Here is a 72,089-nt window from a genome sequence, read left to right as displayed (position 1 = left end):
TTCCCTCCCTACTGCACTAAAATGTCAGCCGTTTGTTCTCAAGCCTCTGTTGTGGGATTTGAACTAACAGCCAGAACATTTAAATCTTGTGTGTGAGGAAGTTAACTTTTGTTTGCAATGTTGAAATACTGACTCAGAGGCCATGGGTACATCGCTCACTGGAAGATGCAGAGTGACGTGTGCCTGGTACAGCAGAGACTAAGCGGTTCTGTACTTCATTAGCTATAAAATTCTCAACAGTGTCCTGAGTTTATGAAAGGAGCTCTAGAAATGAAAGTTCTTTCTTTCTTTCTGTGTCTCAGTCAGTTATCCGGCCTTTATTAGAGGGATTTAGAAAAGTTTGTCGCAATTTACCTTGAAGTCGTAAAGTTGAAATCTTTCCAAAATCAGTGAAGGCAAGTTCTTGTCTTGGTATTTAATATGATGGGTGTAGGGGGCACATTATTGGACAAATACAATCATTAGTATAGTGGGCTCGTCTCCACTTCAGACTCTTCTCAATTACGAGTGTGTCCTGGGGTTAAATGACTGGTTCCAATCGCAGCCGAGATGACTGTGCCACTGAATAAGAGCCCCCTGGAGAGCTGAAATGAAATCCTTCATGGAGCCAGATTTATAACCCTGTAACAGGAACCAGCTTGAAAATGCCCACCGTCAGAAAGAAACCCTACCCATAAATCCCAGCCTGCTGATTTTCCAGGCTCACCTTTGCCCTTTCACCCTGAGGGCATCATCCTACATAATCATCGACGTCCTGCTAACACTGATTAGTTGCAGTCTTTAGTTGCAAAGAGTTGCCCCGAGTTAATGGGAACTAAGAAGCAAGAGGCACTTTGCTATCAATGGCCATGTGAACTTTTACCATCTCTACCCCCAGCCCATTCCAATTAATATCCCACCCGCTCTTAAATTGACCTGGTTCCTATAAGTTGTCATTCCCTCGATAGTTTGAGGATGTGCAATGAAAACAGCTCCTGCTCTTGCTCACATAAGCACTCCATTTACATTAGCCTGCACTATCATTCCTAGAACTGAACTCATTCCATACTGTCAGTTTCATTAAAATTACAAGGTTAGAGTCACATGGCCAGTTTAGATAAGGGAGGTCGGTTCCATTACATAGTACATCTGATAGAATTATCAACACAGAAACACACAGCATTTGGCACACTGGTTTGTTTTGTGCTGGTATTTGTGTTCCACAATTCCCCAAGCATCATTCCTACCTTACTTCACCACACTGTATTGATACATTATTGAATGAATCCTTTCCTGTTCTGTGTCACTGCCTTGATTGCATTTCCCACAACTATGCTAATGGTGAGTTCTATATTCCCAGCGCTAGTTGTGAGGATTCATCTGAATTCACAAGTAGACTTATTATTGACCATAATAAATTAAATATCCCTATTTTTGTGCTGGCTTTTCCCAATCAATCACAATCCCAACATAAAATCCAAAAGAACTGCGGATACTGTAAATCAGGAACAAAAACAAAGTTGCTGGAAAAGCTCAGCAGGTCTGGTAGCATTTGTGAAGGACAAAAACAGAGTTAACATTTCGGGTCCAGTGACCCTTCCTGTTCCCTTGCTGCCAGACCTGCTGAGCTTTTCCGGCAACTTTGTTTTTGATCACAATCCCAACTTGGGCTTTGATTCCACATCAGATCTTCCCAGAGTCAGTTTTCAGAGGCCCAATGAAATTGATGATGGCAGAGGGAAGAGAGTGAGAGGACCAGTAGGAGGACCTGAGTGATCAGAGATAATGGGAACTGCAGATGCTGGAGAATCCGAGATAACAAAGTGTGGAGCTGGATGAACACAGCAGGTCAAGCAGCATCTCAGGAGCACAAAAGCTGACGTTTCGGGCCTAAACCTGAGCAATGTTGGGCCTGTATGGGAAGAGGTAAACAGGTAATTTATGGCTGAGGCAGGTGCAAGAGTCTGAGGGTGCCTCAAAATTGCATTGTATCCATGCTGCAACTCTGGGGGAAAGCTAACATTGACATCTCTGCAACTGCAGTGCCATTAGTTTGGAGGAGGGCAGCCTGACTTGATTTGTGGATGCGGATGGGCACCTACTTGATCCAATACAGTTAATTGGCTACTCACCAGCATCACGCAAGTAACCTCTGCCCTTTGACCCCACCTCATGCAAGATCACTCAGAGGTGGGAACACGTCAGAATGACCTGACGAGTTGTTTAAAAATTTCACTCCTGATCTACCCCACATTTGCAGGAGTCTTCCCATCATCACTATATTTGCACCATTGGATCCCAACTTTTTCGGGAACATGGCACACTTCAATGAAACATTAAAAAACCCATAAAATACCCACTTCATTCACATCATTTCAAATTTGTCCTTTGTCCACATCTGTTTTGAATGTTCATGTTTTAGAATCGAAAGACCGATACCTTGCTTTTAATGTGATGATTAATTTTCACGAATTTTATGGTTGTAATTTTGGTTGGATAGAACACTGCTTAAAGTGAAGCAATGAGATAACAAGGTGTAGAGCTGGATGAACACAGCAGGCCAAGCAGCATCAGAGGAGCAGGAAAGCTAATGTTTCGGGTTGAGACTCTTCAGAAATGGGGAAGGGGAAGGGGATTCTGAAATAAATAGGGAGAGTGGGAGAGGCAGATAGAAGATGGATGAAGGAGAAGATAGGTGGAGAGGAGACAGGCAGGTCAAAGAGGCGGGGTCGGAGTCAGTAAGATGAATGTAGTGGGGGAGTTAGGGATGGGATAGGTTGGTCCAGGGAGGATGGACAGGTCAAGGAGGCAGGATGAAGTTAGTGGGTAGGAGATGGGGGTGGGGCTTGAGGTGGGAGGAATGATTAGGGAGGCAGGGACAAGCTGGGCCAGTTTTGGGATGCGGTCGGGGGAGGGGAGATTTTGAATCTTGTGAAGTCCACATTGATACCCTTGGGCTTCAGGGTTCCCAAGCGGAATATGAGATGCTGTTCCTGCAGCTTTCAGGTAGCATCATTGTGGTAATGCAGGAGGCCCAGGTTGGACATGGCGTCTAAGGAGTGGGAGGGAGAGTTGACATGGTTCTCAACTGGGAGGTGTAGCTGTTTGTTGCGAACGGAGCGTAGGTGTTCCACAAAGCGGTCTCCAAGCTTCCGCTTGGTTTCCCCGATGTAGACGAGGCCACAACAGGAAAAGCGGATACAATATACCACATTAGCATAGGTGCAGGTGAACATCTATTTGATGTGGAAAGTCTGCTTGGGGCCTGGGATGGGGTGAGGGGGGAGATGTGGGGGCGGATATAGCACTTGCTGTGGTTGCAGGGAAAAGTGCTGGGTGTGGTGGGGCCGGAGGGGAGTGTGAAGCTTACAATGGAGTCACGGAGAGAGTGGTCCCTCCGGAAAGCAGATAAGAGTGGGGAGGGAAAAAGGTCTTTGGTAGCGGGTTCAGATTGCAGGTGGTGGAGGATGGTGCGCTGGATTCTCAGAAGGGCAATGTGGCTGTAGTACCTGGTTTGCTTCTCAGAAAGGCGATGTATCTTTTTACATTTTACATTAATTTGCATTACCTTTGTACAAAATTTCACAGCACACTTAGACAGTTGTCACATCACATTGTTTAAAAACCTACAGTATTGAACAACATTAGCAAACACATTTATAGTTTTGTCATTTTATTTCCCCAACTACTGTGAGCTTGGTAATTACAATAGAACAAAGAAATGGTCATAGACCCATTCTGGAAATCTTTAGTACCCATCTTTAGGCTATTTCTATTTAAAAGTTTTAATTATCAGAATTACCATCTCAGCAGCTCATGCTTAGTGTATCCTGAGCCACAAAAATGACAGTGGAATCTGCAGACATAATGGGAACTGCAGATGCTGGAGAATCCAAGATAACAAAGTGTGGAGCTGGATGAACACAGCAGGCCCAGCAGCATCTCAGGAGCACAAAAGCTGACGTTTCAGGCCTAGACCCTTCATCAGAGAGGGGGATGGGGTGAGGGTCCTGGAATAAATAGGGAGGGTGAGGCGGACTGAAGATGGATAGAGGAGAAGATAGGTGGAGAGGAGAGTATGGGTGGGGAGATAGGGAGGGGATAGGTCAGACCGGAGAGGACGGACAGGCCAAGGAGGTGGGATGGAGTTAGTAGGAAGGAAATGGAGGTACGGCTTGAGGTGGGAGGAGGGGATCCGCTTGGGAACCCTGCAGCCCAATGGTATCAATGTGGATTTCAGCAGCTTCAAAATCTCCCCACCCCCCACTGCATCCCAAAACCAGCCCAGCATGTCCCCACCTGCCTAACCTGTTCTTCCTCTCACCTATCCTCTCCTCCCACCTCAAGCCGCACCTCCATTTCCTGCCTACTAACCTCATCCCGCCCCCTTGACATGTCCGTCTTCCACGGACTGACCTATCCCCTCCCTACCTCCCCACCCAAACTCTCCTCTCCACCTATTTTCTCCTCTATCCATCTTCAGTAGGCCTCTCCCTCTCTCCCTATTTATTTCAGAATCCTCTCCCCATCCCCCTCTCTGATGAAGGGTCGAGGCCCAAAATGTCAGCTTTTGTGCTCCTGAGATGCTGCTTGGCCTGCAGTGTTCATCCAGCCCCACACTTTGTTATCGTGGAATCTGCATATTGTTAGTGAGCTAACGCAATTAAAACTTCAGGACAGGTAATGGAGCAGATTATACCACTGCACTTCAAAAAACAGAGCACAAGTTTAAATTCCATCAACTGGATATGGTCCCACAAACAAAAATGTGATAACAATCAGATTATCTGTTTGAGTGATATTGGCAGAAATCACATGACACCAGGTTATAGTCCAACAGGTTTATTTGAAAACATGAGCTTCCAGAGCCTCAGTCCTTCCTCAGGCATTAGTGAAGAAGGTTATGTCAGACACAGAATTTATAAGTAAAAGATCAAAGATTCACAACATTGATGAGGACGTACTGAACAAACCTAAGATGCTGTTAAATCTTTAATCAGTCAGAAGGTTTTAATTGATTAATATATATGTGTAAATCTCCTAAATTCTCTTCAAATCACAGTCTTGAGAGAACTAATGGTTTTATCAGTATAAAGAAGAGGTGACAGTTTAGGTCAGACAATACATGTTAGGTGTGAGACCTTGTTTAGAATCTGTTTATTTTTAGTTTGGAGTCAGGCTGGACTTATTTCTAAGTTAGAAATTTATAAAACGCTACATTGACTTACTGTCTATAAATTGTGTGCTTTTTGAACAAAATAAAATGTGTCTCCAAATACAAGTTTGCCCCAAGATTCATGTGTGTGTGTGTGTGTGTGTGTGTGTGAGAGAGAGACTGTGTGTGTGTGTGTGTGTGTGTGTGTGTGTGTGTGTGTGTGTGTGAGAGAGAGAGAGAGAGAGAGAGAGACACACACACAGAGTGTGTATGAGAGAGGACCTGAGTGTGTGTATGTGCTAGTCAGTGTATGTATGAGAGGATCTGTGTGTGTATGTATGTGAGAGACTGTGTGTGTGAGAGAGGATCTGTGTGTGTGTGTGTGTGTGTGTGTGTGTGTGTGTGTGTGTGTGTGTGTGTGTGTGTGTGTGTGTGTGTGTGAGAGAGAGTTTATAGTGTGGTGGGGTCACCTGTAATGCGACATGAATCCAAGATCACAGTTTGAGGCTGCACTCATGGAGACCGAATGTGGCTATCAGCCTCTGCTTGGTGACTCTGCATCGTTGTGTATCCCAAAGTCTACCTTGGAGGATGTTTACTCGAAGGTCCGAGGCCAAATATCCTTCACTGCTGAAGTGTTTCCCTACTGAGAGGGAACATTCCTGTTTGGTAATCATTGCGCGGTGTCCATTCATCTGTTGTCATAGTGTCTGCATGGTTTCCTTGGGGCATCCTTGCCTGAGGCGTATGAGGTAGACTTGTTGGCCGAGCCACATGAATATCTGCAGTGCACGTTGTGGGTGGTGTTCCCATATGCAATAGTAGTGTGCATGTCGATGATCTTACGTGTCTTGCAGAGGTTGCCACGGCATGGTTGTGTGTTGATGTCGTCAAATGTTGTCCTGAAATCTAGGTAGTTTGCTGTGAACAACGGTCTGTCTCAGGTTTGGCAGTTGTTTGAAGGCGACAAGTGGAAGCATTGGGAGGGCCTTGACAAGATGATTCTTTGCCATGAGTCCAAAGGGAAAAAATGCTGTCAATGTATCTGGTGAATAGCATTGATCAGAGATTCTGTGCAGCAAAGAAGTCTTACTCGAACCTATACATGAAACTGTTGGCATGTTAGGCAGTGAATCTGGTCCCCATGGCTGTACCATGTGTCTTGATGAAGGACTGTTTGTCGAAGATGAAGATGTGGTTGAGGATGAAGTGGAAGAGTTGTAGGATAGCATCTAGAAATTGGCAGTTGGTGGTATTGAGTACTTAATGATGTTGGTTATTGGATAATTGTTGGTCAAAATTTTCCTGTTCTCATCCTCAAAATAGTGCTACATCTATCTGAAAGAACCGAAAAAACAAAGCTCTGATTAATGCAGGGCCCCTCAGCACTGCACTGAAGTGTCAGCCTAGATCATGCACTCAAGTATGCTGAGTGGTCTGATGTACAGGCAAGAAAGCTGCCAAATGCAATGTGACTGGCAATGGAAACTGACCCAGGAGACCCCCGGCTGTGAATCTGCACAGGCCTAGAAAGCCATCAATACAGAGGCATCTGAGATGTTTAAAATGGTGGATGAATAATTCCTTGGTGAGTGAGGGTTGCAGGAGTTAGGGAGAAAGGGTAACAAGTTGGCAATGCAAAGTTTAAAGAGATTATGCCTGGTGGAGTGGGCTAAATGAATGGCTCTTCTCCTTCATCTCCATGAAATTTTCTGCAAGAATGAATTTTCCACAGGGAATTAGGGAGACAGACAAACCAGTCACATCAGTTAGTCTCACATCGATTAAACCTTTAAAACAAAAGAATTGGATGCAGATTATTGTCCAGAAAGGAACAGAAATAATCAGACACTCCAGGGGTTGAAGTCGTCCTGAGGCCATGGGCCTATCACTGTTGGAACACTATCTGTTAGGGCTGATTAATATTCAGTTGACAATGTTAGAATGCTAATCCTCGAATTTCACTGAGTTGCCTCAGGGTGTGGGAACAGAGAGCTCTCTCTCTCTCCTTAGAACAAGAGTCTCCAAACTATGAACTGTAACCCTCAGTAATCCAGAACATGAAAGCCTGAGGAGCTCAGTACAATTTTGCCTGTTTTCTTTTTAATTGACTGCTTTGTCCTGATTATGGGCCCTGGTGATTTTTGGGGAAGTTTCATTGTAGTCTGGCTGATGAGTATGTCCTGCTTGAGATCATGCACTGGGAATTAATTTGGTATTTCTAGTTCCATTATCATAATCTTGGCAGAAACCCTATTTACACCAAAGGTAGAAGAAGGCCTGAGGAAATTGCTGACTGTAAAAGTGCAAATATTGACTCATTGTTTTGAGTTTAAGTCCCACTCAGAGAAATGAGCTCGAAATCCGAGCTGAAATTTTGCGTGCTGAACAAAGGGAGTGCTGTGCTCTGTACTTCTCAAAGCAATGTCAGCGTGTGGCCTTGTCTCAGGTCCCACGCAGGTGGACTTCAAAAGATTCCATGGTACGACTTTGAAGAGCCAACAATGTTCCCTACCCCAACTGAGGATTCCTGGGGACGGTATTTATCCTTCATCATCTCATTGTTGTTAATAGGAGCTCACTGTACACATGTTTGTGACCATGTTTCCTGTATTACAACAGTGACTGCATTTTGAAGACTGTTTCATTGGATTTTGGGATATCCAGAGGCCATGAAAAATCTCATGTAAATGCAAGGCTCGTCTTTCTTTCTTATGGTCCATATGCCAGTTGCAAGTGTTCCACTACAGTTTCCTTGTTAAAGCAAAGAAGCAAACAAAAGAACTTGCATTCACATAATACCTTTCACGAGCTCAGAACATCCCAAAGTTAGTTGCAGCGAAGTTCTTTCCAGCTTTAGCCACTGCTGTAATGTAGGGAAATGTCGTTGAAATCCTGAGCGATGTGAGAAAATAAAATGGAAAAGAAGGAAGCCAATTTGCTGTAACATATCTTGGTAAATTCATCTCCAGATGATCCAAAGTCCAGGGGATCAATCTGCCCCTATCAGAACAGGAGAGCTGGGCACTGACGATCTGTTCACTGCCTTGATTCACATGTAAAGAATTTCTATTCAGATAGTGGTGAGGGTAGGGTGCTAGCAGTTTGCATGGTACTTTTCTGGGGTTGGGGGAGGGTATTCACTAATGAACTCATGAGTCAGCACTTTCAGAGTAAAGAGGGGACGCAAGATCTAACTTAAAATAAAATTAGGTTTTCCTGACTTTCCACAGGAGCATCTTTTACCTGGTCCTTGAGCAGAAATGGGAGCAAAGAAAGCAGAAAGCACAGTTAAGTAGCACCATTCAGGGCAAAATATTTTATCATCAAATAAATTGCATTCCACCTTTTCCAAGCAGAACTATGCATGGGAATTAGGGTGTTGGTTTCACTCATTTTTACAAGTGATTAAGTTGAAATATTGCCTTTTGGAAATAGTAGTGATGTGTCATCCAAATACTGTATGCTTCACATTCCTTCTCACTCATAGCACATTCTTTGAACAGCTGTAACATTCTATGGATAAATAAAGACTTGCATTTAAATAGCACCTTTTAGAACCTCATGACATCCCAAAGCACGTTTTACTCAATTAGCATTTTGGAAGATTAGCGACTGGTGTGATTTGGTAAAATCAGCAACAAATATGCACATAGCAAAACCTCATAATGTGATAATGACCGGATACTTTGTCTATAGTTATGCTGGGCTGAGAGTTAAATATTGATTCAGGAAACCAAAGGAGAACTCCCCTGCTATGAAAAACTGCCTATGAAAAATGGCTGACAAAACACAGTACAGAGTAGAATGATGCACATGGATAGCAAAAATTATTCCAACCACGTGTCAGGGTACTGGAAAACACAGCCTAGTTTGGGTTACACATAGTGGAGTACAGAGCCTGGTTTAGGTTACAACAGAAGGGAGATGGCAGCGCTGTAGTATGGCTACCAGGCTGGTAGTTCAGTGACCTAGGTAAATGATCTTGCAATCTGAGTTCAAATCCCATCCATACAGCTGAGGGACTTAACTGGCATTTAATTGATATGCCTGGAGTAAATCTTCAGTAAGTTCTGAGGAGGGGTCACCGGACTCGAAATGTTTACTTCTGTTTTTTTCACTTCATGGATGCAGCCAGACCTGCTGAACTTTTCCAACAACTTTGTTTTTGATCCTGATTTACAATTTCTGCGGTTCTTTCAGTTTTTATTACGGAGTAGATCTTGTCTCATTAACAATGAGAATGAACTACCAAATTGTCAATGTTAATTTTAACAGCTGTTCACATAACCCTTGACAGAGGTGCACAAAATGCCTACTTGAGGACGCAAGAGTTTCACAGAGGTTTGTAGGGGCAGAGGAGGTTATTGAGGTACAGTAGGAAAAGGCCTTGGAATGAGTTGAATGCAAAGATGAGAATTCCTAAACTCAGGGATTGGTAGGTCGGGAGGTCTGGTAGCACTGTGAGTAAAGGGGTAGTGAATGAACAGCATTTGGTGAATGCAAATGCAGCCATCAGGTACTTAGCTAACCTCAATTTTATTACTGAAAACCTCCATCTCTGAAGCACGACATGCAGCAGGCAAAAGTGGGTGATCAAGGGCTTTGTGATTTCTGATAAGACATGGAGAGATTCCATCTACCGAGTTCCAATGCTTATTTCAGAAACAAACATTGGGTTTGAAGTTTGAAATACCTCTTGGCAGAGTTGCTGCTTACAATATGGAACATTAATCGCTGCTGTTACCTATTAGTTTAAGCTTGGAGAAAAGTCGTAACATTTCAAAGGTCTGGAATGAAAATAAAGGTGAATTGGGCTTGCTAAGTATCAAACCGTAGAGAATAACCCCCAGTGTTATTAAAACAGGAACAGGTGGTAACCTGTCCTATTTCAGAATAATGTCAAAGAATGTGTAGCATTAATGGGACACTCACTGGCTGGGAAGTTGGTTTCTGAAACATTACTTTGGGAAACTGCAGCTTGGAGGAACAATAGACGCAATCTATATCCATCCATCACAGGGTTAGTGGCTAAAAAATGCTGTAAAGATGAAATTATCAGACTTTTAAATGAGAAAATCATGTTCATGAGACCACTTGCTCCATTTCAGTCACTCAGCAATTATCATGAAGCATACTCAGGTCAGGTATAATGTAGATTAGATACATAGTAAAGCTTTCTCTCTACACCAGTGTTTCCTAACTTTTTCAGAAACATGGCACAATTCAATGAGAGAAATAATTTCATGGATCACCTACTTTTTTCATGTCATTTCAATTTCGCCCTTTGGCCACAAGTAATCAGAATGTTCATGTTTTAGAATCAAAAGATCGACACTACTTTCAATTTGATTCATTTTTATGTCATTTATGAATTATGATTTTGGTAGGACAGAGTATTTGTTTAAGATGAAACAATATTAGTTTTACTTTGATTTTCGTTATCTTCGTACACAATTTCGTGGCACACTTGGTAAGGCCACATCCATTGAAAACCATTGCTTGGCATTGTCACCAGCTCCATCTGCACAGTCTTTGTCAAACACTTGCCAGGACAGGTCAGCACTGGTTAGATACAAAGTAAAATATCCTCTACACTGTTCCATCAAACAACCACTAAATGTGAACAAATGAGAAGTGGTTGTAATCTTAGATAATAAAATGTGAGGCTGGATGAACACAGCAGGCCCAGCAGCATCTCAGGAGCACAAAAGCTGACGTTTCGGGCCTAGACCCTTCATCAGAGGTTGTAATCTGATGTTGCTTATTTGTACATTCCTTCAACCCACTCTATTACTATTATTGTTGTTATTAAATGTGGTCACGGTGTCTGCTCCAATCACTATTTCCAGTTTTACACTCTGCAGGTGTATAACCCTCTGTTTCTTCTATGTTCTGATGGTTTCAACTTTATACTCTCCATCTATCAATCTTCAATCACTGAAAACTACCTTTCCATCTGGAATTCTCATCCCCAAACAGCTGGGAAAGCAATTGATATTTTCATGACTGAGATTGATAGATTCTAGTTGGATCAGTATTTAAAGGCACAAAGAAGGAATTAAGAAACAGATCAGCCATGATGTATTTGAGTGGTGAGTGCGTATGTGGGTTTGAACATTATACTTCTGTTGGTATGTTCCTATTTACTCCATTTCATCTACAAACACTTTAAGCGATTGTATTCTGCTTCCTTTTAAGATAAACTGTCTTCATCATGGAATCCCTACAGTGTGGAAAGAGGCCACTTAGCCTACTCTAACCTTCCAAACAGCATCCCACCCACACCCAGCCATGCCCACCTTATCCCAATAACTCCACAGTTCCCATGCCTAACCCAGCTAGTCTACACGCCCCTGGACACTATTGGCAATTTAGCAATCTACCCACCCTGCACATCTTTCGACTGTGGGAGGAAACCAAAGCATCCAGAGACGACCCATGTCGACATGGGAAGAACGTGCAAACTCCAGTCAGAGAGTCACTAATGACTGGGATCGAACCTGGCTCCCTGGCACAGTGAGGCAGCAGTGCTAAACACTGAGCCACCGTTTGCCCCATGCAGTAGGGAAGTTCCTAAATTTTAAGTGAAGAGCCAGGAAGAGGTATTGCTAATGCATAACCCTCTGGCTTTCTTCTGTCAATAGCTGATTGGCCTGCAGAGTGTTCATTGACGCATGACACAGAACAAGGACATTCAGTCCAATGAGATGACACAAACGTTTATGTGTTAACCCCATTAACAGTCTCTTTCACTGTAACCTTTGCAATATCTCTTTCTCCCTGAAGTTAATTATCGAATTCCCTTTAGAGGAATAACCCCAAATCTGTAACTACTATCTCGTTGGGTTAGGCATTCCAAGTGCTAACCACTTATCTTTCTTCATTAAAAAAAGGCTTTCCCTCAGTCCGAACCTTACCCATGTTTATTTTAAATCGCCAGCTTTCTAAATTTCTCTTTTAAGCTCCTAATTGAAGTATGCTCAGCAAAAACTTTTTTTTTTGTTTATCAAACATGTATTGTAGTGGAGGTCAAAACACATCAGTGAGAGGCAGTCCTTTCTCTGGGTGTACTGGGGTTGATGTGAAGACACTGAGCTGTTCTAATATTTCCTTACAAGGCTCAGTGTCAAATTTTGTTTGTTGCTACTCCTGCCAGATGCTTTGGAATACTTGATTGCCCTGAAGGTGCTACATAAACGTATGCTGTTGTTCTTCCACTCCAGATTTCTGACCAATCCCTCCTTCAACCTGAATAGGAGATCATAGTTTACAAAGTAGCTAAATGGTGGGAATATTTCCTGTAGAATAAGAGTCAGCATTCCAGAAATTCCTTGTGCTACAAAAGCAGTAGTTAGGCTACATCGTAAATACACAATGTCTTTAAGAAGGTGCTCCTTTGAACAGTCACATCATTCGTCCGAGGAAGCATACTTGGGATCTCTCTGCAGATATAATTCAAGCACTCTGCATCTCCACTGCTTTCATCTTTTTTCTTCTGAGACCTTTATGTTTACAATTTAAATTGTGTCTGATGCCTTTAATGCTTGTGGTTGTTCATCCTTTGTTTCACTTGGAAAGAGTGTGTTTCTGGTCTTTGCAGGCCGAGACAGATACCATGTCACTGACTTTCACAAAGCCAGACGTTCCAATCTCCAGCACTAACGGTGAACTATGATTAAATAATGAACCCCCACTACAGCAAATCTCAATATTATTAGTAAATAACACTGATCTCTAACATCCCAAGAATGCTACTAACTGTGGTTGGGCACTTTATAGTTGTTATAGACAGTGGGGCTTCCTGTCATGGAATTTTGATAATTACGCCACTGTGACTGAAACTGACCAGGAAAAATAAAATTTAACGTTTGGATTTTTGGAGAGCCTTTCATGACATCAGGACATCCCAAAACCCTTTACAGACAATAGAGCACTTTTCAGAAGTAGCCACAGTGGCAATGTAACAAATTTGACAGCCAAACTGCACACAGCAAGATTCCACAAATAACGGTATGTTGATGAAGAACTAACGATTCTTTGTGATGTTGGTGAGGGGATGTATATTGCCCAGTGTGCTTCACAGAAGCAATTACCGACAAGATTTGGTGAAAGGTATGGGTGTTAGGGAACCATTTAATGGTGAAAACTGTGGGAGAAAGATTAATGAAGGGAATTCCTGAACTTAGTGGCAAGGCGGCTGAAGATACAGGTATAAAACATAGTTAATTATTTTGACTTTCTGTCTTTCACAGACTGATCTTATCTGTTGTTTCCTCCCCTCTGCTCTTCTCTAGCCTTTCTAAACTGTTAGCACTGTTATAATCATTGATATCAGTGTTACCAATATATCATCGTTTCTGGTAATGAGCCACTGCTTGTTTGTGATTGGGGTCTGTCTATATCAATAGTAGAGGACAGGCCACTCTAGAGTCTTAACAAGAAGAGGAATCCACTTTGCATAAAGAGGCACAGTTTATTACATGATAGCAATCGGTACTACTGCAACAAACAGGAGGCAAGCATGTCACGTTTGTCTCCAGCCTATTTTTCCTTGCAAAAGACATCATCAGATTGGGAGGTAACAAAGTGTGGGGCTGGATGAACACAGCAGGCCAAGCAGCATCTCAGGAGCACAAAAGCTGACGTTTCGGGCCTAGAACCTTCATCAGATTGGGAGGACCTAATGTGGCATCAACATTAACTCTTTCAGAACCATTGCTTTATACAACAACCACTCAAGATTTGTCTTGTGTGATGCTGCATCATCAACCCAAAAGATAACTCCCCTGATATTGCTTGACCTATTATTATCATCAATTTCATTCCAGAGTTTAAATTATTTTGAGGAACGTTTCTATGGGTTTTGCATCCAGATTCCAGCACAAATCCCCTGAAGTCTGTGGCATCAGTGAGAGGAGTTTTAAATGCAAGTGATTTGTATCTGAATGTACCTACCTCAGTGCTTTCAGTTGTCTTATGGGCCAGCATAAGAACTTATTCAACTTCTCTTTTGAGAAAGCTGAAAGGAAATTTGACAGAGTTGTTCAAAATCATATGTAACCTAGACAGAGTAGGCAGATCTTGTTGTTGAAGCAGAAGGGTCAGGCAGCAGATGACACCAATTTAAGATAAATAGCAAAAGAAACAGGCAAGGTGAGAAACATCCTTTTTATTCAGTGAGTAGTTAAGCTGCGGAGAGCACTTCCCAATCATGAGGTGAAGGCAGATTCCATTGTGGTTTTCAGAAGGCAAGTAGTTAATTAATAGATGCAAAACAAATGTAGGGCTATGGGGAAAAGGCAGGGAAAGGTGATTCCTTTTGCAGATAGCCAGTGTAGATGCTACAGGTTAAGCATCCCCCTTCAGCACTCTAAGTATTATATAACCCCATGGCTCTATGGCCTGGTTAGCCCCTCAAAATTGACCATGCAGCCAGGTTACAATTGCAAGATTCTGTCAACTGCTTTGGTTCAAGAAGGCCCTTCAAATTGCATCTATTTTTCCAAGAAGCATAGACACTTACTGGCATTTTTAAAAAGTTGCTACATAGATAATTCACTGACTAGCATACACTGATGGAGTGATTAAAAAGATCAGTTTTATTTGTTTAAAAGACATTTCAAATCAGGTTTCTCACGGGCAGAGAACTGGACACTTTATTAAAAGTATTTTTTTGTGATGAACCTTTTCTTTCAGTTGCATAAATTAAAGTACCCCAAGAGCATAATCAAATAAGATTGAAGTGAGCCATGAATGGAGGTATTAGGACAGAAGAAAAATCTTGATCAAACAGCACCTTAAAAGAGCTCTGATGAAGGGTCTAGGCCCGAAACGTCAGCTTTTGTGCTCCTGAGATGCTGCTTGGCCTGCTGTGTTCATCCAGCCTCACATTTTATTATCTTAAAAGAGGAGGTGAGTTTTAGTGAAGGAATTCTACAGCTAATACTAGGCAGCTGAAGACATGGCCTAAATTGGTAGGATGATGAGAACCAGGCGATACAAGAGCCCAGGATTGGAGGAGTGCAGAGATTCTAGAGGGTCATGGGGCTTGTGTTTGAGTTGACTTGCTCATTTATCTGATTTTTCTCAGAGCAGTGCAAAGATGACTAAGAGTTTACTTATGATATTTCAAACATCTTAGAATGTCACAGACGTTTCGACATACCAATGTTCTCTGCAGGGCCAGAGTCCTAGGTCTATTCTCGAATTTTCTCTGCATGTATCACGTCAGTCATTTGACTCAACAATTCCACCCACAAGCTAAAGCAATCAAGCACTACTCAAGGATCTGTGACCAGACTCACATGATCAAATACAGATGAAATCATTGAACACTGCAGTGAGTTTGGAGAGAGTTATAAAGTTTAACTCAAAACAGAAGTCAAACTCAGGACTTTATGGGTTTGGGTCAAATTGTAAAACACTTTTCCAAGAACTATGTCAGGCTGAATGGTCTCTTTCTGTGCTATAAAATTCCTTCATTCAACATTTTCTGCAGCCTTGTACATTGTCTGTCACACCTGTTCACTGGGACATTAGATGTAGCAATTGACGATTTTAATATGACAAGATTCCATCAGAGTATCATAGCACACAGCAGTATGCAGCTGTCTTCCCTATACACATCAGAGGATTCAATCAAGCTGCTGGGGATTTCATAGGCTGTGATATATCTTTCTCCTCCTACATGTAACGATTGAACATTTGATTAGGAATGCAAAGCAGGGGGCAGTGGAAACAAGTTTTTAAAAGGGAAATGGATAAATGTCTAAAAATGAAATGTTTGTAGGGATATAGGGAGAGAAGATGGACTCACTGAACTGCTCTCTACATGGGCCAGTGCAGATTCGATGGGCGAAGTTACCTCCTCCCATGCTGTACTATATTGTTATGCCTTGAGTCTGAACATTAAAACATTTATTTTGTCGTAACTTATCCAGCAGATTAATTTGCTGCAGGAGCAGTTACTAAGTCCTGGTATGGACTATTACGGATAGCTGACAGGCTGAGAAACACATGGTGAGAAAAAATTGACATGGTGACAACATGTTGGAATGCCATGGCAAATCCGCGTCACAGAGTGTGTGCTCTTAAAGTGCTCCTGCAAGATACTGACCTCCCTCACATCCTGCCCACCCCCTCCCTGCCTGGCAGCCACATATTTCAAGTTGTTTGGCTTCAAACCAACACTGCAGGTTCTTGCTACTCAACCAGTCCAGTTGTGGCTTTAAAATTTCACCTACCATCTATTTCCTCAAATGAATCTATAGTTGAATACACAATGTTGATAAAACCTTTATTCCTGGGTGACGTGTTCCATTACCAGTAAGGACTGCATTAACGGGCCAAATAAAGGTACATTGGAATTTTAACACCTGTCTCCTGCTGTTAATGGGTTTTGTTTTATTTTTAAAGTGGATTGGAAACCGGCTGTCCTGTTAACATCTCCGATCCTCTCCGATTTCACTCTCCTTGATTTGTCACAATGTTTATCATGCATCCACGGCTCAATCTTACTTTTTTCAACAAAGTGCAAGTTTCATCACGTTTTCAGAAGCATTGTCACCCAAACGCCTATTGCTAGATTGTACCAAATTTGCCTCACTAATTACCTACCGCACTCCTGTGGCATTCCTCACACTCATCTCATCATGCACTGTTCCTGGAATCACTTCCCACTGCCGGGTTAGGCTGGAAATGACCAAAGTGCCTTGCACCCACACCATCTTAAAACCCCACTGTACACCTGGGCGAGTGCTGTCAGTCCAGAGCTGCCTTGCACATTTCCTGACATTTTCCCCAGCCATGATGAGGGACAGTTGTCACCTGGAGGTCCTGTTGGGCATGGTGGTGCCGACATGGGACTTCACCTTCCCATTGGGCCAGCACAACAGACACCAAGCCATGTCAACTTGTTCCAAGGTTGCCATCGAGGTCAGTACAGTCTCAGCCACCTGGAGGAATGGCCAGGGTCTCCGATATCTCACTCATTCTGCCTCTTCCATGCTCGACTTTTCCCACTAATGTCTGCAGCATCTTTCCCTCTTGTCCTCACTCACCCCAATCTCCCAATGCCATTAACCCAGCCTGCCCTCTGCACTGCCTACTCACTCACCCGGGACACCTCCCACTAACCATCAGTAACACTGGGCCACCCACTTTCACCATCTGAAAAACCTAACTCTCTCTCTGTCTCATTCCAGGAGGAAAACAGCCCTCAGTGGGGCAGACAGGGTCAAGTTGAGTAGTGGGCTTTCCAGCAGTCAGCTGCTGACTATAATGAGATGATCCTGGCTCTGACTGTCCCAAGCAGCTGCCTGGCTGCAACTGGTACAGGAGTCTGCTCTTGAGCTACTGAGGTGCGACACTTGAGTGAAGTCTATCCCTTTGCCAGGAACGAGGTCTGCTGTCAAAGCACACAAAGGCAAGCCAAGGCTGTGCAGGGATGCTGTGAGCTTCCAGGTAGGCTCAGAGTGATTGAGCTCTATGACAGTAAGCAAAGAGTTCAGAGCTGCAGCCTGGCCCAGGCAATGAGCTGGATTATGTCCCAGTGTCCTTGCTGCAGCATTACATGATGGTTGCCAGATTAGCCTTGAAGTGCAGAAACGCCTGTAATAAATGTGCCATGATGATTATTAGAGGGTGCTACATTTCGGATGTCAATTTCCTGGACATGGGGTACTTCTGAGATATTGGTGCCTGGTCTCAAACGTGGAGTTCCTTCAGAGTAAGTGGCAAGATGATGTTGCCCAGGCACGATCAACACTGATGGACCAATGAAAACTGGGGAGATGCACAAGATCAGGATTGGAGGAGCACAGAGATCTCAGATGGCTGTGGGCCTGGTTTGGGTTTCAAGACAGTGGGAGGAATGAGGGCTCAGATTGATTTGAAAACCTGAATGCGAATAATAAAATCAAGGCGTTGCTATAACCAGGAGCCAGTGTGGTTTTGCAAGAACTGGGATCAAAGAGGCAGACAGATGTAGGGTAGGAGGAGAAGGAAAACTATGGGCAAAATCAACAGAGAAAACAAAATTTACAGCTCAATTTACATCAATGCAGCCAGCAAAAGCAGGGCTGGGTTTGGATTGAATGTCTGTGGACCATAAAACCTGGCAGTTTATGAGTTAAGCGCTGTCCCCGAACTGGTTAGGTTAAAAACAGAACATAAATAATTCTACATGACTGTTGGCTAAACCATATAACAGTGCACTTGTTTTGCAAACTTAGCCTGGAGATGGAACCGTGGCTGCTAATGTTACCTCCTGCTCCTCAGTTAGCACCGTCTGGAATGTATCGAAAAGCTTACGACTCTGTGAACTCTTAGTGGCTTCGAAGATGCCTGCATAATCATCCTGAAAGGAGCCTGGAAGGAAGCAGTAGTGTCTGGTCTCAGGACCTCTGTGACCTTCACACTTATGAGCACCCGGAGAAATCTCCGATCAGACATGATGCAAACAGTTGAGACACAAACCATGCCGTGCTACTTTGTTAATGCTAAATGATTGGCTTTTAGCCAATCAATTGTCTTGAATGGGCAATGCCTCATTTCCCAGAGTTCCTGTTCTCTGTTCCTCCAAACCAGCTGCTGCCAATGTGTGTTTGCAATTAACAGTAACTTGCCTTTATATAGAAAAGAGAGACTCACATTTGTATATTTCATGACCTCAGGACATCCCAAAGTGTTTTATAGCCAACACAGTACTTCTGAAGTGTAATCACTGTTGTAAAGAGGGAAATGTGGCAGCAGCTTTCCACATGGCAATAACCCGCAAATAGCAAATAAATGATAAATATTGGTCAGGTCAATGGGGATAATACCTCAGCTCATTGTCAAATGGAATATTTTGCAACTAACTGAGCAAACTTGGCCACAGTTTAATACCTCATGGTGAGCATTGAACGAACTAAAAAGCACTTTCGGGTGTTCAGGGGGCATGAGAAATGCCACAGTCTTCACATAGAGTTTGTGTGGACAATATAGGGAATTAAAATGCTGAATGGTCACTTGGTTAATTGCAGTAAGGATGATCTCGTAGTAGTTAGTTTAACTGGCACTTTAATCATTCAGTGATTCTACATCATGGCCATGTTTTACCACAAACTTGCCATAATTATGGCAAAAGAAAAACATAAGAACACAAGAAATAAGAACAGGACTAGGTCACCTGGCCCATTGTGTGTACTCGGCTGTTTAATAAGACCGTGGCTGATCTATCCATGGGCTCAGTTCCACTTACCCACCTGTTCACCATAACCCTTAATCCCTCTACTGGTCATAAATCTATCTGACTTTGTCTTACCAACATTCAACGAGGTAGACTCAATGGCTTCACTGGATGGGAAATTAAACAGATTCACAGCCCTATCGGTGAAGAAGCTCCTCCTCATAAAAAGATTAATCGGCAATGCCATAAGTAACATTTGGAAGGTGGTTTGAAAAAAAGGACAGAAAGATTTATCTACAAGAAAACAAAACAATTTCACCCATCTGCTCTGTGCCACTGTTTCATTTCACTTGAGCTTACTCCCATCCAATTAACTCTTGCCCATTGCTTCTTCTAGCTCCTGTGTTCTAGTATTTGACCTGCAACCCAACCCCCAGGAACTGAAGATCCATCTCCAGGACAATGTTGTAGGCAAACCTAGAGAAAAATCAGAGGGGCAGTCAAAAAGATAGAGATCTTTTTAAGCATGACGTGCTTAATTCCACATTTTAATTCTCAACATAATCCACATAAACTCTGCATGAATACCTTACAGCATTTTTTCATGTCATCAAGAAGTGCTTCAAGTTAACTCAATATTACCACTGCGATGGCAGAGGGTAAATAATCATTAAAAACAAGGTTAAATATTTCACCCAACAGCACCCGCAACTGTGCTTGCTGGTCTGAAAATCTATTAATTTTAAAATTTTCTTCTCAAATATTGTAATTTTCTTTGAACAATTTTCTTCACTTAATCAAATGTAAAAACATTGGAGTTGCAAGAAAATACAATAGGTGTTTTAGGCACAGCCACTGGATTATGTATCTTTTTGCTTTCCAGTTGATGTTGAGAGGCAATGAATGATATGGATGGATACGTTGGTCAACTAGCACCTGCAATGTAAGGGCATGTGATGTGCTGAAACCTGCAGGAGTACATTTATGCCTATCATCTATGCCCTATCGTCTATGCTTGAAGCCTCCTCTCCTTAAATGCACCAAAGTTGTCTGATTCAATGATGTTGTTAAACTTGAAAGGGTTCATGCAAGATTTAGAAGGATGTTGCCATGGTTGGAAGGTTTCAGCTATAGGGAGAAGTTGATAGGCTGGGGCATTTTATCCCGTTATGTCAGAGGCTGAGGAGTGACTTTGTAGAAGTTTATAAAACCTTGAGGGCATGGAGAGGGTGAATAGCCAAGGTCCTTTTCCCTGTGTAGGGGAGTCTAAAACTAGAGGGCATAGGTTTAAGGTGAGAGGGGAAAGATTTAAAAGTGACCTAAAGGGCAACTTTTTCATGCAGACGGTGTTGTGTGTTTGGAATGAGCTGCCAGAGGAAGTGATGGAAGCTGGTATAAGCAGAACATTTAAAAGGCATCTGGATGGGTACATGAATAGGACAGGTTTAGAGTGATATGGGACAAATGCTGACAAATGCAACTAGATTAATTTAGGATATCTGGTCGACATGAGGGATTTGGACCAAAGTGTCTGCTTCCACGCTGTATGACTCTATGACTTTATAACACTCTGCTGATTAAGATTTCAATTAAGTTTTTCACTGGATTTATTAGCCTCTATCTTGTAGTTAGGTCTCATGTTCGACAGAGGAACCTAAACAAATTAATGGTTTTTTACTTCTTTTCTTCATCACTCTTTTGAACAAAGTAAGTTCTTTCTTCTTTATTTCTCCTTCATTCTCAATACTTAACATAATTTCCAAAGCAAAAGGGGGAGGTGAGAGGTAGGAGTTGCAGCGCGGAAACAAAGTATCTCAGGACATTTTTACAAAGTTTTTTTTATGAATGGAGCAATATGGGATCATTGTGTCTATCTCTGGCAAAGTTACTATTATAGTCCTAACTTGATACCAAAATATAAAACAAGACATTGGAAAGGCAGCTGTAAGACAGCACAGCGATGAAACCTGAGAGTACATGGAACTTTCTCGAGATTAAAAAAGGAGACAAGAAGAAGTGAAAATCTGAGAACCAGTAAGACAGTGAGCAACTGGTCTTCATTTCAGTTGTCATTCATGGGAAGGAGCATGTGGCCCATTTACATTTCCACATTGGCCCGGGGGGATCTGCAGTTGTGCATTTTGACTATTACAGTTGCCATGGTGAAAGCATCTTAAATCGTCGCTGAAACAAATTTGCTGGAAAAGCTCAGCAGGTCTGGCAGCATCTGTGAAGGAGAAAACAGAGTTAATGTTTCGGGTCCAGTGACCCTTCCTCAGAACCCTTCCTCTGTTTTCTCTGTTTCTCTGTTTTCTGTTTTCTCCTCCACAGATGCTGCCAGACCTGCTGAGCTTTTCCAGCAACTTTGTTTTTGTTCCTGATTTACAGCATCCGCAGTTCTCTTGGTTTTTAAATTGGCGCAAAACTGTCCACTCACTGCCATCTAGTGGTGACTGTTGGAAATACCACAGATTTGAAGCAAAATTGAAGTTGACCTTGTAATTCTGCTCATTGACTGCTTACACAGGCAGAAATTGGTCCTCTTCCATCATGTCAATTCTAAAATCAGTCAAGACAGTAAAGCAATGCTAGAGCCTGCAACAATCATGGTTGATGTTTGTCACTCTTTAACTTCTTCCTGAGATAGGAGGAACTGCAGATGCTGGAGAATCTGAGATAACAACGTGTAGAGCTGGATGTACGCAGCAGGCCAAGCAGCATCAGAGGAGCAGGAAGGCTGACGTTTTGGGCCTAGACCATTCTTCAGGATTAAAAAGTTCCAGAGAACTCCACAGGTTTAGCAGCCTTAGTGGAGAGAGGTGCAGAGTTAATGTTTTGAGCCCAATTTTATACTTTTGCAGAAAAAAAGGTCATATTTGACTTCGAGTCATAGAGCTACACAGCACAGAAACAAATCCTTCCGTCCACCTCATCCACATTGCCCAGATATCCTAAACTGAGCTGGTCCCATTTGCTAGCATTTGGTCCATATCCCTCTAAATCCTTCCCACTGTGTGCCCTTTAAAATGTTGGAATTGTACACATCTCTACCATTTCGTCTGGCAGCTCATCGAGTTTTCTTGTGCAGTTGTCTCCTGAAATGTATTACGTATGCATACATGAGTAAAATGCCAAATTTAATGGACAGGTGATGGATCGGAATGGAGAGGATTTTTTGCCTGCTTCCCAGGTTTGAACATCCAGGCATTATACTTAAAGGACACCTGGACATTACATTGCTCCCTGCAGCCCAGGAACATCACTCAACCTCTTTTAAGTTTTGAAAAAAGCTTTTCCTTGGGTAGGAACAGCTCTGCATCCTAAGTGGATCAAAGTTCTTATCATTACCTTTAGTTCTTGACCGTTCTGGAAGCAGCTTTTGTGTCTCAGCTGCTCTGTGCAGACTTGTTTTGGTTTTGAACATCTTTTTCAAATGTCATTGTAACGTGTGTTCTCTATGGAAACCACCAAAACTTCTCCAATCTATCCATGTAACTGAAGGTATCTGTTGAATCTGTGCCAGAAACAATGTGTGTCAACAAACCTTGGCATATTACGCACTCTGAAATTTTTTAAACTCTGGGGCTGTTGAGCAGGGGAGTTACTCTATTTGTTTCATTCAGTGAGATTTTAATTGTATTTAGCAAAGGTTGCTTTGTTCAGTATTTCCATAGGAATTGTAAACATAAATAGCGGCAGATTAAAACCAGAGTGTAAGGAACTGAATGCTTATACTGTGTTTCAGTAGCTGGTGCCTATAGCTATTCTGCCTTTCACCTTGGTACAAACGTGAACAAAGTAATAATTATCCTTCTTTGTCTCCTCCCTTTCTCTGTAACCATTCCAACCCTCTAGCAACTCCGTACTTCCCTAATTCCAATTCCTAATGTTCTTTAATAAACTATTGGTTGACTTGTCTTCAGCCGGCAAGGCCCAAAGCCCTGAAACCCTTCCTGAGACCATTCCCAAACCCCCTCTGTATGCTACCTGTGTAAAACCTAGTTCCTTGACCTGGCATTAGGTCACTTGTCTGACTATTTCCTTAGTGTCATGTATTAATTTGTCATCGCTCCTGTGAAGTGCATTAATACATTTCACTATTTCAAGGCAATATGTAAATATAAATCAGAAGGCCATAGGTTCAAGCCCCCCTCTGAAATCTTAAGTGCAATATCCAGGCTGGCATTCCCAGTGAAACACTAAGGGAGTACTACACTGTAAGAGATGCTGGCTTTGAAGTTACATTAAACCATTTGATGTCTCAGATGAACATAAAAGATTCTGTGACACTCAACAGAGGCAGGGAGGCACCAATATGAGTGTTTGGGTTCTTTCTCGTGTATTTCCCAATTTTTATCAGTCAAACAACATTTCCCAAATTACAAAGCAAATGCACGTCAAAGCTGTTAAAGCTTTGCAGTATGCTGCGGCAATGAATACAATGTGGATATTGCTGTGGGATGCCCAACACATTTGCCTCTAAATGTTAAAAGGTAGAACATCAGACCAGGATGAACAGGTTAAAATTACATAGTCAAATTTATTTGGAGAAGGAATGATACAGAGAAGCAGAAAGATGTTAAAGTCTAATAAAAAGCAACAAGATAGAACGAATCATTACCAACTGACTGTTACCTCTGAGAATTTGAGAGGAATCATGACTGAGAGCAACAAAAGATAATCCAGAGAAAGGCCTCAAAGAAGGCTTACTTTAAGGCAGAAAGGACTGAAATTTGCATTTTATGTAAATGTAACAAGCTGAAAATCAAGCGATACAAAGATGGGTCTACACGGAACATATGATGAAAGATACTTAAATGGAAGAGTTCCACAAGGCAAGGGAGAAGGCAATGAATGAGCAATCACAATGGTGATGCAGAGGAATTCAGAATTAAAAATTGATGCCATATCAGAGGAACTCAAACTTATACTAGATAATAACTATTGTGGAAGAAGTATATATATATACTTCTGCACATTGACTCTTACTGCTGAGGCCATATGCCTTTCGATCTCATTACATTTCCTCCTTTGCAACACTGCCACTTTTGCTTAGCATGGGTCACCTGTCCTGAAATCTTCTAATGTAGTTTGGTGTGAAAATTTGTCTGTGTCCCTGTGAAGTATCATGAGAAAGTTGCTGTAGTCCGTTAACAACCTAGCATGTGCTAGTGTCTTCAGGGAGAAAATTGGCAAGCCGCGAAAGATGATGTGAAGAGCAGAAAATGTTAATAAAGGCTATGCTTGAGGAGTTACCCTGTTCCTGGTGTACTGTTGGATACAGGTTTGGAAAAAGGCAGTGGTGTTGCGCTCTGGTTTAAGGAGAATGATGTAACATTTTGGGAAGAAATATCCGACAGTGATGGAATAGGTATTCAGAAGAACAACTGCTGCTTCAACACAAGGCATGAAACTGTCAGGACTGGAGAAAATCACCAAAAACAGGAATATCCAGGATATCAAGACCATGGCCATGCTGAAGGTGATGTATTTAGCCTCATTGTAGTTTTTGGGGAGATCTTTACTCAGGTAAGAAACCATAAAGCAAAGCAAGCAGAGAAAGATTGGTCCACAAACAGACAGGATTGAAAAAAGTACACTTGTGGGACCACACATCAGAATGCTTTCAGTCTGTGAAATATCATTGAACCTCTCAAAAACTGGAGTCTCATGAGTTATCCATATGCAGGATGATGTGATCTCAATGAGAGTCATTATAAATACAAAGATATACTGCCCATTGTATTTAACCCAATAACTGTAAGCCTTTGGCAACTTGCTAGCCATTTTGAAGATGAGCACAAGCTGAAAAGACCTCACGAGGAGACATGCCAAGCAAGTTGTGTAGCTGACTGTGAATAATAGTTTCCTGGTGATACAAATCCCAGGACCAGGTTCCCCAATGAAGGAGTACACACTGCTGCAGCTAATGGCTAAGGCCAACAGAAGGACAAAGCACAACTTCCCTCCTGCAGCCTTGACAATGGGAGTGTCAAAATAAATGACAAAGATGGTACCAATTAATACTTTCAGAACCAGCCCAATTCCTGTTGCCAAAGCTATCACAATAGAAATATTCTCATTCCATCTCAGGTACACCATATATCTTTTATGACAAATCGTGCTCTTTGAGGGTGACCACTGGTTTGGGTTGCAAGGTGTACACTCTGTAAAAGAAGACAAAAGAAGTTTTAGGATAAAGAAGTTGTCTTGAACTTTTCCATGCCCAAATTGCAATCTATCATAATTCCTTTAACATAGCAAAACAGACCAAAGCTGCTCTACACCAAACAGGCACTGAGAGAAAAGTTAGTGAGGTGATCAAAATTTGGTTTAAAGAGGGATTTCTTTTTTCAGGAGAGATTAGAAGGCAGAGAACTAAGAATTAAATTGTGCTGGGGTGGAGCTAGGAAATGACAATTCTAGTGGAAAAGAACCTCTACCTCTATCTGCAAAGTGGAACAGAAAGTTGGTGAGAGTGCATTGGATTCCAGATTCGGAACAATCAGAGGGTTGTGAGCTGTGATGGCATGCTGGAGAAGATGACAGAGGTAGTGTGAGACAAGCTCTGGGACTGATTCTAAAACCTGTTTGATGGTGATGAAGAGTCAGGTCTGAAGTGGGTGGGATACCTGGATGTGCAGAAGTTATGGATGTGTTGGAATCAGTGGAGGGGGAGGTTAGGAAGTCAGTAAGAAATGTGTTGGAGAAATCAAATCTGGAGATGAGTTAAATAATGTGTTTCTATTTTCGGGAAGTTCCCTGATGTTTTGTTAGGTATTTATACAACAAACATGGGACAGAGGCCAAATGTAGCTGAAGAAAATTTGATTAGTGCTTGAATGAAAATACAGAAGAGGCAAATGAAGGTGTTGCTGAGGATAGTTCTGGTTAAAGAGTTAATACTAGTGCAAGTGTGATGTACTGAATAGCCTCTTTCTACACTGACATTTCTATGATTCTGCAGTCTTTGAATTAGATCAAAGTTCTGGACAAATTGTGTAAACGTATTAATAAATCTATCCAGGAAATCCCTTTGTTTCTGCTGCATTCCCAAAGAGACTGGCTGGGAATGGGAATTTGTCCATGAGGCAAATTGGAAAGAAGATTGTCTGTCATTAACAGAGAAAACCACAAAAAGCTCCTTATATTGCTTATCCCTGCCATCCCACCTCCCATCCCAGTCCTCCTCTCCTCCCTCTGACCCCTTTCTGACAATACCCATCTTGGCATGGACTACATTATACAAACCGCTTTCATTCTGGAATGTTCCCTCAACGCAATCCTTGCAAATAAAGCAACATGGTTGGAAACCAACAGTAACTTTTATCTGGCCAGGTTCACATTTGGTGGAACAGTTTGAAGTAGGAATCTGTTTGGAACAAGACAGTAATGATCGCAAGTTTTAAAAACAATTCGTTTTATGTGCTTACTTTTACAGAAGATATCAGTTTTCCCAATGTTTAGGATTAGGCCTGGCTTTAATCTCTTAAACATCAAATAATCTCGATGTCTAGTGCAACATTTGAAGAATGGCTGCTTGACAAGGTCCTTGAGGGTCAAAGATGTCTCATATCACCCCAGCTTCACTACAGCAGCAAGAATCAGTGTCTTCAATGATGTGAGGAAGAAACTAAGGAAGGAAGTATTATTTTGAAAGAAGAAACAGGTCTCAATTTTGAGTGAGACCTCCGCTAAGTTACCTTGCCTTCTGGTGAATTCCATTTGATCAAGGAGCTATCAATTTGAAGCCGTCCTGGTTTGGGCTTGTATGACCCGATCACATTGAAGGAAACAACCTCATATTTCCAATCCCAGTAAATGATGTCATATCCTGTTGGAGGGTTTCCATTCTCATCAAAAGAAATTGGCACTCCATTAAGGGAAAAATTGACTGCCTTCAGAGTCTTAAGAAGCTGGAAGAGAAGTCAAGGGTAGGGTCAAGTGAAGGGCATTTAAAAACAAGACAGCTAATAATACCTCAAATTGGCAGGTAGCTTGTGGATGGCTTTGAGAATGCCATGCTCCATCCATGGAATGTATAGGATCAGTTCCTTCCAAGAGAATGTATCAATTAATCTCAACATTCTGAGCTTCTTAAAAAAAATACATATTCACAGGTTGTAAGTCCCACTGCAAACCCATCAGTTATTGTACTTACTTATTCAGCCGAGTAGCTTGCTAGGCTATTTCAAAGGGGAGTCAGGAGTGCAGTAGGCCAAACCAAGAGAGTTTCTTTCCCTAAATGGCACTGGTGAACTAAATGGAATCTGACAAGTTTGTGGCCACTATCATTAATTCCAGCTTTTAATTCTAATACTTTCTTTCATTAATTAATTTAAACTTCCTTAGCAGGGTCTCAACTTATGCCTACAGACCATTAGTCCAGCTCTCCCAATTATTCATCCAGTAGCATAACCATTGTAATAACATGCAAGGAAAGGCCAATCCAACAAAGAACTCAGAGTTTCCATTCCAGATTGCTATGCATTGGGCTGCGGCCAAAGGTATATGCTTAAACATCAGCGGTAGGTATCAATTTTTTTTTCACATCTACACAGAAGCAGACAATTTTAGAATTTATTGCCCATTCTTAAATGCTCCTGCACAGGTGATGGCGGTGAACTATCTTCCTAGAGATGGTGAAAAAATGCCAATAGCGTGTTGGTGTTCCAGAATTCTGAGCCAGTGATCGTGAAGGATTGCTGATAAAATTCCAAGGATAGATCATATGCGACTTGGAGTGCAATTTGCAAATCATGGAATTCCCATGTGTTTGCAGTCCTTGTCCTTCTAGGTGGTAGAGGTTGTGGGTTTAAAAGGAGCTGTTTATGGAAATTTGGTCAGTTGCTGCACTACATCTTGATTCCTCTGCCGCTGATGGTAGAGGGAGTGAAGATTATGGTTTTGATGACATGCTAATTAGACAGGCTGCCTGGATAATGTTGAGCCTCTTGAGTGTTGTTGGGTCTGAACACATCCAGTCAAGTGGACAGTAGTCCCTCACACTTCAGATGTACACCTTGTAGTTGGTGGAAATATTAGGATTTGTGCTGTCCACCACATGATTTGCAATGATTATTTGACCCACTCCTGTAGACACTGTATTTGGATGGCCTGTTCAGTGAAATTTCTGGTTTATAATAACCCTCAGGTCATTGATGATGGTGGATTCAACAGTGGCAGTGTTGTTAAATGCCAAAGGTAGATGCTAAGATTTTCTCTTGGTGGAAATAGCCATTGTCTGACACTTGCAGCTGCTGTCATTGTCCTTCTTCTTGGCAGAAGTCATAGGTTTGGAAGGTGCTTTCAAAGGAGACTTAGTGAATTATTGTAGTGCATCTTGTAGATGGTACACACTGCTGCCACTGTGCATCAGTGGCAGAGGGAGTGAATACTGAAGGTGGTGGATATGTGATGCCAACCAAGCCAACTTCTTTATCTTGGATGGCATTGAGCTATTGGGTGTAGTTGGAGCTGCACCTATCCAGGCAAGAAGAGGAATGCCATCACACTCCTTAATCACAGTAAGTGGTTAAGTACTGGGGAGTCAGGATGTGGATTACTTGCAGTAGAATTCCGAGTGTCTCACCTGCTGTTTCAGTCACGATATATATGGCTAATAGAGTTCAGCTTCTGGCCAAGGCTAACCCTCAGGATGTTGGGGATTCAGTGATGGAATCACCTTTAAATATCAAGGGGTGATAGTTAGATACTTCTTGTTGGAGATAGCTATTTCCTGGCACTTGGATGGTGCAAGATGATTTCTTGGTTAAGTTGCCAGATGGTGGAACTCTAGCCCAGTGTACAAAAACAGAAGTTGCTGGAAGCTGAGCAGGTCTGGCAGCATTTGTGATTAAAAAAATCAGCGTTAATGTTTCAGGTCCAGTGACCCGAAATGTAAACCCTGACTTTTTTTCTTCTTCACAGATGCTGCCAGACCTGCTCAGCTTCCAGCAACGTTTGTTTTTGCTCCTGATTCACAGCATTTGCAGTTCTTTCATTTTTATCTAGCCCAGTGTAGATGTTTCCAGGACAAGGCTTTCAGGATGAGGAGAGGATTGGGATCTGATTCAGTCATCATTCCTGCATTCATTGGGATACATTAGCTCAGATTAAGCATCACATGAATCTTGAAATTGTCATCCTTGTCCTCTTTGTAATCCTCTTCAACCCCTCAGCCCTTCTGCTCTCTTCCAGCTGTAGCCCATCATAGAAACACATTGCTCAACTACTGGAAACTATGCCTTCAGCTATTGAGACGCTAAGCTCTGATGTTTGCTCCTGAAACTCCTCTGCCTCTCTACCTCTCACTTTGTCTTTAAGGTGCTCCAAAAAGACCTACTTCTTTGATCAGCCATATGGTCATCTGCTTTGACATACTCTTTTGTGGAAGAAACTATTGTGTTTGAAACTGTTCTTGTTTAGCACCTTGGAACCTCTCACTATGTTAAAGGCACCACATAAATGCATGATGATGTTGTTGGGCAGGGAATTAAGAAGGAAGATTTGAACAGCACTCATCATATTCTCTTTAGGACTATTATTATTTCACAGTTGCTGATGTTAAGTTAAAATGTAAACTTTGAAGAAATTGGAGATAAAAATTGGTGGATGTAGGTGGCTGAAAAACCTGCTATCTCTTGTTTTGTGCTGCCATGTAGAAACAAGATTTACTGGCAATAATTTCTGAGAGTATTGTTGAAGTTAAAGTTTGCATTGAGTAATTTTCTAACCTGCCATGGGTAGACACTTTCCTTCTTGCAGTTTCCTGAATCACACTGAAGTAACTGATGTAGACTGTGTGCTGCAGCATACACAGCAGAGTACACATTAAATTCAATGCGCCATTCTGAATACTGTAACAGTGACTTGACACCATCTGTTGAGCATGGGATGCATTGGGTGCAGGTAGCCAGGAAGTTATTATGTGGGCAGTCTCGCCTTTCCTCCAGTGGATCAGAGTAGTTTATGCTTTGACTGATATCTGAATTCAAAGCAATGATATCCCTTAATACAAATTTGTCGTATCCTGGTATGTGACCCTGCATTACTGCAATCCCTAAGATAGTGCCAGTCCTCTTAATGTTGGGGATTTGTGAAAGTGTTCTCTTGACAGACATAGCTTCACTTAAAATCCACACTTTTCCAGTGATGTTCATGGTCACCACTTCCCGGAAGAAATGGACTGCATGATGGACATCAGCGAACACGACGATAACATTGACTTTATTGGCAGTGATGGTGTGAATAATGTTGATGATTTCCTGCTTTGACTCTAATTTGTGCTGTGGAATTGTGCCATAAGATGCCACACAGATTCCTGCTGCAGTGGCACCTGAGATCACTTTGCGTTTTCCAATCTCCCCGTAGTCACTGCTGCTCCCAATCACTGTGATCCAATTCCATTGAAACTTCTGGATCAATAGAACAATTGCTTCAATCTGATTCTCATCATTTGGGATGGTTCGCATAAAGTTTGGATATTCTGTCTTGTCACTCAGTTCCTCACTGGAGGCGCCATAGCTAATCTGCAATGGAAAGATGCAATCACTCATTTTCTATCTAGTCACCATCCGATAATATTGGTGGTTTGTATTAAGTCTGTTTAACCCATCACTGCTGGGCACAGTGACTTCCACTGACAACCAAACTAAAAATGCCTTGATTTTAAAACTAATATTCTTGTTTTAAATCCTTTACTCTCTCTCCCTTTCTCTCACTGTTATCTCTTCCAGTTCACCATCACCAGGGCAAGTGGGGATGGGAATAAATACGGGCCTAGTTAGAAATGCCAACATCCTGAAAATGAATAATCTTTTTTGAAAGGCCCTAACATCACCCCTCAGGTCATTTCTGTGACCCTCTAAATCTGACCTTTCGCGTATTGTATGTTTCTTTCACAGCATTGTTGGCGAGTGTGCCTTCAGCTGTCATAGCCCCAAACTCTTCAAATTTGTCCCCAAGCCCCTTAGTTTATCTTTCTTTTCCTCCTTCAAGATGCTCATTACACACTATCTCTTGAGTTTGTACTTTGTTGTCTGTTTCAATATCTCTTGATGTATTTTTTAAAAAATCGTTCATGGAACGAGGAGGTCACTGGTTGCACCAGCATTTGTTGCCCATCTCTATTTGCCCAGAGGGCAGTCAAGTCAAACATATCTCTGCGACATATAGCCCAAACAAATTTCCTTCCCTATAGGGCATTAATGCTCCAGATGGGGTCTTCTGTACATTCGACAATGGATTTATGGTCATCATGAGACTCTTAATTCCAGATTTCTTTTCAATGAATTCAAATTCCACTATCTACAGTAGCGGGGTTTGAACCCGGGTTTTGAGAGTTTTACTTGGATCTGGGGTTAATAGTCCAGTGATAATATTATAACAATGCCACAGGCTGTTATGCCACAAGGCCATCTCCTCCCAACTTGTGATGTGCCTCAGTTTGAAAACACTCCTCTGAAATGCCTAGGTACTAGGCATATTAAAGGCACTATATAACCTTAAGTTGGAGCTATCGTTATTAAAACATGAAGGAAACCCAGAGGTCACAGAGTAATGGAGAAATACGGTATGGAAGCGGGCCTTTCAGTCCAACTCATTCATGTTGACTACATATCCTAAATTAATCTAGACACATTTGCCCGCGTTTAGCCAATATCCCTCTAAACCCTTCCTATTCATAAACCTGTCCAGATGTCTTTTAAATGTTGTAATTGTACCAGTCTCCATCACTTCCTCTGGCTGCTCATTCCATTAACGCACCAGTCTCTGCGTGAAAATGTTGCCCATTGGGTCCCTTTTAACTCTTTCCCCCTTACCTTAAACCTATGCCCTCTAGATCCCATTATACTCTGAGTTAACCTTCTTCACTCCAACTTTGGTGTCATCTACAAACTTACTAACCATATCTCCTATGTTTACATTCAAATAATTTACATAAATGATAAAAAGCAGTGGGCTCACTGTGGCATACCACTGGTCACAGGCCTCCAGTCTGAAAATCAACCCTCCACCACTACCCTCTGTCTCCTATCTTCAAGCCAGTTCTGCATCCAAGTGGCTAGTTGTCCCTGTCTTTCCATGTGATCTGACCTTGCTAAACAGTCCAACCATGAAGAACCTGGTCGAACACCTTACTGAAGTCCATATAGATCATATCCACTGCTCTGCCCTCATTGATCCTCTTTGTTACTTCAGAAAACTGAATTGAGTTAATGAGGCATGATTTCCCACATTCAAAACTGTGTTGACTATCCTTAATCAGTCCTTGCCTTTCAAAATGCATGTAAATCATATCCCTCAAGATTCCCTCCAACCGCTTGCCCACCATCGATGCCAGTCTCATCGATCTATAGTTCCCTGCCTATCCTTACCGTATTTCTTAAAAGTGGTGCCACACTAGCCAAACTCCAGCCTTCTGGCACCTTACCTGTGGCTGTTGATGATACAATTATCTCAGCAAGGGGCCCAGCAATCACTTACCTCACTTCCCACAAAGTCCTAGGTTACAACTGATCAGGTCCTGGGGATTTATCCACCTTTATGCTGTCCAGTATCTCCTTCTCGGTAACATAGACATTTTTCATGATGTTGTTATTTATTTCCCCATGTTTTATATCTTCCGTATCCTTCTCCATTGTCAACAGTGTTGCAAAATACTCATTTAGTATCTCCCCCATCTCCTGCGGTTCCACACACAGATGGCCCTGTTGATCTTTAAAGGGCCTTACTCACTCCATAGTCACCCTTCAAAATGCAAGAAAATAATTGGTGTAACTTTACCTGAGGAACATCGAGCAAGCTGAGAATGTTGGATGTGATGACAGCGGCATCTGAGTTCAGTGGACCAATCAGTACTGAGGCTAAAGGTTGGTATCTGTGATCAAACTGGACAGTTTTCAACGCATGCTCTGGAGGCTTTGACACAAAAGCAAATGATCCCTGGATATCGATGGCAATCGCACAATCCTCAAATATCTCATACCCAAGGGTGACATTTGGCAGCAGAGAACTTGAGTTGTTTATCTCCTCGATTGCGAACCTCATGGTTTCATAAAGTATATACCCGTTATCTGAAAACCTAGCAAAATATCTTAAATAGGGATTTTATTTTGAAACATTATGTTGATTTATCTGTGCTGGAAATATTAATAAAAAAGACAAATCTTGTTATTATGCTCAATTCCTACCAAGAATTTTATTGTAGAGAAGGTTAGGGATTAGGTGATTTAGATGAGGGAACTAAATGTGATATTTCAAAATATGCAGATGACACAAAGCTGGGTGTAAGGATGAACAGATGTGGAGATGTTGCAGTATGATTTGGACAGGCTCAGTGAATGGGCAAATGCCCGGCAGATGCGGTATAATGTGGATACGTGTAATATCCACTTTGGTAGCAAAAATCGGAAGGCAGATTATTTTTGAATGGCTGTAAACTGATACAGGGGAAAGTTTAACAAGGAAGGGTCTGGGGAAGGGCCATCGGACCCGAAACATTAACTCTGAGTTTGCCCTCCACAGATGCTGCCAGACCTGCTGAGCTTTTCCAGCAACTTTGTTTTTGTTCCTGAATGTTTAATGAGACCTGGGTGCCCTCATACACCAGTCGCTGAAAGTAAGTACGCAGGTACAGCTGGCAGTAAAAAAGGCAAACAACATGTTAGCCTTCATAGCAAAAGGTTTTGAGCACCGGAACAAGGATGTCTTGCTGCAACTGATGAGGCCACACCCGGAGAATTGTATACCATTTTGGTCTGAGGAAGGATGTTCTTGTTACAGAGGGAGAGCGGCAATGGTTTTTCAAATTGATTGCTGCGATGGCTGGACTGACATATGAGGAGAGATTGAGCTGATTCGGATTGTATTCACTGGCATTCAGAAGAATGAGGGACAGCTCTCGTAGAAACCTGTAAAACTCTAACAGGTTGGATATGGGAAGGAGTGAGTGAGTCCAGAACTAAGACTCATAGTTTATGGAGAAGGGGTAAACATTTTTGCACTGAGATGAAAAATTTCTTCACTCAGAGAATGGTGAGTCTGTGGAGTTCACTACCACACAAACATTATGTGATTTCAAGAAGGAGGTACATATAGCTTCTGTGGCTAAAGGGATGTGCGGGGATGGTGGGATTAGGGTATTGAGCTCAGTGATAGGCCATGATCATAATGAATGGTGGGGGGCCTGAATGGCCTGTACAGCTCCAATCTGCAATGTTTGATATTTAACCTGATATCAATCTTTTGGTTTTGGGGAATTCTTATTTTATGCAGAGAAAGGTTAAGGTAATAGGAAAGGACAGTAACAAGGTTGTAAAGTGTTAAAGTGGTAAACCAACAGAATGGAAATGCTGCTAGATATAGGCTGTGTGAAAATTCTATAAGTTGAATGTTAAAAAAAGACACGAGTTTGTATAAAACCTTTTATCACAGCAGATATCGTAAAGTTCTCTTCACGAATTGAGTACATTTGGAATGTGGTCAGTGTTGTAAGGAAACAAAGCAGCTAATTTGTTTGCTGCAAACTCTTACATACAGCAATGGTATAATGACCAAACCATCTGTTTGATTTAGTGGAAAAAGATGGGAGGTGTTTCATCATATTGTATCCATAGGAATAGTATTTTACAGCAAAGTGCTTTTGAAATGCAGTCTTAGTTAGAATATGGTAGCCAATTTGCACACAGCCAGTTCTGACAAACAAATCAATGGGTAAAAGATGCAATTAACACATTCAGTGAGGTATTGGAAATCTTTGACAATCATTTCAAACTCAGGATTAATACAATTATACAAAGGATTATTTAACAGAAGAATTCAGCATCCCAGGGAATCTGCAGATGACTTCATTAATGATCTCTACAGATTAATGGAGAGATTGACTACAATGACTTAGAATCAGAATTCATAAGTTATAGGCATTACTGATGAGACTTTGTCAGATTAATTACATCCAATGAAGACCAAACTCTAGGTAGGGTCATCCAACCCTTGTGCATGGGAGGCCGTATTTCAACTTTTCTCTCATTTGGTAGGCTGGTCAGCAAATTTCAAAAAACTGACTTTTGATGCAACAGTCAACATTAAATGAGCAATTTTAATAAAATGACACTGAAGAGTGCCAAACAGCAGAGCCAAACAGTTTTTTTCAGCCATCTTGATTAAGAGCTGGAGAAATTCACTAGCCCTCAAGTCCTACACATCAGGGAATGGCATGCATATTGGGGCCAAGACAAATTGGGCTCAACTAATACTGACCTTGCATAAATTTTGGTAGTACACACTCTAAGCTAATCTCGGTTGATTCGTACATTTGTAGGTGTCGGAAGTGGGATACCTTTCAGACAGTGTTTCAAACTCTCCCAGCATGGGAAGAATTTTGCAGAGTACATGGAGGGAATCAGGTGATGTGTGTCTGCCTCACTGCAATCTCAGGGTTCACTCTCTCTCTTGCTGTATCATTACTTGCAAAACACACACACATACACACACACACACACACACACACACACACACACACACCATCCCACATGCTCACATTGTGTGGGCTTGGTTAGGATTTGGGGTGACTGCAATTCTTTGAGAGGCCAGATTTGTACGCAGAGCACAACGTTTCATCAGATTGCAACCCAGCACAGTGAACAGCTTGTAATGAAAAATCTGTCTCACACATTTAACACAGAGGTAACTAGGAAAGGACAATTTCAAGTAGAATATCTTTCATTCCAAATATGGATCCACAACAGTTATAATTGATATGACATCTAGCAAGAAGAAATTAGATGCCCTACAGTGTGGAAACAGGCCCTTTAGCCCAACAAGTCCACACTGCCCCTAGGACCATCCCACCCAGACCCAACCCTCTATAACTCACACACCCCTGAACACTATGGGCAATTTAGCATGGCTGATCCACCTAGCCTGCATATCTTTGGACTGTGGGAGGAAACTGGAGCACCTGGGGGAAACCCATGCAGACACAGGGAGAATGTGCAAACTCTGTACAGATTGTTGCTTGAGGCTGGAAATGAACCCAGGTCCCTGGTGCTGTGAGGCTGCAGTGCTAACCACTGAGCCACCGTGCTGCCCCTTCAGATAATCTTCACATAACACAATTAAGTTCGTAAACAAATTTATTTACCCAATAATCCCATTGCTGAGGATGACCACAAAAGTCTAAGCTAATCAACAAGTTTAAGTAAAATGTCTCCCATTCAGTTTACATGTCGAGCTGGATTGACGACAAATGCCCACATTCTGTGAATTAATTAAAAAGCATTCTCCAGCCTCGGCTTGTAATGGATCCATATTTGCTTTCTGCCTCTCTGTACAAGCTTTTCGAAGAATTTACAGTCTGTTTTTGTGGTTCTTGCCAGTTTCCTGATTTATTCTAATTTCTCTTTCTTATCCTTTTCCTTGGTACTCTTTTATAGATTTGTGAAATGCTCCCAACCCTCAGGTTTACCTTCTTTTGTCCATTTTACAGGAATTTTCTTTTAATGCGAATAAATCCTTGATTTCTTTTGCTATCCACTTGTTAACACATCCTTTTTGGGTTTTTATGCATTAAGCATGGAATGCGTTGTGATTGCATGGAATGCGTTGCCAGCAGCAGTTGTGGAAGCAAGGTCGTTGGGGTCATTTAAGAGACTGCTGGACATGCATATGGTCACAGAAATTTGAGGATGCATACATGAGGATCAATGGTCGGCACAACATTGTGGGCTGAAGGGCCTGTTCTGTGCTGTACTGTTCTATGTTCTATGTTCTATCCATTGCCATAAATTGAAGATGTGGTACTTGTAACTCCCTGGAAGCCACCACTCCTTCTTGCATTAGGTTTGGAGGCTCAAACTGTATACAATTCTCCAACTGTGGGCTCACCAAGACCCTGTATAATTGCAATAAGAATTTCTTGCTCCTATGCTCAAACCCTTTTGCAGCAAATTCCAACACACCATTTAGCTTCATATCTGCTTGCTGCGCCTGCATGCTTGTTTTCAATGATGTTATTTATTTTCAATTTATTTTCAAGGTAATTTTCAATTTTCAATTGCCATTCTATTTTTTTAACTAAAGTGGATGACACATTTATTCACATCATACTGCATCTGCCATGTATTTGTCCACTAACTCAATTTGCCTGGAGTGCCCTAAAGCCTCTTTTTGATCGTCTCGTCATTAGAACATAAGGACATAAGAACCAGGATCAGGACTAGGCCATCTGGCCCCTCGAGCCTACCCCACCATTTAATAAGATCATGGCTGATCTTTTTGAGACTCAGCTCCACCTACCCACCCACTCACCATAACCCTTAATTCCTTTACTGTTCAAAAATGTATCCAGCCTTGCCTTAAAAACATTCAGAGAGGTAGCTTCAACCACTTCACTGGGCAGGGAATTCCACAACTTCGCAACCCTTTGGGTGAAGAAGTTCCTCCTGACTTCAGTCCTACATCTGCTTCCCTTTATTTTGAGGCAATGCCCTCTAGTCCTAGTTTCACCTGCTAGCAGAAACAACGTCCCTGCCACAACCGTATCTTTTTCCTTCATAATTTTATATGTTTCTATAAGATCTCCCATCATTCTTCTGAATTCCAATGAGTATAATCCCAGTCTACTCAGCCTCTCCTCATAATCCAACCCTCTCAACTCTAGAATCAACCAAGTGAATCTCCTCTGCACCTCCTCCAGTGCTAGCATATCTCTTCTCAAGTAAAGAGACCAAAACTGCACACAGTACTCCAGGTATGGCCTCAGCAGGACACGATACAGCTGCAGCACAGCCTCCCTGTTTTTAAACTCCATCCCTCGAGCAATGGCAGACAAAATTCCATTTGCCTTTTTAATTACCTGCTGCACCTGCAATTCTATTATTAGTGATTCATGCACAAAGACACCCAAGTCCCTCTGCACAGCAGTGTGTTTCACCATTTAATTTTTCACCATTTAAAACATAGTATTTTTTCCCGTTATTCCTACCAAAATGGATGACCTCACACTTATCAACATTGTACTCCATCTGCCAGACCTTCACTCACACACTCAGACTATCTATATCCCTCTGCAGACATTCTGTGTCTTCTGCACACTTTGCTCTACCACTCACCTTAGTGTCATTTGCAAATTTTGACACACCACACTTAGTCCCCAACTCCAAATCATCTATGTAACTGATCATTGACACTCCCATTTAGTTATGTGTTTTAGCAAGCTTGGAAATATTACACTTAATTCCCTCTTCCAAATTACTGATATAAGATATTGTGAATATCTGGGGCCCAAGTACTGATCACTGCTCTACACCCCATTGCTTTCCACTCCAAAAATGGTCCATTTATTCCTATTCTCTGCTCCCTGTCTGCTAACCGACTCTTACTCCATGCCAAAACTTAACACCAGTCTGATGACCATTTCAAGCCCACCGACTCCCACAGCTACCTAGAATACACCTCCTCCCACCCACCCTCCTGCAAAAATTCCATCCCCTATTCCCAATTCCTCCGCCTCCGCCGCATCTGCTCCCACGATAAGACATTCCACTCCCGCACATCCCAGATGTCCAAGTTCTTCAAGGACCGCAACTTTCCCCCCACAGTGATCAAGAACGCCCTTGACCGCGTCTCCCGTATTTCCCGCAACTCATCCCTCACACCCCGCCCCCGCCACAACCGCCCAAAGAGGATCTCCCTCGTTCTCACACACCACCCCACCAACCTCCGGATACAACGCATTATCCTCCGACACTTCCGCCATCTACAATCCGACCCCACCACCCAAGACATTTTTCCATCCCCACCCTTGTCTGCTTTCCGGAGCGACCACTCTCTCCGTGACGCCCTTGTTCGCTCCACACTGCCCTCCAACCCCACCACACCCGGCACCTTCCCCTGCAACCGCAGGAAATGCTACACTTGCCCCCACACCTCCTCCCTCACCCCTATCCCAGGCCCCAAGATGACATTCCACATTAAGCAGAGGTTCACCTGCACATCTGCCAATGTGGTATACTGCATCCACTGTACCCGGTGCGGCTTCCTCTACATTGGGGAAACCAAGCGGAGGCTTGGAGACCGCTTTGCAGAACACCTCCGCTCAGTTCGCAACAAACAACTGCACCTCCCAGTCGCAAACCATTTCCACTCACCCTCCCATTCTTTAGATGACGTGTCCATCATGGGCCTCCTGCACTGCCACAATGATGCCACCCGAAGGTTGCAGGAACAGCAACTCATATTCCGCCTGGGAACCCTGTAGCCTAATGGTATCAATGTGGACTTCACCAGTTTCAAAATCTCCCCTTCCCCAACCGCATCCCTAAACCAGCCCAGTTTGTCCCCTCCCCCCACTGCACCACCCAACCAGCCCAGCTCTTCCCCTCCACCCACTGCATCCCAAAACCAGTCCAACCTGTCTCTGCCTCCCTAACCTGTTCTTCCTCTCACCCATCCCTTCCTCCCACCCCAAGCCGCACCTCCATTTCCTACCTACTAACCTCATCCCACCTCCTTGACCTGTCCGCCTTCCCTGGACTGACCTATCCCCTCCCTACCTCCCCACCTATACTCTCTCTACCTATCTTCTTTTTTCTCCATCTTTGGTCTGCCTCCCCCTCTCTCCCTATTTATTCCAGAACCCTCACCCCATCCCCCTCTCTGATGAAGGGTCTAGGCCCGAAACGTCAGCTTTTGTGCTCCTGAGATGCTGCTTGGCCTGCTGTGTTCATCCAGCCTCACATTTTATTATCTTAACACCAGTCTCATGTGTTTTGATTTTGTGTGCTAACCTCTTATGTAGGACTTTATCAGAAGCTTTCTGAAAATCCAAATATGCCATATTCATTGGTTCTCCATCCATGCTATTAGTTACATCCTTTAAAAAACTCCACTAAATCTGTCAAACACAATTTCCCTTTCATAAATCCATGTTGACTTTGTGTAATACAGTTGGCAAGTTTTACCTGTCATATTATTACATCCTTTATTATAGACTCCAGAATTATCCCACCTACTGACGTTAGGCTAAGCGATCTGTAATTCCCAACCTTCTACCTCTGTCCTTTTCAAACAGTGGGATTACATTAGCTACCTTCCAGTGTGCCAGGACTGTTCGAGAATCGACAAAATTCGCAAGGTGACGACAAATGTATCTCCTATTTCCACGGCCAACTCACTTTTCTGCTACTCATCTGCAACCTTGTATTTTTGTCACAATTTGAATTACTTTTGTACATTTCAGCTAACAGAACATCTACTTACATTGTACACATGGGAACCTCTGGCTTTGAGTGGCTCCTGTGCGATTCAACATGAATCTGAAACAATCCTCCAAAAATGTAGTCCCCAGACAGCTGAAGTTGCATCCGGCAACATTCTGCATCATATCTGTTAGCGAAAACTTGCGCAGTAAAGCACCTCACAAGTAACATAAGATAGAACATCATTAATGTTAAGAAACATGCTGTTAGTGTCAGCTGTTTAGGTGCTTTGAACAATGGCACCATGAGTTTTGTATCTACTCCACCATCAGCTTAGTTTGGAAATACAAGTACACAAGAGTATTTACCTAAGAGAATATCATTTACATAAAATTAAAGCAAGGTTGTTTGTGGCTTGCAATACATAATTTTGAATGTGAATGGTGAGGCTAAACCTCAATCATTGCCCATATTTCGACACTTGAGGTGAGGGGGAACCACTTCATGGGACAGAGCGAATTCACCCTGAGGTCCTCATACCTATGCTACAGAATTTTAAAACTTTCCGGGCTAGGTCACATTCTACGTTGCTTTACCTGTTTGTCCCACAAGCTAGAAAAAGTACGTGTGTCCACCTCATTTTTGCTCCTCTTTTCATTTCGGCTTTCTTCTCACTTCTACACTTTTGATTCTCCCTATCCAACTTTCTTTCAGGTTTGTTCCCTTTTGCATTTCTGTCACGTCATTTCTGTTTTGTTTATTCTATTTTATCATTTCTGTTCATTTTATTGGTGCTCAAAGTGTAAATTATTGTCTGTCTGGAGTGGTCCTGAAGAAGTGGTATAGGAGCTTCATTTAGATGGCTACAGTCCGTGAAGTGATAGGAACACACAACGCAGCAGGAAGGAAAAGAAATAGTTGTCTGAGTCAGGATCATAAATCACTTGGAGTCGGTAGTGTTCCCACAATTTTGCTGGTCTTCTCCTTTTCAATAATAACCTGCATTTCTATTGCATCTCTAATATATTTTAATATTTCAGGACGCTTCACGTACACATAACTAAGTAAACAATGGATACCACGTCTCTTAAGACAATATTAAGACACATGAACAAGAACTTGGCCAAAGTGTTAGGTTTCAAGGAACATCCAAAAGGAGGACAGGCAGAGAAAATTAAGAAGCAAATTCCTAAATTTAAGGTCGAGGCTGCTGAAGATATGTTTGGTGAAGGTGGAAGAATTAAAATCAAGGTTGTCCAAAAAGTTAGAAGCAATAGAGACTGGAGGTGTTGAAGGGATGAGTGACTTGAAGGGGTAGATGACAGAGATAGGGTGCGGTAATAGGGGAGGAAGATGGCGGTGATAAGATTTGTTGCAGCGTAACTGGCCTGTTGGGAGTCTGGGCTCAGTTGGCTAGCACGGGGAACAGATTAATGCCAACAGCATAAAGTTCAATTCCCATTCTAGCTGAGATAGATTTAGGGCCAGTTCCTGGATGCTACCCATAATAATAAATCACAGCAGATAATCATGAAGGGCGTTCCCTCTGGCAGGGGACAAAAGAATATCCAGTAGATTGTACAAACTGCAGGCACTCTCAGTTAGCAGTGAAAGACGGACACTGAGGAAGATTTTTGAGCATTGTCATGGCTGCTAGTAACTTGGGAATGGTGGTTCATTACATTGCTGTTGGAGAAGGTTTAAGCTTGGCAGGGGTGCGGGAACCAGGATAAAATATTAGAGAGCAATATCAAGTTGTACAGAATACTGGGAGGGATGAATAGTCCTGGAATAGGGAATAGTAAGTCACTAAGTGAAGAAAGAATAAGAAAAAATGTAATAGAGCCTAATTCAAAGTTACAGTGCATAATTGTGAATGCATACAGTGTTGTATCCTTGGGAATCATCGCGGTCACACTTTGAAGTCTCTTTAACTCTGTACTTCCACTCCATAACATGACAGCCATTGAAATAAATAATCTTCAATAAAAGCTGACTTAAATTTCTCAAACCCCGATAAGTTTACATTAGATTAGATTTCCCACAGTTACTTGTTAAAAGTTAAATAATTCTTGCTGTATATCCAAAGCCTTGTCAATCCAATATTGCCTAATTTTATATTCTCCAATATAAATTTTCAAACATGAATCAACTTTATTTATGTTGATATAAAATGTGTACTGTTCAAACATTTGGTTGAACAATTATTTAACAAGTTGCATGTATTAATTTTCAAAAAAATATGAATTTTGTACTACTGGTGATCATGGTACAAATACTAAAGGCTGAATTTTACTAAAGATCAGCCATGTCTCAATTTCAGGGTGTTTCATAGAGGGGTTCTTTCACTAAGCTCAATGAGTTCTCTCACAATTTTACACTGTCAACCTCATTACATCTGCACCATCTCTCTACTGTGCCATGTTCATCCTATCAACTGTCAAGCTCTGGATGTTCTCACTACTATCAAGGCTCCCGCCACCAGCTTTGTGATTAAAGGTTAATAAAGAAAATGTTCCAGGCCAATTGCTGTCAGCCAGAAATAGTCCATCACATGGCATGTAGAAAAAGAAAAGTTTCTGAGGGAACATAGGCGTCATGGGTGACACTCTGTAGCAAATAGAAGCACTCATTCATGACTGTGTTGCTACCTTTGAGATCACCTCCTGATCGACTGACATTGTAACTACAAAAATCAAAGCTACACCGACGACCTGTCCTTAGCCATGTACACTGTTAGAACCCTGTCTATAGGAGTGGTATTCTTTCCCTAACATTCAGGGCAGCATAACATAGCTATCTTCCAGGATTCACCATGGCCCACACCCCACAACTGACTTGGAAGCGCAGCCCCCAGCTACTGAGTACCCAGACCACCTACTGATCTCATGCACTTCCTGGCTGATTTACCATTAATCTCATGTTTGGTTGTACTGGACCTGCAGGACTGCCCTTAGCCCACTCCCTGTACTATGATGATCAAGAATGGCTCTCACTGACTACTCCTAGTGTCCAATTAACCAAGTCCAATTCCCTGGAGTGATATTGGAGTGATCTACTATGCCAGTGCCCCTTGACTGACAACCATACCCTTTGATTTGACAGAGGATTAATCTCCTTAGACTTTGAGCCATGGCCATTTGGTAGAAACACTTTCAATGAATTTGCCGCAGAAGCTGCAGGCAATGCTGCAGGTCTAGCACTGATGTAGCATAAAGCAGCATGTCCTTCTCCTGACTGATCTCTGCTGACAAACACAACAAGCTGCCTGGCTTTGTGTCTGCACTAAAAGGCAAGGCAAGAACGGAAGGATAACCTGTAAGTTCTGAATGGCTTGGGAACATGCAAAAATCCAAACTGAAGCAGGGGTGCAGAGTAGGTGCAGAGTGAGTGAGTTAGAAGTAAGGAAGCTAACAGCCTGAGATGCAGTATTTTTTCCAATGTATTAGCTGAATGCCTGTCTCTGTGAACAAAGTGACCTGGTAGAATATAATGTATGGTGCCAATGTGCTCCAAAGTGCGTGCTTTAATGGTGAATTTTATTGCAAGTTAGTCCCAATGAACCATGATGCTATGGCAAGGCTGGAGTGTGTCTGATGCCAACCTCTGGACAGGGGGTGCAGGCGGTTATTGCCCATGGATAGTACTGGGACGTTGGAGACAGTTGGCCAAGGTGGAGGCCTGGAGGAGCAGGGGGTGGGCTGGAGCTGCCCAACTCAGCTGGGTAACCCCTCGGTCCCTGAGTCTGACTTGCATGCTGGGAATTATCGCTGCCTGATGTCTCTCTGCCATGTAAGGAAATAGGAACTTGCATTGAAATGAGGTGAAATTAGGTACTAATGGGATATAAAAAATTGCAGACAGACATCTTGCCACTTGCTGGTGAGATTCTCATTTCGCTGTTAAAATCTTGGTTGGAAAGTCAGACTTCCTTTACTCTGTGAAGAGAATTTCATATTTCCAATCTCACCGCATTTTCCCACATGACTCATCACTGACCGCTTTGGTCCACGGTCTGGGAATATTCAGCCCGGATTCTTACTGCTAATGTTGAAATGATACAGTAGGCAATTTGTGTTAATATTGACAACAGTTCCTGTACAAATTTGAAAATGCAAATTCACAGCATAAATATTCCTAACTGGGAATAGGATGATTAATGAGTTTGTATAACGCTACTCACCAGAACTGTGTTTACCTAAACAAAGCTGCACACCTGCTTACCCTTCTGTTTGGCAGGTTAATCATTTCCTTTTTCAAGGAGATATGTGTTTTTTTTATTCATTCTCAGGATGAGGATGTTGCTGGTTAGGCAGCATTTATTGCCCATCCCTAATTGCCCAGAGGGCAGTTCGGAGTCAGCCACATTGCTGTGGGTCTGGAGTCACATGTAGGCCAGACCAGGTAAGGACTGCAGCTTCCTTCCCTAAAGGACATTAGTGAACCAGATGGGTTTTTCCTGAAAATCGACAATGGATTCACAGTCATCACTAGATTGTTAATTCCAGATATTTATTGAATTCAAATCCCACCATCTGCCATGGCGGGATTCAAACCCGGGTCCCCAGAATATTAAAGATAACAAAGTGTGAAGCTGGATGAACACAGCAGGTGAAGCAGCATCTCAGGAGCACAAAAACTCTCTGATGAAGGGTCTAGGCCCAAAACATCAGCTTTTGTGCTCCTGAGATGCTGCTTGGCCTACTGTGTTCATCCAGCTTCACACTTTGTTATCTTGGATTCTCCAGCATCTGCAGTTGTCATTATCTCCCCAGAATATTATCTGGGTCTCTGGATTAACAGCCCAGCCATAATACCACTAGGCTGTTGCCTCCCCATTGCAAGGAGACCAAAGTTGGGAACTAAATATTCAGGGGCATGTGACTTTCCAAAAGGAGAGACAGAAAGGAAATAAGCCATTTAAGAAAATGGTTGATGGCTTGCAGGAAAAATATATTCCAGTGATGAAGAAGGATTCTAGGAATGTTGGCATTATTAGTGCAGGGTAGAATAAGTTAGATAGCAAGACATAACCTTGAATCAGAAGAAGTAGAATCCATATGGTTAGGGGTAAGAACAAAAAGAAGAAGGAAGACACTGGTAGGCATAGTCTCTGTGCCCCTAACAGTAGCTTTCTGGTGATACAGAGAGCAAATCAGGAGATAATGAGGGCATGTAACAAAGGCAGTACACTAATCATGGGTGACTTTAAACTTCATGCAGATTGGCAGCGGAAGCCCTGGGGAAGAATTCACAGATTGTATTTGGGACAGTTTCCTAGAACAATATGTTGTAGATAAAATCAGGGATCGGGTTATTTTTGGACCTGGTGTTGTGTCGTAAAGCAGATTTAATAAATGATGCCCCAGTAAAAGATCCCCTCAGAAATTGTAACAATAATGTGATAGAATTTAGCATTCAGTCTGAGACAGAGATGCTTGAGTCAGAAACAATGGTGCAAAGCTTAAGTGAAGTTAGTCACAGGAATGAGGGCAGAGCTGGCTGAAGTGGACGGGGGAAGGAGCTTAGCAGCAAAGAGAAACAATGGAGATGTTTAAAAAAATAGCTAATGGCTCACAGCAACAATATATTCCAGTGATGAAGCAGGATTCTAGGAAGGCAATTAATCAACCATGGATCACCAGGGGGGTTAAGGATAGCATCAGGCTGAAATAAAAAATATTTAATTTGGCAAAGATTAGGATGAGGTCAAAGGTCCAGGAAAGTTATAAAACCACAAAAAGATAACCTGAAAGATAATAAAGAGAGAGAAAATAAACTTTGAGGGTAAATTTCCAAGTAATATCAAGACACACAGCAAGAATTTCTTTATATGTGTATAAATGAAGAGAGAAGACAAAGTGAATAAAGTCCCTTTAGAGAGTGAGGCTGGGGAAATAATGATAGAGAATCAGGAAATGAATAAATACTTTACATCATGCTTCATATTAGGAGACACTAGTAGTATCCCAAAACTACTGAAGAAAGAGAGGATACAAACACAATAACATTCAATGGCTTTTTGGAAGCAGCTTGTGGTAGAGCCCACTAGGGAACAGGCAATACTGGATTTAGTGTTGTGAAATGAGGCAGACAGCAATGGCAGGAGTTTCTGGAAATAATTCAGGAGACACAGCAAAAATTCATGCCTAGGCAAAAGAAGCATGGCACAGGGAGGATAAAACAACCATGGCTGACTAGAGAAGTCAGGGGCTGCACAAAAGCAAAAAAGTGTATAATGTGTCGAAGGGCGGTGGGAAACCAGAGGATTGGGAAGCTTACAAAAACCAACAGAAGGCAACAAAACAAAGGAGGGAGAAGAGTTCAAAAGGAGATAAGCTAGCCAGTAATATAAAGGAAAACTGTAAGAGTTTCTTTAGACACATAAAGGGCAAAAGAGAGGCAAAAGTGGATATTGGACCGCTGGAAAATGACACTGGAGAGATAGTAGTGGCGGACAAGGAAATGGCTGAGGAACTCAAAAAGTACTTTGAATCAGTCTTCACTTTGGGAGACACAAGTAATATCCCCAAAATTCAAAAGAGACAGGGGGCAGACCTGAGTATGGTGGCCATCACCAAGGAGAAGGTACTAGAAAACTAAGTGGCCTATAGGTGGATAAATCACCTGGACCGTTTGGACTATTCCCCACAGTTCTAAAGGAAATAGATGAAGAGATAATGGAGGCATTAGTGGTGATAGTACAGGAATTTCTAGCATCAGGGAGGGTGACAGAGGACAGTAAAATTGCTAACATGACACCCCTATTCGAAAAGAGAGTATGGAAAATTATAAGTTGATTAACCTCAGTCGTGGATAAGATTTTAGAGTCATTGTGAAGGATTACATTTCTAAATACCTGAAAGTGCATGGTAAAATAGGGCTAAGTCAGTATGGCTTCATAAATGGGAAGCCATGCCTGATAAATCTGTTGGAATTCTTTGAGAAAGTAATGAGCAGGTTAGACCAAGGAGAGTCAATGGATGTTATCCACCTGGGCTTCAAGAAGGCCTGTGACAAGGCGCTGCACTGGAAGCTGCTGGGTAAGATAAGGGCCCATGATATTAGAGGCAATGTACTAGCATGATAGAAGATTGAGTGTCTAGCAGAAAGTAGAGAGTGGGGTTAAAAGGGTCTTTCTCTGGATGGCAGCCGGTGAAAAGTGGTGTTCCACAAGGTCAGTGTTGGGACCAAAACTTTTTACTTTATACATTAATGATCTAGATGAAGGAACTGAGGGGATTCTGGACAAGTTTGCAGGAAATACAAAGATACAGAAAAAAAGGGACAGGTAGTATTGAGGAAGCCAGGAGGATGCAGAAGGATTAGGACAGGTTAGGAGAGTGGGCAAAGAAGTGGCATTTGGAGTACAATGTGGGAAAGTGTGAGGTCATGCACTTTGATAAAAAGAATAGAAGCATAGACTATTTTCTAAATAGGGAGAAAATTGAGAAGTCTGAAGTACAGAAAGACTTGGGCGTTCTAGTCCAGGATTCTCTCAAGGTAAACTTGCAGATTGAGTTGGTAGTCAGGAAGGCAAATGCAATCTTGGCATTTATTTTGAGAGGACTTGAATATAAAAGCAGGGATGTACTTCTGAGGGTCTATAGGGCTCTGGTCAGGCCACATTTGGAGTATTGTGTGCATTTTTGGGCCTCCTTTCTCAGGAAGGAAGTACTGGCTCTGGAGCAGTTTCAGGGGAGGTTCACGAGAATCATCCCAGGAATGAAAAGCTTAATGTATGAGGAACATTTGAGGACTCTGGCATTGATATCAGGTATGGAGGGACTACGTTATGAGGAGTGGTTGAGTAGGTACTGTATTTGTTGTAGCTTGTACTCATTGAAATATCAAAGAACAAGAGGTGTCCTGATTGAAACGTACTAGATTCTTAGAGGACTTGACATGGTAAATACAGAAAGGTTGTTTCCCTCTTTGGGAGAATCTAGAACCAGACAGTTCTGATCTCAGAATAAGGAGTCAGACAGTTAAGACACAAATAAGGAAGAATTTCTTCACTCAGAGGGTAGTGAATCTGTGAAATTCTTTACCACAGAAGCCAGTTGAGGCTGAGTCATTGAGTATATTCAAGGCCGAGATAGATTTTTAATAAGGAAGGAAATGTCTGCGTGGGTTTCCTCTGGGTGCTCTGGTTTCCTCCAACAAAGATGTGCAGGCTAGGTGGATTGGCCATGCTAAAATTGCCTGCACTGTTCAGGGGTATGTGAGTCTGGGTGGGATGTTCCTATGGGCAGTGTGGACTTTTTGGGCCGAAGGGCCTGTCCCACACTGTAGGGAATCTAATCTAAAGGTTATGGGGAAACAGCAAGAAAGTGAAGGATCAGCCATGATCGCATTGATAGGCAGAGCATAGATCTAATCAGCAGAGTGCCCTACTTCTGCTATGTTGTCCTATGGCCATATGAAACCTGTAAAGGAAGGCAGTTGTAGGCAGGGGTGTGGAATGCCTGTCAGTCAGTTGCAGCTTTAAGACTACCAGCATTATATTAGTGCCGGATATTAAACACCTGCCCAGAGTGACATAAAGTGGGAAGATATGAGTCACAGTTCAATTTCCTGCCAGAATCTATGCTTTTTGTTGCCTACAACCTAAACCCTAGAATTCCCCCAACAAACCATTCTGCCACTTCCTATCTCTCCTCCTTTAGTAGGCTCTTTAACATCTACTTCTTTGACCAAACCTGTCCTGATATTTCTTTATGTGTCTTAGGGTCAAATTTTGTTTTCACATTGATTTTCTGCAGTGTCTTTGGGTAGTTTTTCCTCATTAAATGTCCGAATATAAATGCAAGTTGTCAGCCTGGAGGTTCATTCACTAATATTCACTCGTTAGTGTGAGTAGAATTGAAGTGAACTGTAAGAATGCAGCAGACTGAAACAAGTAGGGGTTCACTGTTTCAGGAAAGCGAATTGTGTCTTTCTAATATCAGTGAATAAACTCCTTTCAAAAATTGTCCACTCCCCTCTCCATTAATCTATTGTGTATTGTTTTCTAGAGCTCTCTCTTACTGAGGTAAGTTTCCAACAATATGGAGACTTTCAGACCTTCAGCCAATATTCACACATGAAGTTTGACTCTGACACCGAGAATTAGTGATCACGATAGTTATCATTGCTGAAAGAGGCACTGAGGTAGATGATCAGTCATGCGTAGGCTTGATGGGCTAAATGGCCTTTTGTTGTTCTTACGTTTCTAGAAAACACCCATTCAAACTGATCCACGTCCTGATATTAAGGACAGAATAAGTGGGACATAGCTAAAATATCTGCCTGTTGCATGGCTATCATCTCACCTTTCAGCAGAAATGGGTGCCAACAGTTTGGACAAATACAACTCTGAACAACACGTTGTTTTTCACCACACTGGCCTCCTTTGCATTTTTTCTGCCTGAAGTGCAATGGTTTCCCAGCAACGAGTGCAGGTGGAACCGATTAGTCAAACAAATTAGTCAAAATTTGGATGAAATATTCCATCTTGCACCTTTATTTGGTTATTAGATTCATGTCCTTGGGCAGTTTATCCCAACTTCAAAGGTGGTTATTTAAACCTGGCACCTACTGTGGGTCAGTGGGCGCACTCCTAGCTCTGAACTAGACAAATTGTGGGCTCAAGCCCCACTCCAGAGATTTCATCATAAACTCCAAACAAGCTGTGCAGTGCTGAAGAGTGCTACTCTGTTAGAGGTGCTGTCTTTTAATTGAACTGTTAAACTGAGGCCCTGACTGCAGCCTAAAAGTCTTACAGTGCAATGTTACATAAAGCAGGAAAGTTCTTCTTAATGTCCTTTCTAATTGTTAACCATTAGCCAGATTATCCATTCATTGTCACATTGTTGTTCGTGGTAAATTGCTGTGCTAAAATTGGCTGCTGTACTTTTCATTTTGACTGCACTTCAAAACCACTATATGGCTGCACAATGCTTTAGGATGCCCTGAAGTAGTGAACGGTGATAACTAAATGCAAGATCTTTCTTCTGCTATGAGCGGCAGAACCCCAGAATTACATCAGGGCTTTGATTTTAACTCAAGTGAATGACTTTTGTGAGAGTTAAGCTGGCTGTGGTATCTAAAGTAGATCCCATCACCAGCACATGGGAATTTTGTCTAAAAATCATAATGATTCTCCATATTGCCAAATTAGTCCTCGTGCATGTGCAGTCATGGTCCTTGACGTCAGCTGGCCCAGCACAGACTGCAGTGTGCCTGCACATATGACACTGATGAAGCAGAGCTTCCGTCCCCAACTTTCCTCTTTTGTCAAGGTTTAAAATTGAGGCTAACAGTTGTCGAGTGAAAGAGGAGCAAGTAATCAATGAACTTACGTTACTTTGAACAGCTGCTTTTAAAAGTTCCTGTTATATATTCACAAGGTTGTGTTGTATCTTATGATTGAATATCTCAGAAAAATGCAGAGATAATTCTTAGCTAAAAATTATTTATTAAACTTTAAAGCATCTACAAACAGATAGGATTTGCACATAGGCTTGGTCACAGCTCAGAACCCACATCATTTCTGGAGTATTCCCAGGTGTTGGTACTTAAAGCATCACCTCCAACCACAAGCTTGGGCAATCAAGCAGTGTATAAAGATCTTTAATCAACTTGTCCTGAGATGTTATGACACATTTCTGGAGCAGGTGGGACTTGAATCTAGATCTCCTGATCCAGGGATTGGAACACTGCTACCACACCTCAACAGCACTTACAAGGATTAGTTATCAAAGTAGCTTAATCAATCACACGTGAAACAAAGCATTGACTAACTCAGTTCTTATGTGCAAACTGGCTGACAGAATAGTGGTTTGGAATTAATCTAGTTAGAAAATCTGATGAGTCTATTAGATGATTGATTCACAATTAGAAGAAGTTTGAATCATTTTATTAATGAACTGTAAAAATTACGAACAGAAAACAAACCGGAAGCGATAGACTACATTAATTACTGTGATCCTTGTCATTTATATAGGCTATTAAATTGTACAATTAATTTTGGACATGTGGAGATACTTTTAGATGTTTCCTACATAGATGAAGTAGACCTTAAATCCAGGAACGAAATTATGGGATTCAATTTATCGCTTAGCGTGTGGACATTCTGTTCGGGTCACTGTGTTGCTTGATATCTTGGGAAGAATCTAGTACAAAAGGGTTAGGGTCAAATCCCAGGTATATAATCATGTGCATAACAGAAGTAACACTGTGCCAATAATGATGCATGGAGCTGGATGAACGCTGGGTGTTTGCTGCACAGGAAGACAGGCATTCACACCTGCACATTCAGCTGGAGATGTGGAAGAAAATAAATTGAAATAGATAAAATAAATTGTATTATGTTCATCTCATGGCATCGTGCTTCAGGATGAATGGCATAGCTTTATGGACCACGCGGAGAGGTTTGCCAGAATGAAACCAGGCACCAGTGTTGGGCAGAGGCATTAGACTAGTGGTGCTTTTTCTTCTGTGAATGGGAAAGGCTAATCGATAATCAATCTGTTGGATCACACACACTGGTTGTATATTTGCTGGAATTAGTCGAATTTCAGTCCGATACAATATCTTCTGTAAGCTAATGGCAGTGTAACATCCCAAAGTTCTCCATGCAGGCTGTGGACAATTCTACCTTTTCAAATAAGTGTGGGCTCACGGCCATGTGAAATCGGTAAAGGAGGAAGTAATTCACTCTCACATTCTGAAATAAAATTACAAGGAGCACTTGTCCCACTTCATGATGTCATGTCACAATCAGAGGGATGGGGAGGGGGTACAGATTGGAGAAGATAACACCACCCTTGGAATTTTTGAAGATGGCCTTAAAGGGACAGGACCTATTACAGATTACAGTCCCAATTACTGCTCCTAATCACATTCGATAAATAAAATGTGAGGCTGGATGAACACAGCAGGCCAAGCAGCATCTCAGGAGCACAAAAGCTGACGTTTCGGGCCTAGACCCTTCATCAGATGAAGGGTCTAGGCCCGAAACGTCAGCTTTTGTGCTCCTGAGATGCTGCTTGGCCAGCTGTGTTCATCCAGCCTCACATTTTATTATCTTGGAATTCTCCAGCATCTGCAGTTCCCATTATCTCTCACATTCGATAAATGCTGCTTCGAACATGTTCTTAAAAATTCCAGCCTAGGCATCCACTACATGAAGTGGAAGGATTCAAGTGTGGAGTTTCAAATGCAACTCAGTTCTTTTTATTCACTTGTGTGATGTGAGCACCACTGGCTGGCCAGCATTTATTCCCCCCCCCAACCCCCAATACTTGCCTTTGAGAAGGTAGTGGTGAGCTGCCACTGCAGTGCATGTGCTTAGCAAGACCTACAATGCGTTTAGGGAGATAATTCCAAGATTTGGACCCAGCGACTGTGAAGCAATGGCAATATATTTTCAAATCAGGATAGTGAATGGCTTGGAGGCGAACTTACTGGTGGTGTTCCCATGTATTTGTTCTTCTAAATGGAGGTCTTCATGGGTTTGGAAGATGCCATCTAAGGCTCAATTTCTGCAATGCACTTGTGGATAGCAATCTGCTGCTATTGAGTAGATTCTTGTGGACGTGGTGCCAATCAAGCGGTTGCTTTGACCTGGATGTTGTCAAGCTTCTGGAGTGGAATCAGATCTGTACGCATCCAGGTAATTTGTAAATTTCTCTTTTATAGTTGCTCATTTTATCTGTGCCGATCAGTAGCAAATGGAGGGTTAGTCATTATAATTAACTCCTGATGTCCTTAGTGTAGAATTAGTTAGAAATTTCAGAACAGAAACTGCTTGTTTGGCCCAAGCTGTTTGCACTGGAGCTTATTCCCCACGAAGGCTTCCTCCCACCCAGTTTTATCTTACCCAAGCCTTCCTTCAAAAAACTGAAGTACTAATGACATACAATGCCATGTTTAACCTTATTTGTAAAATGAATATGGGTATAACCAAAATGATAGCACATTTAAATGGGAGGTGGAAATGTAAGACTCTCAATTAATACTTTTAATTCTGAAGTTTATTGATTGATTTCTCTTAAGCATAGGTGTTAAACAATGTGAGGTGCATAAATGGAATTAGGACACAGATCAGCCACTATCTTATTGAATGGCAGACAGATGAGGGGCCAAATGTACTAAATTTTTCCTCAACAAGCTTCAACTTGCTTTCCAAAATAATGTTACTGGGTCCTTTGTGGCCAACAGGAAGGGCAAACAGGGCCTTGGTTTAATGGCACTTCCAAAGACTGGTGCCTCCAAAATTGCAGCACTCTCTCAGTACTGCGCTGGATTTGTCAACTTTGATTACTTGTTCAACTTTCTGAAATGAGACTTGAAGTCTTTATGCCTCTGGATCAAAAGAAAGGAAAGCAATTGCAATAACATTGGATGGAAGAAGAAATTCTTGACAAGTTCATCAATAGCCACATAATCAAGACTCATTATTGGTTCAGGGCATCATTTTCATAAATAGATTCTTCATACTGTTCATTTATGGAAAATGTCTCATTTACATAAAAGGGCTCCATGTGATTTATGTTTACATATGACTCCACTACGTGTAGCTCAGTTGTGCCAGTCATAGAAGAAAGTTCAGGGGTAATCGCTGTGATGTTGGGTAATGAAGAAGCTGGGGAAACACTCTGGAAAGGATCAAACATAAAAATATTATTGGCTAAATATACAAGAATACATTACTCAGTGGATGGATATATTACTAGGGCTTGCTTGTTTTCTGTAAAATGCCCAACAGTGAATTAACCTCTCTTTAATGATCAAACCTTCATTAGTACTTGATAATAAACATTAATCAATCAACCACTTTCACTAAATCAGATTCATTTGACCAGTATGATATTGCTGTTTGTATGAGCTTGCTGTGTGTCAATTAGCTGCTGTAAATCATAAAACAAAGGATTATAAACCACCATTTTTATCACCTCCAATAGAATGCTACAGCCAGACAAATATTCCCCTCCCTTCCTTGTCAACATTCTGCAGGGCCCATTCCCTCCATGGCACTCTAATCCACACCTCCTCAATTCTCAACATCTCCTTGCACCCCCATGACACCTTGCCATGCGATCACAGAAGATAGAATAAATTCTCTGTTTACCTCCTCCCTGTTCATTTTCCAAGGCCACAGACATACCTTCCAAGTGAAGCAGTGATTCACCTGTATTTGAATCAATCTAGTATACTGTATTCGCTGTTCACAACGAGGTCTCCTCTACATTGTAGTATTCCAGCTAGCCTCAGTGTATGTTCGAAGAACACCTTATTTTCCGGCTGGGGACCCTGCAGCCTCTCAGACTCAACAGTGAATCCAACAACAGTACAGCCTGATTCTATCCTTCCACTTTTTTTTTTTACCCACCCCACATTCACTCCCGTTATGACAAGGGTTGCTTTTAGCACAGTCACCCATTCGCATGTACACCTAGACCCATTATGACATTAGAGGAGTTGCATTCAGCACAGCTAACCCATTTTCTTACTCTTAGCTCTTACTACCTCTTACCCCCACCCCTCTCCACTTCAGCTTCAGCACAAATACCACTATCTCCTGGCCACTACCAGTTCTGATGAAGAGTCACTCGACTCAAAGCGTTAACTCTGCTTTCTTCTCACAGACCTGCCAGATCTGCTGAGTTTCTCCAGTAACCTCTGTCTTTGTTTCGACTGCTGTATTTACTTTATCACAACAGTGTGTATACTTCAAAAGCACTTTGTTGTCTGTAAACCACCTTGGAATGTTCTGAAATCATGAAAGGCACTGTATAATCGTAAATTCTTTCTTTTATGGAGCCCTCAATTCAAGTTGGCCAGAGCAATAATGCAAAATTGACTCTAGTTTACTGGACTCTAACCTTCTGCTATTACAATAATGATGAATGGAGGCCTAGACTGAACACCCACAGTCATTACAACAAAAAGTTTATAACCTGAGAAGTCCATCATTTACCTTTTCCCACTACAAACATTAGATGCTCAGAGTATGTTTGCCCTTATGGGAGAGACTAGAACTCAGGGAAAACAGAATCAAAATAAAAGGTTGAACGTTTAAATTGGAGATGAAGGCTTTTTTTTTCTCTCTCAGAGGGTTAACCTTTGGAATTCTCTTCCCTAGAGAACAGTAAGGCAGGGATATTAAATATTTTTAAGGCTGACTTAGATAGCTTGATTAACAAGGGATTCAAGTATTTAGTACATAGACAGGAAAGTAGAGTTAGGGCCGCAATCAATTAACCATGATCTTATCAAATGGCAGACAATGGGGAAAGACCGACTACTGTTTCTAATTTGTATGCATATAATGAGTGGCTTATTGCATGTTTCCAGCATTTTATTTTTGCTGTTGTGGGGCATTGATGCACACAAAGTTTTTGCCATGTTTCCTATATTAGAACAGTGAATGCACTTCAGAAGTATGTCATTACTGTAAACTGTTGTGTGATGACCCAAGGTGAAACAGGAACTACTTAAATGCAAGTTACTTCAAATGATTAAAATTTACTCTCAGAGAGATTGCTCAGCTTCAAACTGATTTAACCAGAAAGTTCACTTCAAAAAGCAATAATAATTTATAATCAAAGATTAAACAGGTGTTATTAACCTTGTTAAATTTATATTCCCAGCAACCACTCATAAAGGGCATATCTTGCAGTTCTATAGCTCACTAAAAGGAAGAGCTACATTACAATGGCACCTTTCACCACTCGCACCCCAAAGCTCTTTACATCTAATTAAGTACTTTTGAAGGGAACTCCAGATTGTATTAGATTTGTTCGCTATAAATAACTACCGCTTTTTTGTAACATGCAATGGAGTGTTTGCATTATATTGATGAATTTTAAATTATCTGAATCATAAATGCAAGGAAGACTCAGTAGCAAATATGAGGAAGCATCTAATCTGAGAGTTCCAGTGGTGTATATATGTGCAATAGCAGAAACATGGAAGACATTTACAGGCAGAAATCTAATCAAGAGTCTTGCATTGTTTAGGAATAGAAAAATGGTTTACGTGGGATAGAGATAACAGGAACTGCAGATGCTGGAGAATCCGAGACAACAAAGTGCAGATCTGGTTTAACACAGCAGGCCCAGCAGCACCAACCAGGCCTAGAGGCCCAAAATGTCAGCTTTTGTGCTCATGGGATACTGCTTAGCCTACTGTATTCATCCAGCTCTGCACGTTGTTGTCCATGGTTGACCTGGATTGAGTAACAGTCTGTAATCCAAAGGTGATGTGCAAATAGTTTATGCTACAAAGAAAAGGTACCATGGAGTGGGTCATTTACTGGAATCTAAATGGGTAGCTTCACTGGCAGTGGGATGAGGTGTTGAACTTATACTTTGAATGACACATACCTGGAGCTTTAGAGGCTGGAATTTTATCAAACAACGTAAGCAGAGTTATACATCGATTATCAGATACTCAACAGTGAGTTACAGGCTGGGATCTAATCAAGGACGTGTTTTTATATTCAATAACGAATGCCCAGGAATTATTTGTCCCATATTCCCAAATGGTATTAATGCAGGACAAATTCTGTTCTATTTCTACTCCCTTTTGGGCTGGTACCATTGCAGGGATTGATGATTTGGGATATTTCATGATGAGATGTGTGACAAATTTCATGAAGCGTGATTATAACACTCCTACTGAAACTTGGAGAGTGATAGGATTTAATACGAGAAAGGTACTGTAGTGTGGGAACAAAATCCCTAGTTTTAATCTTTCATTCATGCCCATAGACCGCTAAGCAAGAAAGACTTGGACATATATAATAAATTCCATGTCCTTTGGACATTCCAAAGTGCTACACAGCCAATGCCATACATTTGAAGTATGGTCATTGTTTCAAGGTTGAAAACTCAATGGTTGATGTGCAAACAATAAGTCTTTACAAACAGCAGTACAATACTGAGCAGATGATGTCCGAGGGTCAAACATTTGCCAATACACTGGTGAGAATTCACCAGATCTTCAAAAAGACAAATGAGATATTTTACTTCCACGAAAGATGTCATCTCATCCAAAAGAACATGCCTCCCAAAAATGCGGCACTCCTCCAGTTCTGCCCCATTGCCTCTGGATTGGAAAATGTAACTACAACTCAGAGACTAACAAGTTACTGACTGGAGTACAGCTGAAGCTATTTATTAGCTTGGCCCAGTGGGTGCTGGTTTAGTTGCCTTACCCAAAAGGACCTGACTCATGCTGGAGTGCAATTCCGTGGACTGTGGTGGCATCTTCATCATGGATGCAAGCCTTGAATGTACTGCTCTCCTCACTTGGTCTCTGCTAAGTGTAGTTTGGGCTGCATTCATGAGATAATGATCAGGGACAGAAGCACTGGGCAGTGTTTCCTCTCCCTATTCCAGGATGATGGGCCAAAATATATCACCAAACTACAAATCCCCATTGTTTTATATTAGCTGACCTCAACCAAAGTGCTGATCAAATTGAGGATTTTCTGGCTCTTCATAGCCCTGTCTCACATTGAGAAATACACTCATCCTTTGAGCCACCATTGAATTAGATGCTAAAAGTACGTTTCACTATGGGGAGTCTAGAACTAGAGGACACTGACTCAAAGAAGGGGATAGCCATTTAGTACTGAGATGAGGAGAAATTTCTTCACCGTCAGCTCCGTGAATCTTTGGAGTTAATTTACTAGAGAGTGAAAAATGCTCAGTCATTGAGTTTTTCATGAGTTTAACACGATAAGAGTCAATGAATAAAGCAAGAAGGTGGATCATTCATGATCTATTGAATGGTGGAGCAGGCTGAAGTGGTGCCTGGGTGCTTCCCCCTACCTCAACCACCCACCTCCCCCCACCACTGCCCCCCCCTTGCAATTTCATACACTTGTACATTCTCACAAGCATTCTTCCCTTGAATGTTGCCTCGCACATCACTACCTTTACTCGTGCTCTTTCTCTCTTCAGTGCCAATCTTCGTTTCTCTTTAGAAAGACAATCAACAAGTAGCATCAATAAACATTGCAACAAATGAGCTATGTTGTTCTGGTAATGATGATAAATGAGTGTTCTCTCCTTCTTGTGCTTACCTCGACAGCATAGCATGATACATAATATCACCACAAACAGGGGCAGAATGATCAAAAAGTACCATTTGTATGTGTTGTCAGTTTGTTCTACTGGTATTAATGGAGCATCAGAAGCCTCTGAAAAACATATCCTGTTAATGAACAGCAATCATACAGGACATTAACAAAGTATAACAGCACAAATGATTTTTCTCAGCTCTCTCTTCTGTCATCAGTTTCTATTCTTTAGAAGTTGTTTCAGATTTGATGTTCTCTGTGTGTGTCTCTGATGTAAATTCATATAGGTTTAAATGTCTTTTTCTTATAAATTCTTGCTAGCCAAAGAGCCCCATTGATCTTATCAACATAAAAGGTAACGATCCATGAGAATGTGACTATTCCCATTTTCGGCACCCTGTGTCAACATTAAGCACTGCCGAGTCAAACCAGGGTAAGTGTAAATATTTTCTAATAGACCAGTTCAGAGGTAAAATTATATACTGCTACAGCAGATGGGTCTTGAACTTAGGCCCCCTGGTCCAGTGGTAGGCTACTACCACTGCACCACAAGGGTCCTCTGACATAGCCATACCGTGAGTAAAGTTCCATGTACTCTTTCCCTTTGATAGGCTTAAGCTCACTTTGGAACTGTTTCCCATTCAATGCATCAATGGGAACTTGGACCCTAATTTGATCTTCTTCAAGCTCCCTTCATGTCCTGCAGAGGGAAGTTAGATATTTTCACCAAACTGGGAGCAACGACCAGAACTCGGCATGTAGAATACTTCTGCTTTAGACGTAAAACATCCCCAGACTTGTACCTAGACAAGTCCTCTCTGCACCCTTAACATCTGATTTCCTGTACCTAGGACATCCTATCAAGTATGCACAGTGTTAATGAAACCAAGTTGAATACTGAGTTAAAAAATGTTCAAGGTATTTAAAAAGGTAAATAAAGAAAATGTATTGCAGGAGAAAAAGGAGAAAATTTGACATTAAAAATGGAAGGAAAACAAATTGAAATAAAATTAATATATCAATAAACAGATTATATGGGCTGGTGAGAAGGAGGAAAAACAATTATCTCAGTTGAAGTTATTGTAAGAAAGCAAGGTGAATGAGAAAGAGTTATTGGAAAATCTGAGTTTGGAAGGAAAGATGTAGGTTTGGAAAGGACAGAAACAAAATTCTTATTAAAAATTCAATAATTATCAAGTGCAAACATTAAAAGCATAATTTCAGAGGAGTGCTCTTACTTTAAAGTAATATGTAATGGTGATTTAGTTGCAATGAGTTAGATTAGGTTGGGTTTAGGTTAGGTTCCCTACAGTGTGGAAACAGGCCCTTCAACCCAACAAGTCCACACTACCTCTTGGAGCATCCCACCCACACCCATCCCCCTATAACCCATGCACCCCTGAATACTACGGGCAATTTAGCATGGCCAATCTACTTAGCCTGCACATTTTGGACTGTGGGAGGAAACCGGAGCACCCGGAGGAAACCCACGCAGACACGGGGAGAATGTGCAAACTCCACACAGACAGTTACCCGAGGCTGGAATCGAACCCGGGTCCCTGGCGCTGTTATTTCTGATTCACATGCTACTTTATTGAAGAACAGATATTTGCTGAACTGTCCAAAGATGTCAGAGTGAATGGGCACTTGAATCTATACCTCCTGCTTCAAATGAATAGGCTCTACCACTGCACCACAAGAGCCTCCTGTGTTAGTATTGAACGTTATCTGTGTCTCAATGGTCCTGAAGTGTCAGGCACTGAGCCTATTCACTCTTTCAATCAAGTGCTTTCAAAGTGTCCCGAGGAACTTGTGCTCGATGCTGAACCCCAGGGTAGGACAGTCTTACTCCTTGCATTCTTCTCTATCAAGAACAGCAATGTCGAGGAGGAAGAGGAAGATTATGTTGCATGTTCTTGTGGGTTTAATAATGAGGCACATTAAAATAATTACCAGTCACATTTATAACAATGGAATGGCCTCTTGCTATCACATTTCCTTGAGAAGCTTCACAGCGGAAAGTGCCACTGTCACTGTAGTTCAGGGAGGCAACTGTGTAACTGACAAGTATGTTTCCTGCATTGCCATGGTTGTAACTAAGCTCATTTTTAGACACTGGATGACAGCCTCGTGCCTCAATTATGCACCAGTATACTGAAAGATTTTGTTCAGCACAGAATTCAACTGTACAGTTTAGCGTTAGACTGTCTCCCACGGTGTGGTGCAATGTAGATCGGGGATAGATTACGCTCACTGGACAGGCATGATTTCCATTTCCTGAAATAGAGAAACTGCAGGTCAATCCATGCACCATTTCCACACTGACCACCATTTTTCAGATATTTTTAATGCCAATGCAAATAACTCAAAAGACTACCAAAGGGAGAGGAGTCCAGGGACCTGAAGCTCACTTGCAACTGGCCTCTTGATAATGGACACAAAAACAGAAGTTGCTGGAAAAGCTCAGCAGGTCTGGCAGCATCTGTGAAGAAAACATCAGGGTTAACGTTTCGGGTCTGAAGACCCTTCCTCAACCTTGGCTGCTTGATAATGGTTTGATGTGCAAAAGCATATTATTATATTGGGTTTGCTCCAGATCTAATTCTAGTAAACCAGCACTCCTAAATAAACTTGCAGAGTTTAAGTTCCTACACTCAGTTAATCTACACCTTGCAGTAGTTTTTGGATCTGGTTATTCATGAAGTTGCAAATCTGTTGGTGGAGTTAAACATGTAAAAGACTTAACATTCGAAATGTCGGAAGCTTATTGATACTGTAGCTTCCTATAATCTTAATTAAAATAAGATTAACATGAAAATTAGGGGAGTAAGTGGCCTGCCAAGTCATCTGTCATGAGGTGTTAACGTTCAAATTGTGTATTCAGCAACATTTCCACTATTAACTTATGCAATCCTAGCTCTTAGCCCCTACCCTTCCAGTTTATCAAATTTTTTCAAAGCTACCATTTAAGTCTTAGTATTTTAGGAACAAAGAGCTAATTTACATTTCTTCTAATGTATAAATTCACCTTGAGTTTAAATTTTTTCCTGCTCCTTGAAAATATTCAACAAAAAGAATTTTAATTGGCAGTAAAGTGAGATGTTTACCACTGTATCCATATTCAAATACACATACTATTTTATCAATATACCGACATATAGAGATAGTGGGAACTGCTGATGCTGGAGAATCTGAGATAACGAGGTGTAGAGCTGGATGAACACAGCAGGCCAAGCAGCATCAAAGGAGCAGGAAAGCTTGATGTTTTGGGTCGGGGCCCTTCTTCAGAAATGGGGGAGGGGAAGGGGATCTGACATAAAAAGGGAGACGGGGGAGATGGATAGAAGACAGATAAAGGAGAAGATAGGGTGAAATTAGACAGACAGGTCAAAGAGGCAGGGTTAGAGCCAGTGAAGGTGAATGTAGGTGGGGAGTTAGGGAGGGGACAGGTCAGTCCAGGGAGGATGGACAGGTCAAGGGGGTGGGATGAGGTTAGTGGGTAGGAGATGGGGGTGGGGCTTGAGGTGGGAGGAATAGTTAGGGAGGCAGGAATGAGCTGGGCTGGTTTTGGCATGTGGTCAGGGGAGGGGAGATTTTGAAGCTTGTGAAGTCCACATTGATACCCTTGGGCTGCAGGGTTCCCAAGCGAAATATGAGATGCTGTTCCGGAGGCTTGGGGACTGTTTTGTGGAACACCTAGGCTCAGTTCGCAACAAACAATTACACCTCCCAGTCGCAAACCATTTCAACTCCTCCCCCCACTCCTCGGACGACATGTCCATCCTGGGCCTCCTGCATTACCGCGATGGCTCCACCCGAAAGATGCAGGAACAGCATCTCCTATTTTGCTTGGGAACCCTGCAGCCCAAGGGTATTAATGTGGACTTCACAAGCTTCAAAATCTCCCCTCCCCTGATCACAGGCCAAAACCAGCCAAGCTGATCCCTGCCTCCCTAACCACTCCTCCCACCTCAAGCCCCACCCCAACCCCTACCCACTAACTTCATCCCGCCCCCCTGACCTGTCCGTCTTCCCTGGACTGACCTATCCCCGCCCTAACTCCCCACCTACATTCATCTTCACTGGCTCTAACCCCACCTCTTTGACCTGTCTGTCAAATCTCACTCTATCTTCTCCCTTATCTGTCTTCTATCCGCCTCCCACTGTCTCCGATTTTATTTCAGAATCCCCTTCCCCTCCGCCATTTCTGAAGAAGGATCCTGAACCAAAACGTCAAGCTTTCCTGCTCCTCTGATGCTGCTTGGCCTGCTGTGTTCATCCAGCTTCACACCATGTTATATCTATATATATGTGGCTCAAGATGTGTGAGGAGATTATGGAACCACAGTGAGACTAGTCTGCGCACAGTAATGTGATTATGAACCATTTGTTAACTTTGCAATCAGTAAAGATCTGCAAATTCGATAATGCCTTCAAATTCCAACAGCAAATGGCATTAAACCAAATATATAGTTTCATCCCAAAACTTTTATCTAAAAATCTTTAAGGTGAATAACATAATTATTACTAAATAAGCATCTTAAACTTAAAACACCATCTTCACTTTTTTCCTTTATAGATGTCAGTGAACTTAGCACATAATATAACAGTTTGTTTAGTTAAGAAAGAATATTTATGAAATTTTAGCAAAAAGCACAAGTCCAGATCTTAATCGACTGCAAGTTAACATATGGTTCATAATCACATTACTGTGTACAGACTGGTCTCACTGTGGTTCCATCACCTCCTCACACATCTTGACTCACATCTAAATGTGTAAACAAATAAAATATACAGATTGTGCCTTTATTTCAATGTTGCTACATTGATAAACATCCTGCTTTACTGCCAGTTCCTCAGCATGGAAACAGACACCGGTCCACCTCATCCATGCCGACCAGATATCCTAAATTAATCTAGTCCCATTTGCCACCACTTAGCCCATATCCTTCTAACCCCTCCTATTGAAATACCCGTCCAGATGCCTTTTAAATGGTACGGTGCAGAGGTGCCGGTGTTGGACTGGGGTGGACAATGTTAGAAGTCATCTGACACCAGGTTATGTCCACAGGTTTATTTGAAATCACAAACTTTGAAAGTGCTGCTCCTTCATCAGGTGAAGGGGCCCTACTCTCTACCTAGTTATCCTTTTGTCCTTAATGTATTTGTCGAACCATTTTGGGTTCTCCTTTACCCTATTTGCCAAAGCTATCTCATGTCCTCTTTTTGCCCTCCTGATTTCCCTTATAAGTATACTCCTATTACTTTATACTACTCTAGAGATTCAATCGATCCCTGCTGCCCATACCTGACATATGTGTCCTTGTTTTTCTTGACCAGAAACCTGAATTTCTTTAGTCATCCAGCATTCCCTACATCTACCACTCTTGGACTTCACCCTAATAGGGACATACTTTCTCTGGACTGTCGTTTACTTGTCTTTGAAGTCTTCCCATTTTCTATCCATCCCTTGACCTGCAAATGTCCGGCTCTCCCCCCTCCCCAGTCAATATTTGAAAGTTAATATGGTCCGGTGACCCTTCCTCAGAACTGGACCCGAAACGTTAATTCTGTTTATTTGCTTCACAGACGGTGCCAGACCTGCTGAGCTTTACCAGCAACTTTGTTTTTGTTTCTACCTGCCCCCGTCTCCCAAATGACCAACCTCCATCGCAACTCCCTACCTACACTCACCTATACTGGCTTCATCCCCGCCTCCTTGACCTGTCCGTCTTCTCTCCACCTAGCTGCTCCTCTATCCACCTTCCATCATTGTCTCCCCCTCTCTCTACTTATTCCTCTCCTCCATTTCTGAAGAAGGGTCAGAACCCAAAGCGTCAGCTTTCCTGCTCCTCTGATATTGCCTGGCCTGCTGTGTTCCTCCAACTCCACACCTTGTTATCTCAGACTCCAGCATCAGCAGTTCCTACTATCTCCTTTGTTTTCTTTCCTGATTTTCAGCATCTGCAGTTCTTGCGGTTTTTATTTAACCTTTGAAAGTTCTTACCTAATACCGTCAAAATTGGCTTTCCTCCAAATTAGAACTCCGACTTTTAGATCAAGTCTATCCTTTTCCATAACTATTTTAAAACTAATAGAATTATGATCCTTCACCCCAAAGTCCTTCCTTGCTGACACCTTATTTCCCAAAAGTAGGTCAAGTTTTGCTTCTTCTCTAGTAGGTACATCCACATTTTGGATAAGAAAATTTTCTTGTAAACACTAAACAAATTGTTTTCCATCCAAATTCCTAGCACAATGGCAGTAACAGTCTATGTTTGGAAAGTTATAATCCCCTATCATAATCCCCCTTATTATTCTCACAGATAACTGACATCTCCTTACAAATTTGTTTCTCAATTTCCTGCTGACTACTGGGGCTGTCTATTAAACAATCCCAGTTTGTGACTGTGTTTACTCAGAATAGGCCATGATAGATAATGCATCAATGTCCAATACAAAAATACAAAGAAGATCCCACAATGATATATCCTGCTATTCCCAACACAATGACTAGGTTCAGCCATTCAAAATCTGTCCACTATTTTTCTACATTTCTATCAGCAGTACAGTTTTAAATAATGGGTTTGAATGAGAGCACGTCTAAAATTCAGTTTGTTTGTTTGCTCTCCCTTCTCACCCTCTCCACTTACTTGCCGATTTGCTTCTCATTAATAGCTATGTCTGCATTACTGTGGAGCCGGAATTAATCATCGCCATCGTGAGAATTGAAAAAGAAATGTCAGAGGAAAAATATCTTCATATCCCAGCACAGCTGATCAAATCAATGGTAAAAATAGGACATAAGTTACAAATTTTAACGCTTTAAAGCAGAGGACTGTTTCATCTTTAAAGGGCCTGTCTTTGAAGAAACAGTTTCCAACTTTGTACTCCCGGTCTAATGATCCAATTGACTTGGAGAATCATGATTCTAAACACTCCCATATTTAAACCTATCATTACTATTCCTTAAAATTGTAAGCCTGGTATTGTCAAAATGTCTCATCAGATCTGTCGCGTCATTTGATACACTACTATTTGCAGATAGTAGTATTGAAAATCACCAAAAATAATTTTAAACATTAAATTTGAAAAACAAACTTTGTTTTTGAAATAAGTTATTCATCACTCGTACCTTGTATTAGTAAGGTTATCAGGAGACACTGAAGAGAAGCCTGCTGTAATTTGCTGAACCACATGGTTTGGTAGAAATCCAGTCTGAGTAATTTACACAATCTAACTTGGAGTTCTCACTACTGTCTGAAGAAAAAGAAACCACAGCTTAGTGTGGTTTCAGCTATCAGTCATTGTTAACTTGAAGATAAAAAGTGACCAGATAACATCTCATCTGGAAGCCATTCATTTCTTTGTTGGTGCTTTTTAAACTGACGCAACTAGTAGTTGGCAAATATGTATCTTTTATTGAGAGATAGTAGGAACTGCAGAGGCTGGAATCTGAGATAACAAGGTGTGGAGCTGGAAGAACACAGCAGGCCAGACAGCATCAGAGGAGCAGGAAAGCTGATGTTTTGGGTCTGGACCCTTCTTCAGAAAATGAAGACGGGTACGGACCCGAAACGTCAGCTTTCCTGCTCCTCTGATGGTGCCTGGCCTGCTGTGTTCCTCCAGCTTCTCGTTTCTTTTATTGTTTACTTATATTGCTCCACAGTCTGCTTCCGTAGTGATACTCCATAGAATATTTTCCTAATCAAACCTTTCATTTATTATTATATACCTTTGGAGCAGGTGGGACTTGAACCCAGACCTCACAGTTGGCAGGACAAACTGAGAAGGCTGTAAACAACCTCAATGGGATAAGTGCAGCTATTAAACAAAGAGGCTTGAAGAGTCATTGAATAAGTTGATGCATGAAGCTGCGTAAATGCAAGAGATAATTCAGGACCAACTGACGAATTAGGGTATCGGTCACAAGACCACAAGACACTGCTGTAAGCGCAAAAGTGGTAACATAAGGGAGGATAGTTTCGAACTCAATGACAAGTATGTGGTTACACAGACTAGGGCAATGCAACTTTTAAACATGTTATCATTAATACTAAAAATAAATTCAAAAGATTTCAGTGGAACATCGGGAACATCAGAGCCACTGGTGCAGACCTGATATCTTGTGCAAGGTGGAGAAGAGTCATAGATTGTCAGATGTGGTTTATTTTTAAATAGCCACATCGGTATAAGCAGAAACAAATATAAGTTCATGATAATTGTTGGCCATGAAGTAATGTTACAAGAATGGTCTAAAGATACTAGAGAACTCCTGTTGAGTCACTCTTGGAGCATTCTGAGAGTGCTGTTCCCCAACTTCCACTGATAAATAAGCTGTCGTTTGATTCACTTTAAGGCTGACTCATGTTAGATATTGCCAACAAGATAAAGTGTTCCCCATTAAAATTCAATGGCTTAATCGCGCAGGACTCTCTGCTCTACAGTTTATAAGGATGCACATTGAGACAAACATCAACTCTTGCTAAAGGATTACCAACTCGGTGAAAGGCGTTCTATGGTCTGCTCCGACTGACCTTCTTGTGCAAAGACTGTTCATGGCAGAATGTTACACATAGTGGCACATCCTGAAGCCTGGGTCAGTTTACAGAAGGACACACTAAATCATGGGACAGTGATTGCAAAAGCTCAATGGAAACAGACTAAGGTCTAAGATGCCCTTGCCAGAGTACAATGATGATCTGGAACTTGTATAAAACCCTTTGTGTTGTATGAATCAGTCACATACAGGCATGAAATGCAAATAAAATAGCAAATATAACACCTTAGTTGCAAGTATGGTAAGTATACAGCATGCTAAGCATTTATAAAATGTTGGTTTAGAGACACCAGCACAGAGCCCATGAACTGCAGAGTGTGTAGGTGTAGTGGACTAAATGGGTCAAATGTTTCCTGTTTTTGAAAGCAGCACAAGCCATTGACAAACCACAAAACAGGGCTTCTCTCATCTGGTCAGTAACAAATGGTAATGGAAATTTAAACAGATCGCACATTAGCAGAAGCAGGAGAACAACTATTCCCTGGGGACTCAGCTAGATATCCCACTACTCTCACATAAGTCAGAGGCTTTACTTTATAATTCATCAGAATCCTAAGTTTAGAAAGTCAGAAATAATGCATATAATCATGTCCACACTCATGGAAAGAACTGGGTGTTTGTCAGGAAATTATAGCTCGCAGTCTAAAGGTTTATTTAAATTTCCGGTAGACAAAGGGGCTTGATGGAAGATTTGAGAAATAGCAACACCACAGAGCACAGCAGAAAATGAAGTAAGGTTTATGAATTAAACTGCTTTTTTTTCAACTCAAGCGACCTAAGAGATAAGGCAGATGAACTCAGAGCATGCACGGGTCTATGGTTAGGAGAATTGGCCATGCTAAAATGCTCAGTGTCTAGGGATGTGCAGCCTAGATGAATGAGCCTTGGGAAATACAGGAGATCTCAGTGGGATGCTCTTCGGAAGGTTGGTGTGGACTCTTTGGCCTGTTTGCTCATTGTAGTGTTCTATGATTCAATGGGACTGGACTATCACAACTATTACATGGCTGAGGGTGGGAGAGACTGGCATCTCAATATTCTGGGAAGGTGTGTATAGAAAGGATAGAAAAGGAGGCAATAGAGGAGGGAGAATCATATTTTTGATTAGGGAAAACATCATGGTAGTACTTAGAGAGGACATTCCTGGGGATTGTCCAGTGAAGCTATGTGGGTGGATCTGCAAAGTTCCATCAGAAGGGGGTGATCATCTTGATGGGATTGTACCATAATCAGTGAAAAGTTGGGGAGCAAATATATAAGGAGATTGCAGATAGCTATTAGAGTAATTGAGTTGAGTAAGGGATTTTAACTTTCCAGTCATAACCTCTTAACATCACGGGTCAAATTGGAAGAAGTCGGGGACATGTTAGTTCTGGGATAATAAATGTGACAATGGGGCATTTTGGGGCATCATGTTGGTAGGGAATAACAACTGATCAGCAAATTCCTATGAACCCAGAAAGCATATGGACAGATAGATAGGGAAACCTTTAAAATTTTACTGATCAAACAGTTTAGAGATGTTATTACATATGTCTATAACAGTTGTACCTGTTGCACCTAGAAACTAGTTATAAGATGTTCCATCCAAATGGAAGCAGTGTATCCAGCCCTATCGATATTTTAAGCTTTAACAGTGAGCTTGGATGTTTGTTGTGTGGATGTTCCTGCTAATTCCAGCTATAGTCATCTGATAAATACATTTATAATTTTCATGGGAGTCAACTAGTGGCTATTCTGTGACATGTTTGGGATGAAATGATTTTGATGAGAACATAGGAGGCATGCTAAGTAAGTTTATGGATGATACCAGAATTGGTGTGTAGTGAACAGTGATGAAGATTATATAAGGTCAGAAGTCACATGATACCAGGTTATAGTCCAACAGGGTTATTTGAAATCACAAGCTTTTGGAGTGCTGCTTTTTCATCAGGTGAAGTCTGAGCGCTCCTAATGAAGCAGCACTGCTCCAAAAGCTTGTGATTTGAAATAAACCTGTTGGGCTATACCCTGGTGTCTTGTGACTTCGGACTTTGTCCACCCCAGTCCAACACCGACACCTCCACATCATAAACATTACATAAGAGTACAACTGGATCTTGATCAACTGGACCAGTGGGCTGCGGAATGGCAGATGGAATTTAATGCCGGTAAATGAGAGGTGTTGCATTTTGGTAAGACAGACCAGCACAGGACTTACACAGCTTATAGTAAGGCCCCAGGGAGTGTTGTTGAACACAGAGACCTAGGGGGATAGGTACACAGTTTCTTAAAAGTGGCATCACAGGTAGACAGGATTGTGAAGAATGTGTTTGGCATGTTCGCCTTCATTAGTCAGAGCATTGAGTACAGGAGTTGGGACATAATGTTACAGCTGTGCAGGACATTGGTAAAGCCTCATTTGGAGTTCTGCGTGTAATTCTATTTGCCCTGCTACAAGAAGGATGTTATTAAACTGGAAAGCATGCAAAAAAGATTTACAAGGATGTTGTATCAGTGATAATGGGAACTGCAGATGCTGGAGAATTCAAGATAATAAAGTGTGGAGCTGGATGAACACAGCAGGCCAAGCAGTATCTCAGGAGCACAAAAGCTGATGTTTCGGGCCTAGACCCTAGCTCTCTGATGAAGGGTCTAGGCCTGAAACATCAGCTTTTGTGCTCCTGAGATGCTGCTTGGCCTGCTGTGTTCATCCAGCCCCACACTTTGTTATCTTTACAAGGATGTTATTGAGACTGGAGAGTTTGAGTTATAAAGAGAGTCTAGATAGGCTGGAACCTTTTTCTCCTGGAATGTAGGAGGCTAAGGGATGACTTTAGGTTTATTAAATCATGAGAAGCCATAGATAAGGTGAATAGCAAAGGTTTCTTCCCCAGACCAGGGGATTATGAAACAAGAAGGTATAAGTTTAAGGTGAGTGGGGCAAGATTTACAAGGGACCTGAGGGAAATCTTTTTAATCAAAGGGTGGTGTGTATATGGAATGAGCTGCCAGACAAAGTTGTAGAGGAGGGTAAATTACAACATTTAAAATACATTTGGACAGTTATATGGATAGGACAGATTTAGAGGGATACGAGTCAAATTCAGACAAATGGGACAAGTTCATTTTAGGATATCTGGCTGGCATGGATGAGCAGGGCTGAAGGATCTGTATCTGTACTGTATGACTCTATGACAATTTTGCAGACATGATTCTCTGACCTACAGGGAGAGGAGGGAATTTTAACTCCTCCCATAATGAACAGTGGACAGAGTAAGAAGTTCTAATGATGTTTTCCAGTTAGGGATCGTCTGAGTGGATCATATAAAAGCAATTGGGTGGATTGAATGTCTAAAGTACAGCCAGGGTATTTGCATGATGGATGTATTACCTCTCACTAATTTTCTTACTGCCAATGCACCCACATGATCCTTGTCACTAAACAATCAGGAAAATCTGCCCTGTAGATTGGTCACGTCTATTCGCTTTAATGTTCTGCCATGATGTAGACTGTCTGACAAACCTGCCTCTTTCAGATGCTGTCTGATTTGTTAGGAATTTGGATCATTTACCACTTTAATTGAAGGTCCCCTTTGCTTTGTTTGCAAATCCATCTGTTACCTCAACTATCGCTTACCTCCCAAACTCCCCCAGCTCTCCAGAGATTCCTGCGTCTTGCACAGCCCACATTGTCTCATCAGCTACTGTGCCTTTAGTTGCTTAAATTCGAAACTTTGGAGTTCTCTCCTGAGTCTTTCCATTTGCCTCTCCTCCTTTAAAACACACTCTTTTATAAAATTAATTCTGAAATCTCGAGATTTTTTTTGTTCATTTCATTTTCTTTGTTTAATATTCCTTTGAAGTTCTGTGTGATACTATGCTACATGAATGGCACCATATAGCTGTAAGTTGTTGTTTGTTGACATTAAGTACATCTCTCTGTACTGATATTTGAAACTATTAAGACTACAGCATGTGCAACACCAACAGCGCTCTAAAGAATACAAGCGAATCCATGGCTTAGTCCTCCCCTCACACAAGGATACAAGCACAGACATTTACATAAGTGCTCTCAAATTCATGGGCAAAGTGTTGCCTATTATTCAACTAGGATGTTGGCAATTTTTTTAAAAGAATGTTTTAACTTTTGAATTAATAGGGAGTAGTTTGCTACCACCACTCCTCTTGCCTCTCTGCTGAGTGTAAGGCCTGTCTAATTATCATTGGGAGAGGGTAGCCCACTGGCAAAAGTAAATAGAAGAAGCACCTGTCTGACATGACAAGGTAGTTTTATGCATGGTAACAGCAGGTGCAATTTATATTCACTTGTTGAGCATAATTACTTTGGACCATCAGAAACTGTGCAGAACAACAGATGTCAACTGCTTTCACCCAAAGACCGTGTGTCATTTTAATGTCTAAGCAACATAAAAATTAACTGCTTCAGAACCTCTACTTTCATAACATGGAGTGACGCAGGGATTTAGGATTGTTGTGGGTAAATTACCTGAAGGTATCTTTAATTCAGCTACTTATTAGCAAATCTCATACAAGCGAGTACTGAAACAATGATTTAAACTTTATTGCATGTAGCAACCAAAATAAAACCTCTCAAGTAAGCAAGTCAAGCCTCACAACTCACCCTGGCTATTACCCAGTTAATGGTGGAATTTAGCTACTATTCCCAACAGTGTCCGTCTCTGGATGTTCAGGGTTTGATCCTTATCCAGTGGTGTTCTTCGATGTTCTGCTGCTGAAGAGTCCTGGTGTTGAAGTCCTATAAAATTTCTCATCCTTAGGTCTGTAGGGTGACATTATTGATGATCTTTTAAATGCTTTCATCCAAAATATTGCACCTTGCCTTCTTATCAGGAGTAACTTCTTTGTTCACAGTTACATTTGTCACTGGCTTGTCTATTTGAAGACACAGCTTTTGTATGATTAACTCCCTAAATTCTTCC

General features: G+C 41.8%; 1 protein-coding gene across 1 annotated transcript; it reads right to left on the bottom strand.

Moving 5' to 3' along the window:
* Positions 1-24,545: 24,545 nt before the first annotated feature.
* Positions 24,546-58,654, bottom strand: LOC125464884 (taste receptor type 1 member 1-like). Its single transcript, XM_059654429.1, has 9 exons — positions 58,590-58,654; positions 58,394-58,484; positions 53,996-54,153; positions 40,572-40,697; positions 33,096-33,393; positions 30,044-30,838; positions 27,011-27,223; positions 26,559-26,679; positions 24,546-25,474 (listed from the first exon to the last, which is right to left on the bottom strand). Exons 1-9 carry the CDS (start codon positions 58,652-58,654, stop codon positions 24,546-24,548), a joined length of 2,796 nt encoding a protein of 931 aa, XP_059510412.1.
* Between the last annotated feature and the right edge of the window lie 13,435 nt (positions 58,655-72,089).

Source organism: Stegostoma tigrinum, chromosome 24, assembly GCF_030684315.1.
Source record: "Stegostoma tigrinum isolate sSteTig4 chromosome 24, sSteTig4.hap1, whole genome shotgun sequence".
Lineage (NCBI taxonomy): Eukaryota > Metazoa > Chordata > Chondrichthyes > Orectolobiformes > Stegostomatidae > Stegostoma > Stegostoma tigrinum.
Note: the sequence above shows the minus strand (reverse complement) of the source record. Positions and strands in the feature narration are given on the sequence as shown.

Excerpts from the sequence above, each read along its gene's own strand:
- LOC125464884 (XM_059654429.1), bottom strand. The coding sequence starts at position 58,654 with ATGGTACTTTTTGATCATTCTGCCCCTGTTTGTGGTGATATTATGTAT. Across the intron at positions 58,485-58,589 it reads TATCATGCTATGCTGTCGAG|AGAAACGAAGATTGGCACTG; the intron begins GTAAGCACAAGA and ends GTCTTTCTAAAG. Across the intron at positions 27,224-30,043 it reads AAAGTGTCTACCCATGGCAG|CTTCTTAAGACTCTGAAGGC; the intron begins GTTAGAAAATTA and ends CTTCTCTTCCAG.